This window comes from Lissotriton vulgaris, chromosome 1_1, assembly GCF_964263255.1.
Source record: "Lissotriton vulgaris chromosome 1_1, aLisVul1.2, whole genome shotgun sequence".
NCBI classification, from domain to species: Eukaryota; Metazoa; Chordata; class Amphibia; order Caudata; family Salamandridae; genus Lissotriton; species Lissotriton vulgaris.
Window position 1 is genome coordinate 20916230 of NC_141685.1, and position 72089 is coordinate 20988318.

General features: G+C 49.3%; 1 pseudogene; it reads right to left on the reverse strand.

The window, feature by feature from the left end:
• Positions 1-14980: 14980 nt before the first annotated feature.
• Positions 14981-51131, reverse strand: LOC147737000 (protein-L-histidine N-pros-methyltransferase-like; annotated as a pseudogene).
• Between the last annotated feature and the right edge of the window lie 20958 nt (positions 51132-72089).

Here is a 72089-nt window from a genome sequence, read left to right on the forward strand (position 1 = left end):
CAGTTCATTTAATGGTGTCACAATGGAACCATAGTTCCTGACAAATTTTCTGTAGTATCCAGTCAGGCCCAAGAAAGCTCGAACCTGAGTCTGGGTGGTTGGAGGAGCCCAGTCCCTGATTGACTGTATTTTGCTCTCCAGTGGCTGAACCTGGCCTCCACCTACAAGGTGGCCCAGGTATACAACCTGTGTCTGCCCTATCTGGCACTTGGTGGCCTTGATAGTGAGGCCTGCTGCTTGCAGAGCCTCTAACACTTTCCTCAGGTGGACCAGGTGATCCTCCCAGGTGGAGCTAAAGACAGCAATATCATCTAGATATGCTGCACAGAAGTCATCCAGCCCAGTAAGGACTTGATTCACCAACCTTTGGAAGGTGGCAGGTGCATTTTTCAGACCAAAGGGCTTTACCACAAATTGATAATGCCCACCAGGGGTTGAAAATGCTGTTTTGGGCTTGGCATCCTCAGCTAACCTGATTTGCCAATACCCAGCTGTTAAGTCAAATGTACTTAAGTAGTTGGCAGAAGCCAATCTATCTATAAGTTCATCTGCCCTTGGTATTGGATGGGCATCAGTCTTAGTGACTGCATTGAGACCCCTGTAGTCTACGCAAAACCTCATCTCTCTCTTACCATCTTGGGTGTGAGGCTTTGGCACTAGAACTACTGGACTAGCCCAAGGGCTATCTGAGGGTTCAATGACTCCCAATTCCAACATTTTCTGCACTTCAGTTTTTATGCAGTCTCTAACATGATCAGGCTGCCTGTAGATTTTACTCTTGACTGGCAGGCTGTCACCAGTGTCAACCTCATGGGTGCACCAATTGGTCTGACTGGGTGTCAGAGAGAACATACGTCTGAAAGACTGAAGAACCTGTTTACAGTCTTTCTGCTGATGTTCAGAGAGGCTGCCACAAAAGACAACACCATCTACTGACCCATCATCAGGATTCTGAGTGAGCAGGTCTGGGAGAGGGTCACTCTCTTCCTCCTGTCCCTCATCTATGGCCATGAGCAAGCTCATGTCCTTCCTGTCGACATATGCTTTGAGCCTGTTGACATGGAGTACCCTATGGGGACTCCTGGGAGTTCCAAGGTCCACCAGGTAGGTGACCTCTCCCTTTTGCTCAAGGATTGTGTGGGGCCCAGACCATTTGTCTTTGAGTGCTGCTGGGGCCACTGGCTCCAGCACCCACACCTTCTGTCCAGGCTGATAAACAGTCAGGACAGCCTTTTGGTCATGCCAAGCTTTTTGAAGTTCTTGACTGGCCTTAAGGTTTTCTGATGCCTTCTCCATATACTCAGCCATCCTGGAGCGGAGACCAAGTACATAGTCCATTATGTTGGTTGCAGGCTTTTTGAGAGGTCTCTCCCATCCTTCCTTCACCAAACACAAGGGGCCTCTCACAGGATGCCCATACAAAAGTTCAAAAGGGCTGTAGCCAACCCCCTTTTGTGGGACCTCTCTGTAAGCAAACAGAAGGCAGGGCATCAGGACATCCCATCTACGCCTGAGTGTTTCAGGTAGTCCATGAATCATCCCTTTTAGGGTCCTGTTGAACCTTTCAACAAGCCCATTGCATTGTGGGTGATAGGGTGTAGTGAATTTGTAATTGACACCACACTCCTTCCACATAGCAGTTAAATAGCTTGACATGAAGTTTGCACCTCTGTCAGAGACAACCTCCTTAGGGAAGCCCACTCTGGAGAACACTCCAACTAGGGCCCTTGCCACCACAGGGGCTGTGGTGGTCCTAAGTGGAATAGCTTCAGGATACCTGGTGGCATGATCCACTACCACCAGTATAAACTTGTGCCCTGATGCTGTCTGGGGTTCCATTGGACCAACAATGTCAATCCCCACTCTTTCAAAGGGCACCCCCACCACAGGCATTGGTATAAGGGGGGCCTTTGTTGTGCCACCTGACTTACCACTGGCTTGGCAAGTGACACAGGAGCGACAAAACTCCTTGGTATCCTCATTCATGTGAGGCCAGTGAAAGTGTGAGACAAGCCTGTCCCAAGTCTTTGTCTGGCCTAAGTGTCCTGCTAAGGGAATCTCATGGGCCAAGGTAAGTAGGAAACCTCTCTGAGACAAGGGTACAACCAGCCTCCTGGTCATGCCAGGCTTGGGGTCTCTTGACTCAGTGTACAGGAGTCCATCTTCCCAGTATACCTTGTGGGTACCTGTGGCGTTCCCAGCAGCCTCAGCAGCAGCCTGCTGTCTGAGGGGTTCAAGAGAAGGGCAGCCTAACTGGTCCTTCCCCAGGTCTTCCCTTGAGGGTCCCCCTGAACCCAAGAATTCAACTTGATCAAGTTCAAACTCTCTAGGCTCAGTTTCCCTCAATTCCTGCAGGTCAGCCTCCTCTGAGACTTGATCCACAACCTGGGGCAAGGGGGAAGGCACAGCCTTAACCCTACTGCTCTTTTTCTTGGAAGGTGTCTGGTCCATTGTTCCAGGATCCAGCACCTGTTCAGTGGGGCATCTTCTGGCCTGTGACCTAGTCACAGCAAACACATGTGCTGGCAAACCTAACATTTCCAGATGAGTCCTCTGCTCCACTTCTGACCATTGTGATGACTCCAAATCATTGCCCAACAAACAATCCACTGGGAGGTCTGAACTAACTACAACCTTCTTTTGGCCAGTTACCCCTCCCCAGGAGAAAGCTACAATTGCCATACTATGATTGGTAGTGACATTGCTTGCATTGGTCACCAGGAATTCTGTACCTGGCATGATCTGTCCAGGGTCCACAAAGCTAGGTGTCACCATTGTGACACTGGCACAAGTGTCCCTATAGGCCTGAGCCATTTTTCCATTAATAAAAGGTGTCTGTCTGTATTTGCCCAAAGTATTGGGACTTATGTCAGGGGACATATCCATATCCCCTGTACTGACAAGGACAGCCTGAGTGAGGGTGCCAACTAAGTTGTCACTCCCCTCAGAACCCAGGGTTAACCCTACTAAACCCTTGGGAGGTGCACTACCACTGCTGGCTGTACTAGGGGGCACAGGTGCCTTAGGGGCTGCAGTGGCAGGAGTCTGCCCTCCTCCTTTCTTGGTGCACTCACTAAACCAGTGAGTTTTACTTTTGCAGTATTGGCACCACCTTTTAGATTGGCCTTCTTTCTTCTTTTGGGGAGCCTGACCCCCACCCTCTTTGGGTTGTTGGGGACCTGTCGAAGACTTCTGGTCATTTTGTTCCCCTTTCGAATCCTTACCCTTCTGGTCTGCTTTCTTCTGACCACCTTGATTCTGGCCCTGGTTCTGTTTAACTCTTGTTCTAACCCATCTGTCTGCCTTCTTTCCCAATTCTTGGGGAGAGGTCAGATCTGAGTCAACAAGATGCTGATGCAACAACTGGTTCTGACAATTGTTTAAAATTTGCTCTCTCATCATCAAATTGTACAATCCTTTATAATCAGTAACCTTACTGCCCAGCAACCAGCCCTCAAAAGCCTTAGTGGCACAATCTACAAAGTCAGCCCAATCTTGAGACTGAGTTTTCTGGGTATCCCTGAACAGCACCCTGTACTGCTCAGTGGTTAGGCCAAACCCATCAACCAGTGCATTTTTCAAGACTTGGTAATCATTAGCATCCTCCACCCTTGTGGTGAGGAGCTTGTCTCTTCCTTTACCCTCAAAGGAGAGCCACAAGATAGCTGCCCACTGACTTGGGGGAACACCTTGCACAGTGCAGGCCCTCTCCAAAGCAGTAATCCATTTGTGGATGTCATCCCCTTGTTTAAAGGGGGGCACTATCTTACCAAGGTGTTTTGTATCAAAACTCCTTTCCCTATTGCTAGGTACAATGCTGCCACCAGTGGGGACTGTCCCACTCAATTGTTGCTCTCTAGCAAAGGCAAGCCTCTCTTTGGCCAGGGCAAGTTCTTCCCTTTCAATCCTCAGATTGGCTGCCTTTTCCTTAGCTTCATACATTCTCCTCTGGGGAGATGTCATTCCCCTTTGAGAGGAACGTTGAGAGCCATTGGTATGAAGGGATCTGATAGAGCCTCTTGATAGAGATCTATCTCGTCCATTCCCAATGTTAAGCTGACCTGAGAGTGGCCCCAAGGGTCCCCTAGTGCCCATCTCATGTCTGCTTAAGTTGGACCTGGTTAGTCTGCTGACTTCTACCTGTTCCTTTTCTGCCTCATCCCCTGATACCAAATCATCATCCTCATCATCAGCATCATCTGCTTCCTGAAGAGGATGGTCCTGGGCATCAAAGGGACCCTGTAAGGAGGGCATGTTGCCATCTGAATTAGAAGGGTCTGGGTTACCAGCCCTCCTTGCATCATGAGTCTCTAAGAGACCAATCAGAAAGGCAGTTGTGGGGTTAGACCCCTGCTTAATCTTCCTAGAGGTACACACTTGTCGTAACTCATGGAAGCTAAGCGCAGTATATCTTGAAGGGATGACCTGTGGAGGGTCAACTGACACAAGGGGAACCTCAGTGTTTCCTCCTTTGTCCGACATACTGTTTCTAGTGTGGTGTAAGTGATGCACCTACCTACACTATGTGTTTACCTACTGATCCCTTGCTAAGAGTTGCAGCCAAGGTGTGCTAAGCCTTGAGGAGCTACAACAGCTGGTTCAGTAGAACTCAGAGTATTCTAAGCTTTAGTTATGTGTACCTAACAGTACTTATGTGATCTTTCAACAAGATATTCTTAGGATACGTGTGGTAAAACAACAGCAAGCTCAAATCCCAACCGCTGCTCACCAATGTGAGAAGGTGGCCTGATATGCAGTGCTCACTATTCTAGTGAACACTATGTATCAGTCCAGCAACCCTTATTGATGATTGGTTGTAAGTCAACCTTATAGACCAGCTATCCTAGTAGCGTGGATACGAGCAGTCTAAGGCTAAAGACTCGAGAGGGCGCGTTAAGCCAGCTGTTTACCACACATATACCCCTTGAATACCAAGTGAAAGGACACCACACAAGTGTTATGAAAATAAACAGTTATTTATTTAAAGATCACAACAGCCCTGTACTCTTTATGAGGACAGGGTACTAAGCACAAACCAAAACTCTTACAAAAATACTTAAGTTAGCACAGTATATACAAATGCCCGAGGGGCACGGAAAACCATATACTCTGAAAGTGGAATGCGAAATTCCTAGCAGGTAAGTACAGTACTAATAGCTTTTGGAATCGCTAGGACTTGACTAGGGAATCGTTAGATTATGTCTAGGAGGCCTAGGGGACTCGGGTGCAGTGTGTGCACTCTCACGCGAGATGCGGGACAAAAGTCTATGGTAGCTAGGAATTAGAAAGTTAGTGTTCTCGGGCGAACCCGACCTGGTAGGGAGAAAACGAAAGTAGATTCTGACCCTTGGATAGTGAGGCTATGCTGGGGCACCGAAATGCCGAAGTTACCTAGCCCAGGGGCTGCAGCTGCATAGGTCTGAAAAGACGTCGGGAATCCTCGTAGACGGACCAGGAGCCGGAAGAAAAGATGCTGGCCGGTGACCAGTGAAGAAAGTTCAGTCGGATCCAAGCCTGGATCTTGAAGATAGATGACACCTGAAAGCAGAGGGGACCAAGTTCGAGACTACTAGCCAGTAGTCAGTGGGCACCAGGAGGGCACCGGATGGTAGCCACCTCGACTAGGTGAGTGGGTGACGCTTGACTCGAAGATCTCACGGACCAGGAGGCGTTGTCGGCGACCAGGATGGAGGATCGAGCTGTCCCACGAAGATAGAAGCTGTCGGCGTCGCTGGACCCAGGATTGGGCAACAAAGCCTTGGCAAATTCAAGCCCACGCGGTGGACCTAAAATGGCGTCTGGAGTGGACCAGGAGGGTCCGGGGTGCCTCTCTTGAAGAAGGAAGCAAAGGCCAGCCTGGAGCAACCAGACCAGCAGTCGTGAAGTCGTTGGGCGTCGTTCAGAGGGCCACAAGCCAGCCGGCTAGTAGCCAAACAACGCGGTGCACAGCAAACAGCAGAAGGGCCCCACGCAGATCGTGGAGATGCAGGGGGGCTGATCTTGGGTGCTGGAGCTGCGCAGGGTCGGGGCTTCTCGGACCCCAAAGCACTCACCAGTGGAGGACACGGTGGGCTTGCAGTAAAGATGTCGTGCAGTCTTGGCGATCGTCGGTCCCTTGAGGTCTCGTCGCACTCACGGTTCTCAGCTGGGCTGTAGAGGTGAGTAGAGGTCAGAGGTGCCAGGGAAGCCGGGTCTCGTCGAGCTGGGTCGTCGGATTCGTGATGAAGGACTTGCAGCAGACCGCAGTGTTCTTTAGGATGGTGCCTGCGGATGCAGGGTGACTACTCCTTAGCCACAAGGGAGAATCTTGAAGAAGAAATCGTGAAGTCCTTTCGAAGAAAGTGGTATCTTGATTCCAAAGATGATCTAATTTTAACAGGGGGCCCGCTCCCATCTTTATACTAAAAAAGGGGGCTGACCCGGTGACTAGGTCCTGCCTATGGGTGGGACTAGGTGGGGGGTGGTTACACCCCTCAGCCATGCCGGACTTCCCCAGGCCAGGGGCTGGTGTGCCCCTGGAACTGGTTCAGACCGGCCTATGCGTAGTGAGCACCGGGGTGCCACTCAGCAGTCACCTTCCTGTAAAGCCCTGCCTACCCAGGATACACAAAACCATGTCTGGGACGGTGCTAGCACCGCCCCTGACAGGAAACCCTTTGTCCAGGCTCCCCTCGCTGGAAGGACTCCCAGCTGCAGGGGGTCAGACTCGTGTCTGTGGTGGCAGCATCCATTTTGTGGAGCTGAGGCTTCAGTTAACTTTAACCGGGGTTCACAGTTACATACATGTCGTGTCCCTCTAGAAGGGTGGAATGCTAACCCCGTCGCCAGAATTGGCGAGGGGTTAGTATTCCAATTCGTATGACACCTTACTCGACATGTTTTGATAAAGCAATACCAAAGATAGCATTTAACCGCGAGGATTATAATGCACTTAAGAGTATATGGTATGCGATATCATGGAACAGCTATTAGGACTTGATTCCGCAAGCTGCAGACAGGCTCAGCTCATGCCAGAGCACCATCTCACACGATTCCAAGCACTCTGCCTTCAGGATTGTCAAGGCCTGCCATAGGAGTGACTGATAGGAATCTGTGTGTCCATTTTAGGGTTAGGTATAGGTATACTACACCTACAGCAAAGGGTGATTACACGACTTTGCCCCAGCTGTCATGCAGCCAGTTGTGTCAAATTTAGGAGGCCAGCCAGGGGTGGCACAATACGTGCTGCAGCCCCTGGCAGCCCTGGGTACACCTATGCCCTGAGTTACAGGGTCTGATAAGGTGGCCCAGTACCAATTGGTAGATGCACCTAGGGTACATGAGGTAATTTAGAAAGAGAACAGCCAGGCTGTGGGTCTGATTGGCAGGCCCACAGCCAGAGAAAGTCGTAAACCAGTGAAACAAAAGCAAAAAAATCTGGGTGATCATAGGATTGCAGACCCTACTCTCCTACAGTATCTACCGAACATTCTCTGCCCTGTACGATCAGCCGATAACTCGGAAAGTCTGTGTCGGATGGCCTGCGTCCCCTTCGAATGGGGAGGGGTCTCCGGCATGTTGAAGGTAACGGTCCGAGACGATGCCCCCGTAGACTGCCTCCTCGGAAATGACCTTGAGAGCTCCCCGTGGGCAGCCGTGGAGCGAAGAGAACACCTGGGGATGTTAGGCGTCCCGGACTGGGCGTGCGTCACCACCCGGTCCATGGCCGCCCGTGCCAACCATCGCCCAGAAGAACCAGAATGGCCGGCGCCACCGCCTCCGGTCGCCCCAGCCGAAACCACCGACCATGACATCCCCCTCGAACCAGCTCAACCTTCCGACCTCGCTAATCTCGACCAGTGGGCCCAAGAGGGGGGGCCCACGCAAGAACAATTTCGCCAAGAACAGAAGACCTGTCCCTCCCTCGAGGGACTCCGCCAGCAAGCGCTCGCCCAAAGCGCAGGGGATACCTCCGGAACTCATTGGGTCTACTGGGACAATGATCTGCTGTACAGCGAGCAAAGAATCGCCGAGCTGGGGGCCAACCGAGTACTAGTAGTGCCCCTCCGCTTTAGAGACTTTCTGCTAAACCTGGCCCACGATGTCCCCCTGGCAGGACACCTGGGACAAGATAAAACCTACAGTCGCCTAGTGACCCACTTCTTCTGGCCCAAAATGAGGAACGATGTGCACCAGCATTGCCGCTCTTGCCCCACGTGCCAAGCCAGTGGAAAGAGCGGCCGCAAACTAAAGGCCCCCCTGCAACCTTTTCCTGTAGTCACTACCCCATTTGAGAGGGTCGGAATAGACATTGTGGGGCCCCTGGACCCGCGCACAAAACAAGGCCATCGATTCATCTTGGTGCTAGTGGACCACGCCACCCGCTACCCTGAGGCTGTTCCTCTGCGGACTGTGACAGCCCCGGTAGTCGGCCGGGCTCTGATGGGGATCTTCTCCCGTGTGGGCTTCCCCCGAGAAGTCGTCAGCGACCGAGGCACGAACTTTATTTCTAAATACATGAAATCCCTCTGGCAACAGTGCGGGGTCACCTACCGATTCACGACCCCCTATCACCCTCAAGGGAACGGACTTGTTGAGCGGTTCAACCGCACGCTAAAGGGGATGATCGGGGGGTTGGAAGAGCCCCTCCGTCGCCAGTGGGATGTGCTGCTGCCGTGCCTCCTCTTCGCCTACAGAGAGGTCCCTCAGAAATCCCTGGGCTTCAGCCCATTTGAACTGCTATATGGACACCCAGTGCGGGGGCCGCTCAGCCTAGTCAAAGAAGGCTGGGAGATGCCTCCGTTAAAGAACCCTCCAGATGTCTTCCGGTACCTCCTAACCCTCCGCAACCAGACCCGGCGGTTCAGGGAACTGGCAAAAGCCAACCTAGAGGCCAGTCAAGAGGACATGGAAAAATGGTATGACCAGAATGCCTCCTCCATTGAATTCGAACCTGGCCAACAGGTATGGGTGATGTCCCCCACTGAGCCATGCGCCCTGCAAGACAAATGGACGGGGCCCTTCAAAGTAGTCGAGCGCAAGGGCCCTGCCACCTATCTCATCGACATGGAATCCTCCCGGAACCCTCTCCGGGTCCTCCACGCTAACAGACTGAAGCCCCACTTTGCGCGAACAGAGCTCAGCCTCCTGATGGCCACATACAATGGGGTTGAAGAAGACTCCGAGCCTCTCCCTGACCTCCTACGGACTCAGGAGCAAGACGGCTCCGTGGATGGGGTCCGACTATCGGAGGCCCTCACCAGAGAACAACGCCAAGAGTGTCAAGCCCTCCTATCACAGTTCGCCAGCCTGTTCTCCCTCACCCCCGGTGTCACTCCCTGGTGTGTGCACGATGTGGACACGGGGGACAGCCCCCCTATCCGCCACCGGGCCTACCGCGTGCCAGATCGGGTACGGGCCTGCATCCAGGAAGAGGTGGCCAAGATGCTCACACTCGGGGTCATCGAGCCCTCAGACAGTCCCTGGGCCAGCCCTGTAGTACTGGTCCCCAAAGCAGCTGCACCCGGCACCACACCAGAACTCCGGTTCTGCGTCGACTACCGGGGCTTGAATGCGGTCACCAGAACAGACGCGCATCCCATACCCCGGGCAGATGAACTAATCGACCGCATGGGAGCTGCCCGCTACCTCAGTATCTTCGATCTGACGGCGGGCTACTGGCAAATCGGCCTCACACCCCGGGCACAGGAACGTTCTGCCTTTTCCACCCCCGATGGCCATTACCATTTCACCGTCATGCCCTTCGGCATGAAGAATGCCCCGGCAACATTCCAACGGCTCGTCAATCAGGTTCTGGCGGGGCTCGAAGGATTCAGCGCCGCCTATCTAGACGACATCGCTGTACACAGTCACCATTGGCCTGAGCACCTCCACCACCTCCGAGCAGTGCTGCAAGCCCTCCAGCGAGCTGGCCTCACGATCAAGGCCAGCAAGTGTCAAATCGGGCAAGGGTCTGTAACCTACCTCGGGCACCAGGTGGGAAGCGGCCTGGTGGCCCCTCTGCAGCTGAAAATTGCCGCCATCCAGTCTTGGCAGCCCCCCATCACTCAGACCGAGGTACGAGCCTTCCTGGGCCTCACAGGATATTATCGAAGGTTCGTGAAGGACTACGGTACCATAGTAGGGCCCCTCACAGAACTCACGTCAAAAAACCAGCCCAAGAACGTCAACTGGACCCCAGAGTGCCAAGCTGCATTTGAACAATTAAAAGCCGCCATGTGTTCTGCCCCTGTGCTCCAGGCCCCCGACTACAGCCGGGAGTTCGTTGTCCAGACGGATGCCTCCGACCATGGCATTGGGGCAGTCCTGTCCCAAGTAAACACCGAGGGCCTTGATCAACCGGTGGCCTTTATCAGCCGGCGACTCCTACCACGGGAACAACGCTGGAGCACCATCGAGAGGGAGGCCTTCGCTGTGGTATGGGCCCTCAAGAAGCTCCGGCCCTACCTTTTTGGCACCCACTTTCGGGTGCAGACCGACCACCGACCCCTGCAGTGGCTGATGCAGATGCGGGGGGAAAACCCAAAGTTACTACGCTGGTCCATCTCGCTACAAGGGATGGACTTCACAGTTGAACACCGGCCTGGGCCAGATCACGCCAACGCGGATGGCCTGTCCCGGTTCTTCCGCCTCGACGAGGAGAGTCCCCAAGAGGATGGGTAACTCTCCCCGCCTTCAGCTGGGGGGGACGCATGTTGGACAGGCCACATGAAGGGCCGCTCTCCCCCGGCCCAACCAGGCCCGAGCCCGGGCCCGCAAGTACCACACACCACCATTGCACGTCCTCCGTCCCCTCAGGGACCCCTGCCCTCGAGCATGTCGACCTCGTGGGTCCGATCCACTGCCGGCCCACGCGCCCATCCTGGGGCGCCATCTTGGACACTCCACCACGAGGCCGCCTGGCCCCCGATCGACCTCAACCCTGGGCCTGGCCAGGCCTCAGACATCCCGGCACCACCATCCACCCAGGAGGTGAGCGGGCTACTTGGCAAGTCAATGGGAGAAAGAGGTGTCGATGGCTCTCCCCCGCCAAGTGCCGCTCGCCCATCGCCTCCCCGGGCGCTGGCTCCACCCCCCTGCTGGGTGTCTGGACTCCCTCATCCCGGACCTCCCGACCTCCAAGTGCGAGGGTCCGGACATCAAAGCACACCAGCCCTATAACTGGGGCAGCTCCAGAGCAGGAAGGCAGTTGTATCTTGGAGTCGAGAGACGTAAAGAGGAACTCATCCTTGACGGACTACTGGCGCTGCCGTAGCTCTGTCTTGTGCACCATCGTCCTGCCTGTTGGCGCTGCCACAGCCTTCGTAACCTTCATCCTTCATCGTCGTCGGGATCTGCTGGCGTGGCCGCGGACCGTTGTAACCGTCATCTTCACCGGGACCTGCAGGCTCCGCCGCGGACCGTCGTTTTCCTTCGTCCATCTCGGGACCTGCTGGCTCCGCCGCGGCCCGATCATCTAGAACGCCGAGCTCGAGGATTGAGAGCTATATCCACCTTCTGGTAACAAGACTGTCCCGCTACCCCTTTCCTAAACCAGAGACTAGAACCGAGGGGACCCCTGAGTCCAGACCTCCTTGTATCATATCATCGTAACCTAAGAATTGCATATAAAGTCTCGTTATACGTCAATCTTGTGTGGTGTCCGTCTGTGGGGGGGAAGTTACTTGTCTGTACAGTCGTTGGAGACGGCTCTCCCCGGAGACCTCTCCCCGTAATCTCGGCCGACCCTCCCGGTCCGTCTAACAACCCTACTGTGTGGTTTGCTAATAAACCCCGTCATCTTAAAACTGCCAATATTCTCACTTTCAAAAAACACTAAAGCAGGAAAAGTGCATACATAAAAAAATGAATACGTTTTAGACAATCATAATAAAAATTTCTTATATTTATTCATCAAAGTTTTGTGATTTATGGCACTTTTTTTGCATAGAAAATACCTGTCGTTAAACCAGAAAAAAAGGATTCATATAAATAGTTATAAAAATATAGACGCATATTTTTTAATTATGCGTTGGCAGCAGGCATTATTCACAGTGATATAGTGAAGAAACAAGGTACACATCTTACTGGCTAGACGTCCAATGTCAGAATTACATTGGTGGGAGTGCACTTTCGAGGCGGGCTAGGAGTGAGGTCCGTTCAGCAGTTTCCTTGCACTTTCTTGGTGCTGCAATGCTGCAGAAACTTGCCCTGGATTTGATCTAGCGGTACAGTGGGGGATTTGGAGCCTTTCGGCACTGCTCAAAACAAACAAATTCTACAACCTAACAAGTGAGCATCTGGGGCTTGTGTAAGAAGAGGGCGCGATTTGTAAAACTGGGGGGAGTTTTAGGGTTTGATTAACTGGTGTGGTTGAAGTGGAATATAGGTAACTTGTTTATAACACTTCTTGCCACTTGGTGCTCCCTCTTTATGCATCTGTAGCATGCTCTCCCCTTCTTTCTCTCTCCCTCACACACTTTCTGCTACTCCATCTAGAGTTCATTCATCACTTCTTGCATAAACTACCTATCCCTCTATATCTTAATTTCTATCTACTCTATACAGCTCTCACCCACGTATTCAACATGTGACGTAATTGCACTACATAAATATTCTGCACACCACACAATTCCACCCCATAAAATTCCACAACTAAGAATTCCAATTCTGCCCAAATAGTTCCGCTCCAAACCACATACATCCACTCCACTCCAAACCAAAACACATAGATTAAATACATTGTCATTTTCAATGCCAATAGCTCTAACTCTCACAAATGCAAGACCTATTGCATTGTAAAGGCTTGTTTAAATAGTGAAAGATTTTACGAAACCGTTTGCATTATCTAGCATGATTCCCCCTACTCAGGAACTCTGCAATGGACTATCGGACTTCGTTCAAGATAACATTTTAGACATTTACTCTACGTTCGGCCCTACTCTGGATTGCCCGGTTCAAAACTCAGTGGTAACCAATAGTGAGCCATTCACCACCTTTCACCCGATCTCCACTGATTTAGCACTCCAGAAATTGCTCGCCTGAAAATCAAGCTCCACAAAGGACCCCTGCCTGGCATTATTATTTAGCTCTTTAGTCCCCCTCATTATCTCTCCTTTGAACTTGATTTGGAACACCTCCCTGTGAACTGGGGCTTTCTCTCGACCTGGAAACAGGCCATGCTAATACCTATTTTGAAAAAAACAGATGCGAATCCTTCCGTTTAAAAAAAAACACCGCTTATCTCCCTGCTACCTAAACCAGCCAAAGTACAGGAAAAAGTAGTTCAGGAGCAATTATCGAGCTATCTTGAGATGTGCCATCATTTACACGACTCACACTCCGAGTTTAGATCCGGATATAGCACAGAGACTGCGCTGCTGGAGGTTTCTGAAACCATTTGTGAATGTTTGGACGCAGGTGAAGCAGCGATGCTGGTGCTTCTCAACCTGTCTACAGCATTCGATACGGTCTCTCATGATATTTTGCTTGAGAGACTATACAGTCTCGGGATTTAGGGTACCCCTCTATCCTGGATCAGATCCTTTCAAGATCGCCGCACTCAACAGTTCTCCCTTCAGCCATTTGTGTCCGAGGAGAAACCACTGAACTGTGGAGTCCCTTCGGGCTCGGTCTGGGCCCGCTATTTTTGTATGTATGTCTCTCTCCTCTGGCCTCAGTGGTAGAATCTTGTGGTGTCAGAGTGATTTCTCATGCTGACAACACACACTTGGTGTTCTCATTTAAGGATCACTCTGAAGCAGCCTCCTCTAATTTTAGAACTGCGTGTGCAACATCTCCACCCGGTTGGCATCAAACACGCTTAGGCTGAACTCTGATAAAACCGAGGTGCTGTTTTTTCATCAAAAAACCCTCCTGCACCTCTATTTTTATTTATTTTTATTTACGTTATTTATAAAGCGTCTGAATCACCCCGAATGGGGCATCTCTGCGCTAAGGACAGCTGATGCGCTGGGTAACAAAACTAGAAGAGTATCGTTTAGAGTTCTTTCTGAAGTCTAAGTAATTGGTGGTGAGACGAATCTCAAGAGGCAGTTGAGTCCACAGTTTAGGGGCGAGGTAGGAGAAAGATTTTCCTCCCAACCTGGTTTGCCTTATGCGCGGGACCGTGAGCAGGCACTTCCCTTCAGAACGAAGGGAGCGAGGCGGTAAATATTCCACTAGCTTATCCGTGAGAGAGGCAGGGCCCATCTGGTTTATGGCTTTAAAAACGATGCAACAGATTTTAAAATGTATTCTTTTGTGAACCGGCAGCCAGTGAAGCTTACGCAACAGGGGAAGTGAAGGGGCACGGTGGGGGGCGCAAGTTACCAGGCGAGCAGCAGTATTATGGACCACCTGAAGACCTTGCAATGCTGATTCCTTAGCGGCAATCAGCAAAGCATTGCTGAAGTCCAGACGGCTGAGTACCAGAGTGTGAACAAGGGTTTTACGTGTGGATACGGGTAAAACATTAAAAACCTTACGGAGGAAGGTAAGTGCATAGAAACAACCATTTCTTTAAAGCTATGTTTTTATCCATGTTAAGCTCTTTGTCCATTAACACCCCTAAGTTTTTGACAACTTTCTTTGGCAGAGGCGATGGTCCAAAGTCATCAGGGCACCAACTAGGGGACCAACTGGTGATCACGTCTTTGAAGAGTATGACTTCAGTCTTTCCTGCATTCAGCTGCAGGAAGTTGCTGCTCATCCAAGAAGTTGTGGCTCTCATCCCTTCTCTGAACATGTTTTGGGTGACAGGAGTATCTTTCTTGTAAGATAGGATGAGTTGAGTGTCATCCGCGTGGGAGGTTGGGATGAACCCAATCTTCCTAAGCAGCGCTGAGAGAGGAGCAATATATACATTAAACAGGGATGGGCTCAGGCAGGACCCCTGCGGTACCCCTTTGGTGACTTGGGTGGTCTTAGAAAAAAAAGGTCCAAGTTTGACTGTTTGCGTCCTGAAGCCAGGCTAAGGCAGAATTGTGGATGCCTATAGAGCTCAATCTGTCCAGCAGGATTTGATGAGAAATGGTATCAAAGCAGCGGACAGGTCAAGCAGTATAAGAATCACTGCTTGACCATCCTCCGCCAGCATACGAATATCGTCAGTTACATTCACCAATGCTAGTTCAGTGCTGTGCAAGGGGCGAAACCCTGACTGGGAATGATCAAGGCAGTTGGAAGCTTCTGTAAAAGTAGAGAGATGGACGTTAATATGCTTTTCCAATAGTTTGCTATACACAGGAAGTAAAGAGATAGGGCGGTAGTTGGACACCTCACTAGCAGATAGTTTTAGATTTTTCCTAATGGGCATGATCTTCGCATCCCTCCATTCTTTAGGGAGATGGCCCTATTTAATGGAGCAATTGAGGATGGAGCAGATAGGCTTCTTTGGTGGGTAATAAATATATTGGAGAGCCCGATTTGGCTCCGGGTGACGAAATGGCGCGGGCGCGCGCAGACGGGCTTGCCTTTGGAGCGCTGCTGGCGCGTCCGCTGCACGGCGCCCCTAGCATCTGCTTTTAAAGGGAAAGATGTTAGAACGCTAGAACGCTCATCTCTTCCTACGGGAAGTGTGTAAAATGCCACTGAGGAGAAATAGAAAAGAAGGAGAGACTCCCTCCACAACAATCGAGCAATGCTCGTGATGGACCGGGGAGTTTGGAGCAGAAGAATAGAACTGAATAAGTAAAAAAGATTTTCTATTTAAAAATGCCACTTGTTAGCCGCTCTGACTAACAAATTACAAAGTGCTCACAAACGAACCATTAAAACATTATTGCTGCATCCCAGTGTCAGCGCATCCATGATTTATGATGGTGGCCATTGGAGTTAAACCCCCTCCGGAACCTGTGGACTCAGCCAGGAATCTCGGATTCTGGTTCAACAACGAGTTATCCTGTAAATCTCAATTCAACCAGGTTTCATCAGCGTGTTTCGGTAAATTGCACATGATTCGCAAAATTCTCCTTTTTCTCCTTTGGGAATTTCGCCGGACCATTGTTCACGCCCTGATGACCTCACATCTGGACTATGCAACCTGTATCTACGCTGGGGCTCCTGCCTACCTGATCAAACGCTTACAGATTGTTTAGAACGCGGCGGCCAGGTTGATTGATAACATCCCATATCGCCACTCTATTTCTACTCACCTGAAGAAGCTTCACTGGCTTTCAGTGACCAGGCGCATTCAGTTTAAGTCACTGGTTTTGGCTTTTAGAGCAATGCAGGGTCAGGGACCGACCTACCTTAGAGCCCGACTTAAGCATGCTTTGTCTAACCGCTCACTCAGATCAAACCAACTCCGCCTTTTGGTGACTCCCTGTTTTCGCCGCTCCAGAATGGATGTCAGAGCTTTCCCAGTGATCACGGCCAAAGCCTGGAACAGCCTGCCAATGTCCTTGCAGATGGCTGAATCTGAGTCTATTTTCCGATGCCACTTGAAGACCTGGCTGTTTTCCAACTTTTAGCCCTCTATGAGTAGCCGCACCTGCCGTCTGTCTTAGAGCCGGGAAACGCCAGCTGGGGGTAGCTGTGCGCTTTACAAGCTTCAAATAATAATAATAATAATAATGTTGATTCTGTTAATGACCTTCGGTTGACTCTGTTCCGCATTCCTCTTCATCAGAAACTCAACCTCTGACTTCCCTTTCTCTTCCTTCTTAATCCTCAACAAGCAAGGTACAAGTTTTGAAGAAGGTTTCCTTCCTCTTCACCCCTCAAATGGCATTCTACCTTTTACTGAATGAGGTGTAATCGTGTTTGATAACAACATACTTTGAAGAGCTTTCTTCCATGATAACCCAAACTTAAGTGCAATTGTATTGACTCTTTGACAATTCCATTGAACCGCTCAACCTGGCCATTACTTTTGGGATAATCCAATGACACGCTTACATGATTAACACCACACTTTTACAAAAGCGACTGCATCTTACTATATTTAAGCACCACCCCATTGTCAGACACCAACGACTCTGGTACACCGTCTCTGAAAAAAACATCCTCCAAAAAATCAATCAGTATCCACCTCCGTGGTCACACTGGCATCCATATGAACTTCGCCCACTTAGAGTAATGCCCAATGAGAACAATGGCATATGCCTCCTTGGATGGTAATGTGGTAAATGGTCCCATAATATCAATTGATGCTTTCTCCCATGGCCCATCAGATAAATTTATTGTTTGCAAAGGGACCACCACTGGTTTAATCACTTTGTCATTTGACATGCATGCATTAGATTCCCTCACCCAATGATCCACCATACCATCCAAACCTGACCTCCAAATTTCTTCTTAAACTTTCCACCTCATGCTTGACATCCTCCAATGGTCTTCATGTCTTAACTTGATGATGTTCTTGCCCTTCCCAATAGGAGGTACAAATCTATCTCCTCTTAGGACAATACCATTACAAAAGGATAATTCCTCCTTTACCTTACAAAATGTGCAAAATTCAGCTTGCAATTGCCATTCCAATGGCCACCCATTTACAATTATTTTTTTTTACATCCAACAGCACCACATTTTTTCCATTTCCTCTATCCATTTCACCTCAGACAACTCCAACCCATTTGCCACATCTCTGTTCCTACAACACATCACATCTTCATACATGTACGCCACATCACGTCCACTCTCCTCCATTTCCTGTGCGTTGCACCATTCCACTGGTAACTGTGACAATTCATTAGCAACACAAGTATTTTTGTCTGGAACACATACAATATCATAATAATACTGTTAGACGGACCGGGAAGGTCGGCCGAGATTACGGGGAGAGGTCTCCGGGGAGAGCCGCCTCCAACGACTGTACAGACAAGTAACTTCCCCCCCACAGACGGACACCACACAAGACTGAAGGTTAACGAGACTTTATATGCAATTCTTAGGTTACGATGGTATGATACAAGGAGGTCTGGACTCAGGGGTCCCCTCGATTCAAGTCTTTGGCTGAGGAAAGGGGTAGCGGGACAGTCTTAATTACCAATGAGTACGAAGTAGCTCTTAATCCTCGAGCTCGGCGTTGAGATGATCGGGCCGTGGAGGGGCCAAGCAGGTCCCGAGTGAAAGGTGACGGTTACAACGGTCCGCGGCCACGCCAGCAGGTCCCGACGACGATGAAGACTGTAGGTTACGACGGCTGTGGCAGCGCCAACAGGCAGGATGATGGTGCACAGGACAGAGCTACGGCAGCGCCAGTAGTCCGTCCAGGATGAGTTCCTCTTTACGTCTCTCGACTCCAAGATACAACTGCCTTCCTGCTCTGGAGCTGCCCCAGTTATAGGGCTGGCGCGCTTTGATGTCCGGGCCCTCGCACTTGGAGGTCGGGAGGTCCGGGATGAGGGAGTCCAGACACCCAGCAGGGGGGTGGAGCCAGCGCCCGGGGAGGTGATGGGCGAGCGGCACTTGGCGGGGGGAGCCATCGGCACCTCTTTCTCCCATTGACGTGCCAAGTAGCCCGCTCACCTCCTGGGTGGAGGGTGGTGCCGGAATGTCTGAGGCCGGGCTAGGCCCAGGGTTGAGGTCGATCGGGGGCCAGGCGGCCTCGTGGTGAAGTGTCCAAGATGGCGGCCCAGGCTGGGCGCGTGGGCCGGCAGTGGATCGGGCACACGAGGTCGATATGTTTGAAGGCAGGGGTCCCTGAGGGGACGGAGGACGTGCAATGGTGGTGTGTGGTACTTGCGTGACCGGGCTCGGGCCTGGTCGAGCCGGGGGAGAGCGGCCCTTCACGTGGCCTGTCCAACATGCGTCCCCCCCAGCTGAAGGCGGGGAGAGCTACCCATCCTCTTGGGGACTCTCCTCGTCGAGGCGGAAAAACCGGGACAGGCCATCCGCGTTGGCGTGATCTGGCCCGGGCCGGTGTTCGACTGTGAAGTCCATACCTTGCAGGGAGATGGACCAGCGTAGCAACTTTGGGTTTTCCCCCCGCATATGCATCAGCCACTGCAGGGGTCGGTGGTCGGTCTGCACCCGAAAGTGGGTGCCAAAAAGGTAGGGCCGGAGCTTCTTGAGGGCCCATACCACCGCGAAGGCTTCCCTCTCTATGGTGCTCCAGCGTTGCTCCCGTGGTAGGAGTCTCCGGCTGATGAAGGCCACCGGTTGATCGAGGCCTTCGGTGTTCACTTGAGACAGGACCGCCCCAATGCCCTGGTCGGAGGCGTCCGTCTGGACGATGAACTCCCGGCTGTAGTCGGGGGCCTGGAGTACAGGGGCGGAACACATGGCGGCCTTCAACTGTTCGAATGCCGTTTGACACTCTGAGGTCCAGTTCACTTTCTTGGGCTGATTCTTTGACGGGAGTTCTGTGAGAGGTCCCACTATGGTACCATAGTCTTTCACGAACCTTCGGTAATAGCCCGTGAGGCCCAGGAAGGCTCGTACCTCGGTTTGGGTGATAGGGGGCTGCCAGTTCTGGATGGCGGCAATTTTCAGCTGTAGAGGGGCCACTAGGCCGCTTCCCACCTGGTGTCCGAGGTAGGTTACAGACCCTTGTCCAATTTGACACTTGCTGGCCTTGATCGTGAGGCCAGCTCGCTGAAGGGCTTGCAGCACTGCTCGGAGGTGGTGAAGGTGCTCGGTCCAATGGTGGCTGTACACAGCGATGTCGTCGAGGTAGGCGGCGCTGAACCCTTCGAGCCCCGCCAGGACCTGATTGACGAGCCGTTGGAAAGTCGCTGGGGCATTCTTCATGCCGAAGGGCATGACCGTAAAATGGTAGTGGCCATCGGGGGTGGAGAAGGCAGAACGTTCTTGTGCTCGGGGGGTGAGGCCGATCTGCCAATAACCTGCTGTCAGGTCGAAGATGCTGAGGAAGCGGGCAGCTCCCATTCGGTCGACCAGTTCATCTGCCCGGGGGATGGGGTGTGCGTCTGTTTTGGTGACTTCATTCAGGCCCCGGTAGTCGACGCAGAACCGGAGTTCTGGTGTGGCTCCGGGGGCGGCTGCTTTGGGGACCAGTACGACCGGGCTGGCCCATGGACTGTCTGAGGGCTCGATGACCCCGAGCGTGAGCATTTTGGCCACTTCCGCCTGGATGCAGGCCCGTACCCGATCAGGTACGCGGTAGGCCCGGTGGCGGATAGGAGAGCTGTCGCCGGTGTCCACATCGTGCACACACCAGGAAGTGACACCTGGGGTGAGGGAGAACAGACTGGCGAACTGTGACAGGAGGGCTTGGCACTCTTGGCGTTGTTCTCTGGTGAGGGTCTCCGAGAGTCGGACCCCATCCACGGAGCCGTCCTGCTCCTGGGTCCGCAGGAGGTCAGGGAGAGGCTCGGAGTCGTCTTCAACCCCATTGTCTGTGGCCATCAGTAGGCTGAGTTCTGTTCGTGCAAAGTGGGGTTTCAGTCTGTTGGTGTGGAGAACTCGGAGTGGGTTCCGGGAGGACTCCATATCGATCAGATAGGTGGCAGGGCCCTTGCGCTCGATTACCTTGAAGGGCCCCGTCCATTTGTCTTGGAGAGCGCATGGCTCCGTGGGGGACATTACCCATACCTGTTGTCCCGGTTCGAATTCAATGGATGAGGCGTTCTGGTCATACCATTTTTTCATGTCCTCTTGACTGGCCTCTAGGTTGGCTTTTGCTAGGTCTCTGAACCGCCGGGACTGGTTGCGGAGGGTGAGGAGGTACCGGAAGACATCTGGAGGGTTCTTGGCCGGAGGCATCTCCCAGCCTTCCTTGATCAGGCTGAGCGGCCCCCGCACTGGGTGCCCGTATAGCAGTTCAAATGGGCTGAAGCCTAGGGATTTCTGTGGGACCTCTCGGTAGGCGAAGAGGAGGCACGGTAGCAGCACATCCCACTGGCGACGGAGGGGCTCTTCCAATCCCCCGATCATCCCTTTTAGCGTGCGGTTGAACCGCTCAACAAGTCCGTTCCCTTGGGGGTGATAGGGGGTCGTGAATCGGTAGGTGACCCCACACTGTTGCCAGAGGGACTTCATGTATTTAGAGATAAAGTTCGTGCCTCTGTCGCTGACGACTTCTCGGGGGAACCCTACACGGGAGAAGATCCCCATCAGGGCCCGGCCGACCACTGGGGCTGTCACGGTCCGGAGAGGAACAGCCTCAGGGTAGCGGGTGGCGTGGTCCACTAGCACCAGGATGAAGCGATGGCCTTGTTTGGTACGCGGGTCCAGGGGTCCCACAATGTCTATTCCGACCCTCTCAAATGGGGTCGTGACTACTGGAAAAGGTTGCAAGGGGGCCTTTAGTTTGCGGCCGCTCTTCCCACTGGCTTGGCACGTGGGGCAAGATCGGCAATGCTGGTGCACATCGTTTCTCATTTTGGGCCAGAAGAAGTGGGTCACTAGGCGACTGTAGGTCTTATCCTGTCCCAGGTGCCCTGCCAGGGGGACATCGTGGGCCAGGTTTAGCAGAAAGTCTCTAAAGCAGAGGGGCACTACTAGTACTCGGTTGGCCCCCAGCTCGGCGATTCTTTGCTCGCTGTACAACAGATCATTGTCCCAGTAGACCCAATGAGTTCCGGAGGTATCCCCTGCGCTTTGGGCGAGCGCTTGTTGGCGAAGTCCCTCTAGGGAGGGACAGGTCTTCTGTTCCTGGCGAAATTGTTCTTGGGTGGGCCCCCCCCCTTGGGCCCACTGGTCAAGGTTAGCGAGGTCGGATGGTTGAGCAGGTTCGAGGGGGGTGTCATGGTCGGAGGTCTCGGCTGGGGCGACCGGAGGCGGTGGCGCCGGCCATTCTGGTTCTTCCGGGTGATGGTTGGCACGGGCGGCCATGGACCGGGTGGTGACGCACGCCCAGTCCGGGACGCCTAACATCCCCAAGTGTTCTTTTCGCTCCACGGCTGCCCACGGGGAGCTCTCTAGGTCATTTCCGAGGAGGCAGTCCACGGGGGCGTCGTCTCGGACCGTCACCTTCAACATGCCGGAGACCCCTCCCCACTCAAAGGGGACGCAGGCCATCCGACACAGACTTTCCGAGTTGTCGGCTGATCGCACAGGGCAGAGAATGTTCGGTAGATATTGTTCTGGGGTCACCAGGTGACAGCGGACGGCTGTCACACTGGCCCCGGTGTCCCGAAGGGCTTCGGCCCGTTGTCCATTGATGCTCACCCATTGGCTGTACTTCTGGGTGTTAGCGGGTAGGGGGACCCGCGGGACCATGTCTCTACCCCCTAAGCACGCGAGAGTCATGGCGGCTGGCTCCCACTCCTGATACTCTTGCTCGCCTGTTTCTTGTTCCTCGGAGATCTGTTCTTCCCCTAGTGCCGCGGCGGCCACTTGGCGGGGTTTTGGACTCTGATACTGCGGGCAGCTTGGGTCGTTTGCATAGTGGCCGACTCGTTGGCATCGGTGACACGTGACATTGGCTCTGTACCCCGGTCGCGCCGGGGTGCTGCCCCGGTTGGCCGGGGGGGTGGTGCTGGTAGCGGGGGCGGCCGGAGTGTTGTCTCTTCCTCGTCCTTGGCCCCCTCCTCCTCCTCTGGGTCGGTAGTGACCATTGTTGTTCCGGCTCTGCTCGTAGGACCCATTCCGGCCCACTCTGGTGATCTCCCACCGGTCAGCTTCGGCTGCGAGCTGCCGGGGATCGGTTAACTTGCTGTCGAGGAGGTGTTGACGTAGTTCAATGAAGCAATTGTTGGACAGATGCTCCCATACCATTAGATTGAACAGCTGCTCGTAGGTCGTAACGTTGTTTCCTTTGATCCAGCCTTCGAAAGCTCGGCTAAAGTACGTGACATAGTCCACCCAAGTTGTACCCGGGATGCGTGTGCAGTCTCGGAACCTCTGACGGTACATCTCGGGCGTGAGGCCATAGCGGGTGAGGAGGGCCGCTTTCATATGGTCATAGGAGGTCATCTGGTGGTCTGGGAGCTGTAACAGGGTATCGCGGCCCTCATTGAGGAATCTGCCCCATAGGCCGGCTCCCCAATCGTTTCTATCGATCCGGTGCGCAGTCATAGCGATTTCATAGGCTTTAAACCATTGCTGGATGTCGTCTTCTCGGAAATATTCTCGGACCACATCCTTGGGGATGTGTACCTTTTTCTCCGTGGTCCCTGGGGTGTGTGGTCTCTCGGGCACCCCTAACTCTTTATTCTGTTTGCGCAGGTTGATCTCGGCTAGGTTCCGTTCGTGCTCGTACGCCAGTTTCTTTTCCTCGAGCTCCCTTTGTCTCTGTTTCTCCTCTCTTTCTTCTCGGAGACGTAGGTGCTCTAAGTTGATTTTTTGTTCGGCCAATTTGAGTTCTACGTCCATCTTGAGTCGGGCCATTTCTAGCTCGTGTAGTCGGGTTTTTTCTCTTTCTTGGATTTCGTCTTGCGAGAGACCGGTTCTTTGCCCTTGAGGGGCCGTGCTGGTTTTGTTCGCGGTGTTTTGCTCAGGGGCTTCGCCATCCCTGGTCTCTGCCCAAGATTCTAGGGCATGCTTAAAATCGTCCTTGGTGCTTAGTCCGGTGGTAGCGATACCTAGTTCGATGCAGAACTGCTTTAGTTCACGATGACTGTATTCCTCTAGTTTTTCTCTTTGGAACTTCTCAGTTGATCCGCTTTCTTTAGTTGTCATTGTGGTTCGTTGTGGGGTGAGCTACTCTCTGTACGTTATGCGGTGATTCGGATCCCGTCGCTGGCCACCAATGTTAGACGGACCGGGAAGGTCGGCCGAGATTACGGGGAGAGGTCTCCGGGGAGAGCCGCCTCCAACGACTGTACAGACAAGTAACTTCCCCCCCACAGACGGACACCACACAAGACTGAAGGTTAACGAGACTTTATATGCAATTCTTAGGTTACGATGGTATGATACAAGGAGGTCTGGACTCAGGGGTCCCCTCGATTCAAGTCTTTGGCTGAGGAAAGGGGTAGCGGGACAGTCTTAATTACCAATGAGTACGAAGTAGCTCTTAATCCTCGAGCTCGGCGTTGAGATGATCGGGCCGTGGAGGGGCCAAGCAGGTCCCGAGTGAAAGGTGACGGTTACAACGGTCCGCGGCCACGCCAGCAGGTCCCGACGACGATGAAGACTGTAGGTTACGACGGCTGTGGCAGCGCCAACAGGCAGGATGATGGTGCACAGGACAGAGCTACGGCAGCGCCAGTAGTCCGTCCAGGATGAGTTCCTCTTTACGTCTCTCGACTCCAAGATACAACTGCCTTCCTGCTCTGGAGCTGCCCCAGTTATAGGGCTGGCGTGCTTTGATGTCCGGGCCCTCGCACTTGGAGGTCGGGAGGTCCGGGATGAGGGAGTCCAGACACCCAGCAGGGGGGTGGAGCCAGCGCCCGGGGAGGTGATGGGCGAGCGGCACTTGGCGGGGGGAGCCATCGGCACCTCTTTCTCCCATTGACGTGCCAAGTAGCCCGCTCACCTCCTGGGTGGAGGGTGGTGCCGGAATGTCTGAGGCCGGGCTAGGCCCAGGGTTGAGGTCGATCGGGGGCCAGGCGGCCTCGTGGTGAAGTGTCCAAGATGGCGGCCCAGGCTGGGCGCGTGGGCCGGCAGTGGATCGGGCCCACGAGGTCGATATGTTTGAAGGCAGGGGTCCCTGAGGGGACGGAGGACGTGCAATGGTGGTGTGTGGTACTTGCGTGACCGGGCTCGGGCCTGGTCGAGCCGGGGGAGAGCGGCCCTTCACGTGGCCTGTCCAACAAATACATTTACAACTTTGAAGTCAATCGTGCTAACTGTGTTGTTATATTTTTCTCACTTCCTGGTTTTGAAATATTCACTAAAGTGTTATGTTCTGCACAGATTCCCAATTTCCTTCCCCAAACATGCATCCTGAAACACTTTACAGTCCAAGTTGGAGAGAGTAATTCTTTCTCTATCACTGAATAATTTCTGCTCACTTGTGTAAGGGTGCGAGATGCATGGGCAACCACCCACTTATTACCATCCTTCTTTTGTGATAGAACAGCTCCTACTCCGTAACCACTGGCATCCACAGATATAGTAAATCCAACCCCATGGCGCATTTACAACCTCATTCTTGATTGCTACAAACTCCTCCTTGCCAACAACCAAATGTTGCATTTTTCTTTAATAACGCTCATAAATTTTCCACCTTCGAGACATCATTTTTCACAAAATGGGAATAAAACTCTGTTAGCCCCAAAAAAGACATTAATTGTTCTTTAGGCTTGAGCTCAGGAGCATTCACAATAGCTTCAACATGACGGCTTCCTTAGATATAATAATGTGCCCCAAGTATTCCACCTGCCGTTTTCCAAAATCACATTTCTCTTCCTTCACACTCAGAACATTTTTCATTAGAGCATGTAAACCCTCCTTCAATGTCCCATCATGCTCTTTTTTGTCCTTTCCAAATATCAAAATGTAAACCTAAACACCTCCCACCTGTTATGCCTGATAATACTCTGGGCATCTCCCTCTGAAAATCAGCAGGTGCCCCTGCCGGCCGTAAAGGCATTCTTCTATACTGGATCCTGCTTTCAGTTGTTATAAAAGCTGTGCAATGCCTAGAGTCTGGACCCATCCGGATTGGCCAAATCAATTGTAGTGAATACAGTAGCCTCCCTGTGAGTAGTTGACCTGGTATATGCTATCCACTGATTAAAGTGGGCACCTCGCGCCAGTCCAAACAGCCTTTATGCTGATTTAAGAGGTCAACGATAACCTTAGAAAGCTATCCAAGAGGTAGCTGTGGAGAGCAGCCTTCAGGCTTAGTCTTGAAGGAATGTTAAGCAGCTTGTTTTACCAGAATGCAATCTTATTGTATTCATTAAATGAAAGGAGAACCATACAGTAGTTATAAAAATATGTATTTATTTATATAACACTCTCTCGTACGACACAATATCTTCTACATGAAGATATTCACAAAGCAAACAATACTGTAGCACAGAAACGATAGTAAGTAGCAATAAAAGACAGTGAGACCAGAGAGGGACCAAACCATATATTAAATAGGGGTATAAGAACCACAACTCGAGTCAAGACAAGCTCTAGAGTAAGTAGAATCGCTGGGACCCCAAGGAACCACCCAAGGTGAGTAAGTAGGAAACCCCACAGAGAACAGGTGCAGTGTCGGAACACGACTGCGTGATCCGTACAATCCTATGGGGAAGTTGCGGTTGAAGTTCTAAAGTTTAAGGACCCTTCCCAGTGTGTAATGTAATGTAAGATAAAAAGTTCTTATATAGCGCAAACTGCCACCCTATGGTTATCCTGGCGCTCAGACTAGAAGAAGTAACCGTCAAGCGGAGGGTCCAGAGAAACTGAAGACGGAGGGATCATGCCTTGGGGAAGAGCCAAGTTTTCAGGCTCTTTCTGAACTCAATTAGAGAGTTTATTTGCCTAATACTCTGAGGTGGCTCATTCCAATGGTGAGCAGCAGCCACGCTGAAAGCCCTTCCCCCTCCCCCATCCTAGAATGCTTGAATCTAGGAATTACCAGCAGACTTGCGCTGGAGGAGCTAAGCTGCCTCTTAGGGAGGTACCAGGTAAACTTTTCCTGTAATGGGACTGAGCCCAGATCGTGTACCGCTCTGTGCACCAGACAGAGTGAATTAAAGTGTGCTTCGAAGAAACCCAGTGGAAGTTAGGAGGTTGGAGAGTTACCTCATTCATGGATACTGTAGTACCAGAGTTACCTATCCGAGGGAAGCCGGGTGCATAGGTCTGAAGTGGCGTCGGAAACCGCCCGTCGATCTCAGTGGGAGACTTCAATGAAGAGTCACTGCTGGAAGGATGAAGAACGTCCAGTGGAATCCAAATGTGTATTCGGGATGAAGTGTACCTGAAAGCAGAGGGGACAGAGTCTGGGTCACTGGGAGTGGCCAGGGGCTCAGTAGACAAATGCCCACCGATGCCAGGTGCTTCAGGTGTTGACGGTGTTTGTGAATCAGCAGCCACGGGGACCTATAGATGTTGAAGACAACCAGGAGCCGGATGCAAGATGTTCCATAAAGGATGTCAAATGCTTGGGGGTTCGGTGTCCTGCATGGGCACCAACAAGCCTTGGCAATGGCACCCCACGCAGAAGGTCAAGAAGAGTAACGGTTTGGACGAGCAAAGTCCAGGAGATTCACCACAGGAAGGGGAGTCAGGGCAAGCCTGGAGCAACTAGGGAAGCCAATGGAAAACAAATTTGAACCTCAAGTGCATTCACAGGCCAGAGGCACAGGAGTTTCGAGAGGACCTCAGGTGGATTCACAAGATGACAGTCCATGGAGCACTCAGTGTGAGGAGGACAAAGATCTTGGTAAGAAATGTGCCCAGAGATTGGGGCTATTGTATCAGTAGCCCAACATACTTGTCTGGAACAGCCAACAAGTATATGCACTTCCAAAGTATGCAGTGCACAGGGGTTCAGGTTTTGCAGCCCCAACAAGGGATTCTGACCTGAAACGTGGTGAAAGGGCACCTTGGACCTTGAGAGATGAAGGGACCTGCCTCCTGTTTTGCTGGGATCTTTGGTGTCCATAGGAGCTCAGGAACAGCAGACTGGTACTTTGGGATGCTGTGCCTGTTGATGCAGGGGAGTGACTCCTTCCCTCCAAGGGAGATGTCTTCAGCTGTCCTTGATGCTCCACAGGTCCTGCACAGATCCTGTATGGTGCACGGGCACAGACAATGCAGCAGACTGAGTGGGAGATGAAGTCGGGCCCAAACAAAGTCCAGCGAAGTCCAAGTGTCCAGACGGTCGAAGTTCAGTGGTTTCTGGTTCAGAATCCGAATCTAGGGTCCTACAGCCAGGTAAGCCCCTTTGTACCCAGAGGAGAGGGTTGGACAGATTCTGGGGATCCTCCCAGGGGAGGTCTGGACAGTGGGGAGGATACTCCTCTGTCCTTTGTCCAGTTTCACGCCACAGTGGGAGCCATCGGCTCCTAGAACTGGTTTGAGCTGGACTATGAACAGGGACACCAAGTGTGCCTCTTGTGCAGACTTTCAGACACTTTGGAAGTGCACCCACCCAACCCCAATACCAAATCCTGTCTGAGAGGTGGTCACAACTCCCTGTGACAGGATGCCTATTGTTCTGCCATCCCCTGCTCGAGCTTGGCTGAGCAGCAGGAGGGCAGAAAAGTGTCTCTGGTCGGCAGCAACCATTTTGTGCTGTCTGGTTCGAGAAGGGTGGTACCGGGAAGACCAGGGACCCCACAAAGCTCACTTCAGAAGGGTGGAATCATACATCCCACACACACATAGGAAGCAGAGCACGCCAACATCGAACACAATGTGGTACAAACACCAACTTGTGCACAAAAAAGACAAAACAAACCAAACAAACTTTATGTGTCACGTTGCCACACAGCTGCTCCTCCCTGCCACGGGCACCCACACTTGTGTGCTATGCACGGTTGCACATCACATGCACTCCTATTGGACACCATTCTAATGTCCGTCCGTGCATGTCTTGCGCCATGCCAACAATAACGTTGGACTTCAAAGTTTTACGCCCACTTGGCTGTAGGCCAATAGTCCGGACAGGTCGGACACAGGTGTTCAGCACATGGCTGACTGGGATCGCGCTGCGAATGAGGCCAGGCACCAGACTAATGCATCTGCAAGACTGAAACACATGACACCTGGCATGCATGTGCCAAGAACCCAAGCATCCTTGCGCTCCTACATGTCCCCGTTCCGGCGGGCCCGCCCTCCTGGTACATTCCACATTGCAACATCGTGTACTGTGGCACTGGTGGTGACAATACCCCAAAACAAAGACATACTTACCATATTTCATGCACCGGCACATGTCCGGATCACACCCTACCCCCCTGCCGAACCAGCACACTCAGCCTGTGCATGCAGGGGGCAGGTGTGGGGCAACATGTCTAAGGTCACTGCCAACGCTGAGGTGACATGGCAACGTCCACAGAAGACAGCACACTGTGATGTTGCAGGGTCCGTGACCATCATGCTGACACACGGGCACACTTGCTCAGATGTTTATGGGATTTGTAAAGTGCCTGACTACCCTTGGGCATCCATCTCAGCGCTGGGGTGATTCATAGGTAAAGGCAATCAACACTCAGTCCTACGGGAAGAGCCATGTCTTAAGTCTTTTCCTAAAGGAGGCTTCATTTTCAGTGAGTCGGAGCTCTGGGTCTAGGCTGTTCCAGACCGTGGGTACCGGATGGGTGTAGGATCTTCCACCCCATCTGGTTCTTTTGATTGTAGCCGCTTTCATCAGGAATTTTGAACTTGCTCTGAAATGTCGGTGGGGCAAATAGTGACAACCAGCTTTTGGATACGGGCGGGGCCCCTCCCATACTTGGCTCGATGGGCAAGGCTTAAGGACTTACATTTGATTCTGGCTTGGATCGGGAGCCAATGCAATTCCCTCAATCCTGATTTGACTGATTGACGTCAGGGTATGTTCAGAAGCAGTCGGGCAGCAGCAATCTGAACAATGTGTAGTCTGTTTGTTACATGTTTAGGAGAGCCCAGAAAGAGAGAGTTGCCGTAGTCCAGTCTCGATATAACTAAGGCCTGGACTATGGTCCTCCTTGCGTCCTATGGGAGTAGGGATATGATTTTTCTAATCAGGCGAAACAGGTGCCAGACAATTTTTTGGCATGTACCTCCGTAGTTAAATTCTGGTCCAGCCACATGCCTAGGTTTTTTATGGCTGCTTTGGGGTGGAGATGGCCCCCAACTTGCTAGGCCAGAGGATCTCTAATCGAGGATTGAAGTTGTTACCCAGAATCATCAGTTCTGTCTTATCCCCGTTCAACTTGAGTCTACAGTTCGACATCCATGATCCAATTTTTTCGAGGCAGGGAACAAGTTGCCGGTGATCTGAGTTGAGAGAGTCTGAGATTGAAAACACTAGTTGCGTGTCATCTGCATATGACACAATAGAGATACCGAATTCCTATATTATACGGGCCAAAGGACTAGGGGTAAATATTAAAAAGAGTCAGACTCAGGGAGGATCCCTGTGGGACTCCCCATGGTGCTGAGAGAGAGTCTGACTTAAAGCCAGCCTCCATACATTGGAAGGTCCTGTCGCTCAGGAATGACGCACCCATTGCTTCACTGTTCCTCCAGTTCCAATGTTTTCCAACCTCTAAGTCAGTATTGAGTGGTCTACTGTATCAAAAGCGGCACTCAAATCTAAGAGCACCACAGCCGCAGTTCTCCCTTGGTCAAGGATAGATTTGAGTTTTTCGGTGACCACCAACAGGGCTGACTCAGTACTATGAAGCCTATTAGGATGGCGGACGGACCTGCGTCCGTCCGCCACCCCCGAGGTGGAGGGACCGTCCGCAGGGATAGCGGCGTTCCCGCCATAGGAATTAGGATGTGACCGCCACCCTGGCGGTCACATCCTGTTTATTTAACATTGCGGCGGTTGCTGATTAAAGCAGCACCCGCCATAAAGTTAATGATTGCATGTTTCCACTCTCTGGGTACCTTGCCTTTTTCAAAAGAGAGGTTAAATAGGTTGCATAGTTGGGCGATAATGGGTTTTTCCCCCTGTTCAAGGATATGAGATGGGGCCGCGTCCATTGGGGATCCTGACTTAATTTTCTTTAGTAGAGAAGATATATGATCTGTATTCAATGGCGGGATGGACATGAGAGCTGGTGAATTGATTCCCTATGCTCACTTTGTGACTTATTATAAGGGTTTTGTGGTGCTCCTAAGGTCATCATTGGATTAGGGGGGAGAGAGTTGTAGATATGTTCCACTTTGCTTTTAAAGAAAGTGGCCAACCCATTGCAGCTTTCTTTGGAATATTGGGGGCTGTGTACTCCCTGGTCTACGGTGGTAAGTGATTTAATAATTTTAAAGAGCTCCTTAGAGGAGTTGGAAGATTTTGCTATTTTTTCCTCATAGAAAACAGCCTGAGCTTTCCTAATGCTCTTATGATAGAGCTGCATAGCTATTTTATAAGATCTTTTTAGTTCAGGGTCATAAGAATTCCTCCAGTCTTGTTCCAATAGTTTACCGTTTTTTTTGTGCAACCAGCATAGGTGAGAACCAAGAGGATCTATTCGAATTTTTGTGAGTTAGAGGGCCTGGCTTCCTAAAATTCCTGTCAGCAGAGCTATTTATCCATGTTAGCCAGTTGCTATGGCCTCTTCTAGGTCTTTTGTGTCTGGAGGCACAGAGGACTTCAGGTCGCAGATCCAGGCCTCCAGAACTGTCTAGGCCATTTTCTTCCTATTATTGTGTCATCTTTATTTTGCTCCCCTACCAAAGGTATCCGGAGATGCAGTGGAATCAGGGCATGATCAGTCCATGGCACCAATATGGGATCTAGTACCTTCAGCCTCAGGTCATTTGAGAAAGTAGGGTCTAAGAGGAGGCCTTTCTCATGGGTGGCTAACAGTACAAATTGTGAAAGCTGTAAAGCTTCCATATCAGCTAGGCATCTCCTGGCTGCAGGATCATTAGGCTCATCCGGGTGGATGTTAAAGTCGCCTAACACTGTAATGGCACTCTTCTCAATGAGCATGCTTGCCAACAGGTCCGGGGCTGATTCTAGAAACTACCTGCATGGTCCTGGGGGTCTGTAAATCAGTCCACCTGAGAAAGAACATGTCACGGAAAGAGAAATTCTAAAGCTGAGGGCCTCAGATTTTACGATATTAAAGGGTGATGTTGTGCATCCTAACTGCGCCTTGTGAATAATTGCTATGCCTTCCCACTGTGGCTCCCGCTCTATCAAGGCGGGAAATTTCATAGCCCAGGGGTAAAGCCTCTACTATTTCAGGGGCTGAACTTTCCCTAAGCCAGCTTTTAGTTAGGAAATAGGACCGTCAATTCCTTGTCTTCTATTAAGAGTATGATTTCCACCACATGCTTGGGTAGGGATCTGCTATTAATTAATCCCAATTTCATGACTTTACATTGAGCCGTTCTGGCATCCAGTCCCTGTACGTGATGCTCCCTTGTTATTCCTGTGAACCCACAGGCCGAGCAGCACAAGGGTTGTGCTTACACGGTGGCTAGGCTGCTGTGTTTGAGGCTAGAAGCTCTGTGTTAGTGCAGGTAAATACGTTTCCATGGAGTGAGGTGATTTGGGCAGGGTTCCTGGCCCCTGGTCCCGGATGGACGCGGGCAGGTGCAGACGCGCCTTTGGCGCACCTTTGGTGCACCAGCGGTGCGCCCGCTGCACGTCGGTGCCATGCTTGATGTGATATGCCCCCTAATGCGGTGATAGACTAGAGCGCTGATTTCAAAGATGGCCGTTGCTTGATGGCCACCCGGAAGTCGGGAAGTTAGGAAAGTGAGCCTCCCTCCACAACAAGCAGCTCTGTAAGCTGTGGTGGACCGGGGAGTCACAAGCAGTATTTCAAAGCCCCAAGGTATTTAAAAGCAGGTTTAGGAAGTAAAAACGATTAAAAGATGTGCGCGATTGCGCTGTGCAAAATGCGCTAGCAGCAAGAATAACAATCCAAATAGCAGCTAAAACAGTATTAGACAGCGCAGCGCTTTCCCTGCCCTGTGAGCAATTGTTAGTGGCTGCTCCTACGTTGTAGATGGAGAAAATGGCTACGGGCATGTGCTTTCGGCCACATTTATTAACAGGCACACTTACCGAGTGAAACCTTTGCTGGTTGTGTGTGGGGCGTATGCACACCAGTCAGCAAGGGCTGCCTGGTGCAGTCAGAAACCGACAACAGTGTACAACATAAAGGACACAACCATTCAACCATAAAGGTCCCATGGTTTGTGCTGCACAGAGTTAGTAGCCACGGATGCACAGCGGCCTGCACGGGCATGACGCCACGGGCCGCTGAATTGCGGTGCACTGGGGTAGGGTCACAGGATGACAAGGGGCCTTGTCGCAGAGTGTATCGATGGACAGTGGAAGGTGTACCCGAGGGCAGGATGCAGAGGGCAGGCCCACGCTGATACAGTCCCCATGATGGAGATGAATGGAACAGATACATGTCGGACACCAAGTCCAGTCTAGTCAGAAGAAGATGCAGAAAACCACCAGGCCATGGGCTCTGATGCCACCAAGGTCAAACCATATGGCGCCCATGACTCATTGCGCACAAAGTTAGTGACACCAGTACTGTTAGGGGATGCCTCCTGCAATGCGGCGTGTCCAATTTTGTGGTGTCCTCCACATCTTACCCAAGACACAGTTCCACATGTGTGACCTATTGGACCGCAGTGAAGGCTTGTGGCAGTGGTCATCACGGGCTATTCACCGAGTGTCACCAGCATAGGTTGGATGGCCCGACCAGCCGGCGTAGTTCAGCTTCAGTGGCACCATGGTACGCAGACTTGCGATGAACAGGGTTGATGGCACCAGGTCAGTTGTTGTTGTTTCGATACAGAGAGGTCGGTGGTAGTGTCCCCCTAAAAAGCAAGGAGACGGCTCCTGTTAGTGTTCGGCGTTTACGGGTGTGACTCTAGACTTATCAGGGTCTGGTGCAATCACTATACAGGGGGGCATACACTGGTTACAGCGTGTTCCTTACACAGCATGTTTATACTGCATTGTTAATTTTACTGAAGGGCATCCCACTATTAGCATGATGTTGTGCTAAGCTGCAATGCCATATTGATGACCTTTGACTATTTTCCAAGTAATTGAACCACCTTTTGCTACATGACGCAGAAGTAGTAGGCTACTATTATTCCACTACACCAATATTCGGTACTTCCTTACTGAAAAGCATTAGAAGTGGTATCCCTGTTGGAAAATTCATCATTCCTCTCGTCATGTATGAAACGAACGTTGTGTGATTATTAAGTCAAAGCTATCAAGTTTGAGGGGATCAACGTTTGGACACAGGGAACCCAGAAGGGCTGGCCTACTGCATATCACTAGAAGATCATCCTTTAACTTCTGCCTTGAAAAAGTCTCTGCAAGAGACGAAACATGTGTCGGTGGTGTGAGCTGAGAAGTCTTATTTATACATGAACTTTTAATAAAGAATGTGAAACAACACTACCTGGTTTGGATCTCTGAACCCGTTGATACAATACAATAATTGGACATTGTTCACATCTAACTGCTAAACATTTATTAGATGATTGTTGGATTCTATTGTTTTTAAAGAGAAATCTATGATTATCTAGAATCTACAATACACTGAACACTAGTTGGTGTGCTAGTTAAGCCTGTACCCTGTCCAGTTGTTGATAGTGTTCGGTACCCTCCGTGACTGTGACCCGGCTTTCATCCGGACTGAGCCTCATCTTCCTCTTACTCCTCTTCATGCCACCACTGGTGTGGACTCTGTCCTTGGTGATTTGCAACTAGGTGCTGGATGTGGGTCCTACTGGTTTGCAGGGTAGTCCTGGTCCCTCATCTACTTGTTGCAGGGTTGCGTTGAACAGGGTTAGTGGCACCATGTATCGCAAGATGCCCATATGGAACTATGCCTCACTGATCTGGGGGTCTGGTGTTGTGGCCACTGCCCTAGCTTTGGGGTCACTGCCATTCAGGCCTCAGGACACAGCTTCACATATGGTACCTACTGGTGTAGTATCTGAATGAGGATGGAGTAATGTGGGCCAGCGCCAGGCCAGAAATGGTCTGAAAGGTTGCCAGGGTCGCGGCCCTTGGGTTTGGAGCTTTCACCTGCACGTGGTTGGCCCTACGTGACACACACTGGTGTCGGGAGGTAATCAGTGTGGCCTGGCTGCGCAGGGGCGAGCCTGATGGGTTTGGAGTCAAGCTGGCCGGGGTACGGCAGGTGCATAGGATCGCAGGCAACTTCGCTCACCTGGATGGCATCGGCCTCGTAGAGCGGCGCCACCCTGGCAGAGACATTGGGCTTTCTGGAAGAGGACCACGCCCAGGGCTACGTGCTTTTTATTCACACCCCTACGCTGACCTGGCATACGCTGGGCCATCCCACTCTACGCACGCTTAAGGGGAGGACGTAACAGGCAACATTTCTGCATACTCCCCCACTGGCCGGGATGACATAGTTGCGTCCACTGTCCACTACACTACATACACCACAGGTGTAATGTCGCCATGGATATGGGTGTGTTCTGCATACTGCAGTCTGTCTAGCACATCTCCCCCACACTTGGCATTGTGTACTTTCCCAATCATAGTTCTCCTGTCTCCTTCACACATGCCTGGTTGCCACCTCTCCCCACTTTCGGTTAGTGTGAGGCTGAGGTGCCATGCAGTTGATGGCTCATGTGCAGGGCTTGCCCACGTTACCATTGTGATTTGTTCTGTCGTTTCTGTGTTGTTTTGCAAGTTGGTTGTGAATTTGTGACGTGTGCATTGCAAGGGTTGTGGGTTGCATGTTTGTGGAGTTGAGGTGAATGGAGTGTTAATTTGGAAATTGCCAAGGGGCTGTACATTTCCCTTGGTGCCACCCTGGGAATGCAGGTTGCTGATGGACTGTCAGAGGATGGAGGAATCATGCACACTGGCTGGGTAGTTGGAGGCGACATTGGTGGAGGTTCCACGGTGTGCTGTTATTGCCTGCACATTGATGTGAGACGTGTGCTCTCTGTTGCAGCGATTGTGTGCTGTGTTGGCAGGGGGCACAGGTATGACATGTGTGCTGTTGATTGCCCCCAAGACATTCTTGCATCCAGCTATGGCGTATGGTCCCTGCTTGGTGTCCATCGGATCCTGCGCATTGTGTTGGACTTATAGGGACTGGGGTACCAGGCTGTGGTGATGTCCAGGACAGGTGTGAGGTACTTGGATGTGGCTGGCTGAGTGACTCCTCCGACTCTTGTGGGTGTTGGTTGGGGGTACCAGGGGCCAGCAGGTGAAGCACCGTCAGCAGCTTTGTGTGTGATAGGATGTTGGTTGTCCGCTGTGTTTGTTCAGTCGGCCTGTTGGGCCTTGTTGGTCAAGATGCATAGGATGGCTGTCCTTTTGGGCCTGTAGTGGGCAATGACATTGTCGGGTGTTGGGTCTGTGAGGCTGGTGCATTTCCTGGGGGTCCGTTGTCTTTGTCTACCTTGCCTCTGTGGTGTTCTGGAGGGGTGTTCCGGGTGTGCGTTGGGGTCCTGGGATAGTGGTGGTGGGTGTTGTGGCCCTCTTGGGTGTCCAGGCCGCATGACCAGTGGCTCCATGGCATCTGTTGCCCTTCTGATGTGGCTGTGGGCTGTTCTCCCTTTTGTGGTGCAGGCTGTGGTCCCACTGTGCACCAGGTCAGAGCAGGTGTTATTTTCCTGGTGCTAACGCGCCTATCACCTGTTTTGTGTTCTTATTGCAGTTCTGTCTGGTCATTGTGAATGTTGTGTAGTGGTGTTGTCGAGGCTTTTGGCAGGGGAATGCCTACTTTGCATCTCATTAGTGATAGTTGCAGGAGTCATTTGTGTCGATGTGTTTTGCGGCTGCTATTGCAGTTGAACTGGTACTGTGGGCTCTTAACACTGGCTTGTAAATGGAGAGATACATTTATCACTACTATGGCAGCAAGAAAGTGACTTTAACTCTGCGATAGCTTCTTGAGAATATGCCCCTCAGTGTTGCAGATAGATGCTGCGGCTGCCCACTGCATTCTATTGAGAACCCACTGAATATCCCTAGACACTGATGCCGGGGAGAGACGACCTGCTATACTAACATACAAGCCGGACCACCACAAAAAGTTCACAAGAGGGGGCTTTGAAACTGAGGATGAGCAACAGGCCTGACGAGGTTGGGTCTTGCAATGGCCAGAGACCGGCCGAAGAGGTAGCCGAGGCGGGACTGGCAAGGCCCCTTATAACTCCTTCTATGATACAACATCTCTTGGAGGGGACAGAGGTCCGGCAGCTCACCCTGATGGGCCTGCACTTGAGGAAAAGGTGACTCTGGGACGGCCCCTGGATGAGACAGAGATTGATCAGAACAACGGCGCTAGCACACCACACTCAACCTTTAAAACTTGAGTGTCCGTGGGATCCCGACACTAGACAGACCAAACTCCGTTTCAAAAGGGAAAAAAAGACAGGCCAAATGGACAAACCACAACCCTTGACCAGCCTAGACAACCCCCAGTAGGAAGGAGGACGACGCCCAAGATGTCGACATCAAAGAAATCTTGGTGGAAGTTAAGTCCAGTCTCTACAACATAGACGTCAAACTAGAACTCATGGCAAGTCACCTAAACAGAATGAAGGAACAGGTGGATAAATGCAAAAATAGACTAGAGCACCTTGAAACTAGAGTCTCTGACGAAGAGAATGCCCAAACAAAGTGGAATGAACAACTACTCAAGATAGCGAAAATACTTGAAGTAATAAGAGCCAAAAACAAAGACCTAGAGGCACAATCTAGATGAAATAACCTGAGAATTATTGGAGTCCCGGAGTCCACGGCCATTGACAATATGGATAAATACGTAATGAACATGTTCGGAGAAGGGCTCTCTCCTGATTCATAATAGAGCGGGCTTACAGAACGCTGGACCCCAGACCGCTCCCAGGTGCACCAGCCCGCCCCATATTATCGTGAATCCTAAACATTAAGGATTGAGACACAGTGCTGCGACTTTCAAGTGAACACAGCAACCTATAATACAAAGGAAATGCGATCTCCTTTTCTCCGGACTTCACAATTATAGTTCAGACTGCCCGTTCAACAACCCCAGGAAAGCTCGCCTTGTCCACACATACCTTAACAGACACCACAGAGATATCTGCTTCCTTCAGGAAATCCACCTGACCCCACCCACCTCCACTCGCCTAGAGGTGCGCTGGTGTGCAGAGGTACACCACTCCCTGAATCCCAACTATGCCAGCGGCACTGCAATACTTATAAGGAAAGGTATCCCATGGATGCTCATTCAGATTAAAAAAGATACTGAGGGGCGGTATGTTATAGCGGCAGGACAACTCCAACAGCAATCCCTCATACTGGTTTGCAAATATGGTCCTAACATAGACGACCCAGACTTTTACACTGAGCTGTGGCAGCAAATAGTGAAAATGGGCCACGGAGCTATAACTCGGGGGGAGATTTTAATGTAATCCTAGATCTGAACTAGACAGATCGGGAGCTGCTCGCGGACCCACCCTAAAGCAGTGGCACAACTCCATGCTTTAATGCAAGATTTCAACATAAACGATGTATGTTGATATAAGAACGGGACACGTAGGTAGGGATCATGAGTGACATTAGCACATGAAGTGTGGTCGCTCATAGACTACTGGCTGACCACCAGAGACGTGCCTACATGGTCAACAGCAACAGTCATGACACGCCACCATCGGACACTGTCTGACCATGTTCTAGTGCTTCTAGAGCGTACCCCTCCTACGACCTCAAACTGTGCCTTCACATGGCGCCACACGCAGCGGCGCACTGCGTGATCAGGTATTCTAGGCTGAAATACACCAGGCCATTACAGATATTTTTGTAGTCTATGAGGGCTCAGTCAGCTCCCCCCAGATACTATGGGAGGCCTTCAAGGCGGTGGTAAGAGGGGCTTGTATCGCAAAGCAGACTGGGGTGCTAAAAGCAATCCATTCCAGACTTGCTGGAAAAAGATCTGCGGGAACTCGAAACGCTACTCTGTGACATGAGATCCCCTTCTACATTAGCGTCAATACGAGAGAAACTCACCGAATAGGAGGAAGAAGCAAACCGCTAACTTCACTATTTACCCACAAATCCTAAACGAGACAGTACAGGGAAGGTGAAGGTGCTAGCAAACTCCTGGGAGACATGCTACGCAGACCTAGAGCTCAACACTATATTCTGGAACGCCAGGATGAACAATCAACAAACCAGATTTCCCCACAGGCCATACTCGACACGATGACCTCCTTCTACTCTAATCTCTACCATACTACGGAAGAGATACCTGAGGAAATGCTAATAGAATACTTTGATTCCATTGAACTGCTGTGGCTTGACGATGTGAGGTGACAGTACTTGGACTCACCCTTCACTGAAGAGGACGTCCTGCAAGTCAACCACAGTCTCCAGAATGACAAAGGCCCTGGTCTGGACGGCCAACCTGCCTCTTTTCATAAAGAATATGCCACCCTGCTAGTCCCCCATATGGTAGTGATGTACCAAGGATCGTTAGAGGCCCAAATGCTGCCTCCCTTCTTGAGAGAAACAATGATCATTTCCATACCGAAACCCAGGAAATCACCACATTTATGTGACTCTTATCACCCCGTGTCAGTGATTAACAGTGATAACAAAATCCTAGCTAAACTGATTTCCAATCGAATGTGGCCCATTTTTCCAGACATAATTCTCCCCGACCAATCAGACTTTGTCCCAGACATATCGGCAGCACATAATCTCAGAACACAGTTCACAGTCAAGCAAAGTGTGGAGCCCACATTAGCGGCGGGCACCACTCTCCTAGGCGCCACAAAGGTGTTTGATTCCATGGAATGGCCATTCCTGTTTGGTCTCCTCGGGCGATTAGGATTTTGCCCCCAATTCATCCACCTCATTACTTTGATATATCAGTCCTCGATTGCACCATTACACCTTAACGGAATGACATCAGCCCCATTCCAAGAGGTACCCGAAAGTGATGTCCTCTTTCTCCCATTCTGTTCGCCATGGTAATAGAACCACTAGCAGCCCGACTACGACAACACCACGTGCACAGAGGGCTTAACTTCAGACTCCGCAGATGAATGGTCTCAGAGTATACAGATGACATAACCCTTTACGTTCTAGAACCCCATATTAACCTTGAAGCGGTTATCTGGAAGGTCATACACATCGGGGAATTGTCGGGCTTCAAAATGAACTGGACTAAGTCACGGAAAACATCTCACACATTGAATCGGAATACTCACTAACATGGGTGACGGAACCAGTCAAATATCTGGGGGTATGACTTAGCCACAACAGCGGAGACCTCTGCACAGCAAACTACGGTAGGGTCATCTGGCTAGAGGACAGACTCCAAATATGCAACTGTCCACCGCTCTCCCTCTCGGGACTGTTGGCTATACCCAAGATGGTGGTTCTGTCAAAATTCCTGTATCAATTTGGCAACCTGACCTTATCCTCCAAATTCCCAAAGCGCCTAAGATCACTATTAATAACACTTGCGTGGTCTGGGAAACAGCCCATGATAGCATGAGAAGTCCTCACCCTGCCCCTCCGGCAGGGTGGATTAGACGCCCCAGATATGACATTATATGTTTTGTCACCCTTAAAATGCTAAGGAAAACTTTGGACATCCTTCTTGCCTCGGCAAGGAAAACTGTAGTCCACACTCTGATGACCTCGCAGCTGAACTATGAGAATGTCCTATATTTGGGAGCATCAAAAGGAAGCCTGCAACGGTTGCATTGGATTCAGAATTCAGTGGTACGCCTAGTTCTCAATCTACCTAGACGGGCTGCAGCGACGAAAGCCCCGGACTCCCTTCACTGGATGCCAATCAGTAAAAGAATTCTCTTTAAAGCTTTATGTTTCTGCCTACTCAGAAGTTGAGATCGACAGGAGCACATCTGCTCAAAGTAACGAAAATCAAAAGGGCAAGGATGTGTGCAGGCTCATTTGGCTATCTGGCAGCAAAAAATGGGAACACTCTGCCTGGAAAATCTGCACAGGTTATCTAAGGCCAGTGTCAGGTTCTCGCAGGACCTCAGGGTTACCAGGGACCTGGCCTTTAAAAGGGGAGTTAGACAGGGTTGTATAATGGCCCCATTCTTATTCAACTTATATATAAATGATTTGGACAAAGTCTTAAGTAACCTTGAGGTAGATTTCCCACATGTAGGGCGTCGTGGACTTCCTGTTCTACTGTTTGCGGGCAATGCCGTCCTCATAGCGAGGACGGCATTAGGCCTCCAAACTTTATTGGAGGTTTTTTCTAGCTTTATGTCCGACTGGGATCTGGCTATCAACCACTGGAACTCGTACGTTATGCAAGTGGGACTGCGTCCAAAAGAAATCTTTTGATTTAGGGTTGGCTCTTCCCCCATCCCCCATATGAATGTTTTCTCATACCTAGGGGTTCTTCTGGATGATCAGTTAAAATGGGGGCCTCAAATCATTAAGAACAGGGGGTCTCTGATCAGGGCTAATGCGGCAATTTAATTTTTCCACATAGATAGGGAGGAAACCAATAGGTGCTTTGTTAAAGGTATATCAGGCAAAAAGCCTGGCTATGTTGTAGCCAGCCTCAGCCAGGCCCACTAATGCAAGGGATTTGCCCTTCTCTGCCAGTTACGGGAGTGAAATCTGGGGTCACACTATGGTGAGCCCCTTACAGGTGGCAGAGAACACATTTTTAAAGCGCCTGATGTGTGCCCCACAAAGCCTTTCTAATTTGTCGGCCCGCGAAGAACTTGGGGTTCTGTTTTTGTGTGATACTCTAGCCTCGCGCCCTGTTGTATTTTGGTTTAAATGCTGGCTGAATCCTGAGCTAAATCTCACTCACATTATATTGAGGGAGTCTTGGGAAGCCTGGAAGAGATAGGACGTGTAGAGCTATTTCATAAGCCTGAAACAATCACCAAGAGGGATGTGGAGTCAGTAAAGTTAGCCTATTTGTACTGGATAGGGACGAGCAGGAACTCAAAACAGTAAGTGTCCGCAGGTGTATAATGCTCAAAACAACCCACTTACAGAGCCCGACCTCCTGGGGTCCCTGTCCACTCACGAGAAGTTTCTTCCAACCAGGTTCAGGATAAATTTGTTTCATTTTTTGCTGGCTAGACCCAAGGGCTGTCACAGAGGTCAAGTGGTAGCGTCCTGTGGCTGCGACGGCTCGTCTCCACAGGATTTGCTGCACTTTATGGTCTTCTGCAAATTTGACTCTGTTCCACGGAAACATTTCCTGGTACCTCTCTTGACAAGTTCACCCAGCCTTCTTGTACCTACAACTGTTGAATGATGACTGTTTGTTCTTTGTTGTGGGGTTTCTAAAATCTACAATGAAATCAAGGGCTTGTATGGATGTATAATGTGTGGGCCGTTGGTCCACGGGCATTTCACAGTATGTTACCCTAGCTTTCTTTAAGGTGTAAAAGGAAAGCAGGCCCAGTCTTTAACTTTCATGGCTGCCTTTGTGTAGCCGAATAAAGTTTATTTGTATTGGAACACTCTGCTACCTTTGCTGCGTGCATAAAAATCTGAGAACATCTTCCACAGATGCCTAAAAACCTGGGGCCTTATTTATGAAGGACTTGCGCCGCCGGTGCGTCACTTTTAACATGGGAAATAGTAACGCACCGGTGGCGCAAGGCTTTCATAAACGAGGCCCCTGGCTTTACCAGTTATAAGAATAATGAACTTAGAGCGAGTATCACTCTAACCGGACGCACAGCTGATTCACGATGACGCTCTCCAATATACCACAAAAGAGTTCAAGAGTGTGTTTATCGTTGATATTCCATAATTTCATTCGATGACAAAATCCTTCTCCTGTCACAAGGGAGACGATTGTTTATGCAAGGAAAGTTTCTGATGCGTCAGATATGCCATTCCAAGCCTTTTTCTGAGGCACGAAGTTTGCATGAAACATCCTCAGTTGTAGTAAATCATGTTCCCAATGCATTTCCAGCTTTGTTTAGCTCTTCGTCAGGGGTTTACTGTAAATATTAAAAACAACAACATTTAGACTGTGTGATCTATCCTTAAAGACATCACAAGTCGTGCTTTTGGCTGCATTTCTTCTCTTAAAGGAGCACGGCTGCGGGCTGATTGTGGGCCATTGTGAAAATATTGATGTTAATTGCAGCGCATTACGGCGCTACAATTAACAAATATTTTCACAATGGCCCACCAACAGCCCCCAGCCGCACTTCATGACGGAGGAAATACAGCAAGTGCAGGAGCCACCATTAACATTTTTCGCACCGCTTACGTTGTAAAAACTGCGGCACGAATGATCTCCTGGGACGTGCTGTGGGTGCGCGCTCCACTTGAAGCACTGCGCGCTCGGAGGAACAGACACTGCTTATAACCATTTCTATAGTGCAGGGACACACCAGTCGGTGTAGCTAGGCACTTTACAAATGATTTTATTATTATTATATGCACTATGTGCACAGGCTCTATATGCCCACTACTGGGCATATCCCCTCAAATTTCAACCGCATGTGGCGATGGAGGGAGACCTGGTACATCGCACCCCCTATCCACGGCACTATATCATCCACCCTTACAGAAGGACAGATGTTACCACGACTGATTGTGTGCAATGGGTATAGGACGGCCTAAGACGTCAGGCATTGCTCCCATGCCCTTACGCTCCCTCCATTCTGATAATCAATAACCCACTGATACCGGCACTGGTGGACTCCAACACTAAAAACAAGCATTTGCAATGCAATAGGTCTTGCATTTGCGAGACTTTAAGCTACTGGCATTATAAACGACAATGCCTTTAATGTATGTTTTAAAAACCAACACATAAATAAAAAGTATTGTCATTTACTATGCCTATAGCTCAAACTCTTGCAAACGATTGACCTATTGCATGGTAAATGCTTCTCTCCCTAGGCGGCCGTGCTTCTTGTGAAGATTACTATTTTGTCTCGGCTGTGAGTTATTGCCATCCCTCCTTCTTTTTTTAGGTCGAGCCTAGGCAGCGCAGCTGCCAGGTGATCTGCTGTACGTACTTTGTGGGGTCTGACCCATCCCACTGGTTCGGATTGGTTTATGTCTGTGTCATTCCAAAATCATAGCCATAGCTTGGTTAATGGTTGGCACATGCCCATCCTTTTCTTGCAAGTTCAATCAATCAATCAATCAGTAATTAGTTAAGCGCACTACATACCCGAGAGGGTCTCAATGCGTTCGGAGGGCCGCTACTGATCGAACAGGCAGTGCCCTCCCGAAGGTCAGCAGGTCTTGGGTCTGACGTAGGCTCAGTGGGAGGGTGTTCCATGTCTTGTCGGCGAGGTGGGAGAAGGATCTTCTGCCGGTGGTTGCTCTTCAGACACGGGGACGATGGGGAGTGAGAGGTCGGCAGAGCGTAACTGGCGGTTGGGGGTGTAGAAGGAAAGTCGTCTGTTGAGGTAGGCTGGACCGGTTTTGTGGAGTGCCCTGTGTGCGTGGATGAGGAGCTTGAAGGATATCCTCCTGTTGACGGGGAGCCAGTGCAGGTCTCTCAGGTGGGGGGTGATGTGGCCGTGGCGTGGTACGTCAAGGATCAGTCGTGCCAAGGCGTTTTGGATGCGTTGTAGTCATTTGATGACCTTGGTGGGGGCTCCTGTGTAGAGGGTGTGTCCGTAGTCGAGTCTGCTGCTGACGAGAGCCTGGGTGATTGTCTTTCTTGTATCTGTCTGGATCCATCTGGAGATCTTGTGGTGCTTGCAGAGGGTGTTGAAGCAGGAGGTGGAGACGGCGTTGACTTGCTTGATCATTGAGAGCATTGAGTCGAGGATGATTCCCAAGTTGCGTGCGATGTTGGTGGGTGTCGGGGCTGACTCCAGTGCCGTCGGCCACCAGGAGTCATCCCAGGCTGAAGGGTTGAAGCCGAGGATGAGGACCTCCGTTTTGTCTGAGTTCAGCTTCAGGCGGCTGATCTTCATCCAGTCGGCGACGGACTTCATTCATTTGAGGAAGTTGGCTTTGGCATAGGAGATCATGTTGAGGTCGTGCTGTCGGGTGACGTCTGCGAGCTGGGCCATGTTAACGTTGAACAGTGCCGGGCTGAGGGAGGATCCCTGGGGTATGCCGCAGATAATCTCAGAGGCTGCGGATCAGAATGGGGAAGGCAGATGCTCTGGGTTCTGCTGGAGAGGAAGGAGGTGGTCTATTCCAGAGCCTTGTCTTGGATCCCTGCGGCGTGGAGGCGTGCGGTGGCAGATGGTGTCAAAGGCGGCGGAGAGGTCTAGGAGGATGAGTGCTGCAGTCTCACCGTTGTCCAGCATGGTCCTGATGTCATCGGTGGCAGCGATGAGGGTGGTCTCGGTGCTGTGGTTGCTGCGGAACCCTGACTGGGAAGGGTCCAGGATTCTGTTTTCTTCGAGGTATCGAGTTAGCTGTCTGTTGACGATCTTCTCGATGACCTTGGCCGGGAATGGGAGCAGAGAGATGGGCCAGAAGTTCTTGAGGTCTCTTGGGTCTGCCTTGGGATTTTTGAGTAGGGCGTTGATCTTGGCATGTTTCCAGCTCTCTGGGAAGGTCACGGTCTTGAGGGAGAGGTTGATGACCTTGCGCAGGTGGGGTGTGATGGAGCTGCTTGCTTTGTTGAAGACGTGGTGCGGGAGTGGGTCTAACGGAGAGCCGAGTGGATAGTGCTCATGGTCTTGATGGTGTCATCAGTGCTCACGCTGGCCCAGGCTAGCATGGGGTCGTGGTCGAAGATGTGCTGAGAGTCTGTTGTGTTGCTGTCTGTTGGGGCTGTCTGGGTGTTGAAGCTGTCCTGGATGTCTACTATCTTGCAGTGGAAGAAAGTGGGGAGGGAGTCGCACATGGCTTACAACGGTGGTATGTCGTTGGTGTTGGAGCTGGGGTTAAAGAGTTCCTTCGCGATGTTGAAGAGCTCTTTGCTATTGTGTGTAGTGTTGTTGAGTCAGTCTTTGAAGGTGGTCCACTTGGCAGCCCTGATGAGATGGTGGTGGTTGCGGATGCCGTCCTTGTGTGCTGCGTGGCTGTCCGTGTCTGTTCACTGTGCCATTTCTTCTCTAGTTTCCAGCAAGCTCGCTTGGAGGCTAGGAGTTCTGGGGTGAACCAGCTGGCCCTCTTGTTGGTGTCTCTGTGGAGGGGTTTCTTCAGTAGGACAAGGGTGTTGTCGCAGTCCTCAAACCAGCGTCTGAGGCTGTGGGCAGCGTTGTCGTGTTGGAGGGTACAGTGAGTGGACTGAGAGCGAGGTTTGCATGTAGTTGGTCTTCAGTGATATTGCTCCAGCAGCGGTGGGGGATCTGTTGAATGTGGTGGTGAGTGGTGGGTTTCTGGAAGGTGAAGTGGATGCAGCGGTGATCGGTCCAGAGGAGTTCGATGGTGTGGTTGAAGGAGACGTGCAGGCTAGAGGAGAAGACGGGATCGAACGTGTGACCGGCGTAGTGGGTGGGCGTTGTGACGAGTTGTCTCAGCCTGAGGTTGGTGAGGTTATCGATCAGGGTTGTGGAGTTGCTGTCGTTGTTGTTCTCAAGCATAAGTTCAGGTCTCCAAGGAGGATGTAGTCAGAGGAGGTCAGGGTGTGCGTGCTGATAAAGTCGGCGATGGAGTCGCTGAACTGGGGGCGGAGTCGTGGGGGTCGGTAGACGAGGGGGCCTCTGAGGGTGGAGTTGGGGTCTGTGTGGTTCTGGAAATGCATGTGTTTGGCGGTGCTGAGAGTGTCATCGGTGCTGGTCGAGACGTTGATGGTGTTCTTGGTTGACCTATCTGGCAGGGTCAAGGGTCGTTCTCCTCACCGGGCAGCGGCCAGCATATATGGCGAGGTGGGAGGGAGGAGAAGCTGGGAGGCAGGAGGGGGGGTCTGTCAGGGGGCGGGCTGCAGGGGACGCAGCGGCGGGAGCGGTGAGGGGCGACTGAGGGAACGGAAGGCAAAGGGCACAAAATGGAGGGGCAACGAGTGGAACAGAAGGTAAAAGGGCACGGAAATGCAGGGGCAAAAAAGGGCAGAGGGTTACAGGGGCAGTTTAAGGAACAAAAGGCAAAGACGGCCAGAGAGACACAGAGACAGCGAGGGGTACAGAAGGTAAAACCGGGCAGAGAGACACTGGGACATCGAGGCGAACAGAAGGAAAAAATGTCACAGATCAAGTACCAAACAACAAGAAAACCTAGGGGTCTCTACAGGACAGTATCGTGGAAAATCCTATTTACTTAACCTGACGTCTAACATAGTACATCTGGTTAGAGTCAAGACTAACTAGTTCTGACAGGACACAAAAAACCTAAAGCAGGGAGCCACCAGTGATTGTAGATCAAAAAAACCTTCTATAGGATTCCCATCAAAGACTTGTGATGATCAATGTTATCATTTGGTCGTCCTTAGGGTCGTGTGTCTCTGGATCATTGAGACAAAGATTGTACCCTGTGGTGGATAAGGGTTCCGACCCACAATCACTGTTGCACCATGTGGTATTGATATGATGGAATCTGGTGCAGTGCAGAAAATAAAGAGTGGTGAATTAAAATAGGATAGAGAGCCTAGAGAGGAAATTTTAAATAGGGAAGGTCTTAATTGGATAATTGGTCTTAATTGGATAATCAGCTTACGTGGAGCAGACAATATTACACTCCTTCAGACACCGTGGCGCCCTCCCACGAGAAAACTATGGTCGACTCTTGATAACTACTTTACGTCACATAAACCACCTTAGATTGTCCCACACACCGTCCACGACCCACCAACATATGCTCCCCGACTGCCTTCATTGCACTATTGACTACCGTAGAAAATTGTCCTTAATGAATGAGTGAACTGCTGTTAAAATACAATGTCTGTTGCTAGATTGTTATTGGGTATGAGATACGTGCTGTACTGTTCTAGGCTAGTTGCCAGCCATGTACTTTTGTACTGACATTTACTGTGATATATTGTAGCGTACAATACTTCTGATTCGTAAATTTATGACCCATGTTATGCTAATGGATTTGCTTTTTATTGTCTATGCTGAAACAACCAATAAAAAAACTTTTGAAATTAAAAAAACAAGAACAGCGCAATATCATAGCAGTTTAACCAAATATCTGCAAAGGGGTCAACATGTTTCAGCCTAATGGGAAAAAGGGACCCAGGCTTTCTTCAGGGCCTCTGTTCTCAAAAGTAATGCTACTGCATATAATGCAAATAATGTGCCAAAGCAAAAATGTCAAAAAACAATCGTGAGTATCATTCTATAACAGCAAAGGAGATATTTCCAACGTCTGTTAACTCTCCTCAGTGTCACCTGGTGTATAAGTTACATCTACAGTAGAAAAAACACACAGTGACCCCGCTGTAAGGATTAATTGTAAGAGATCGCATGTCCAAAATATTACACTGTAAGGACATTATCTACTCACCCAGATTGCCCGGGGAACAGACCTCACCTCTCCTGGACCTGGCTCAGGACATGTGAGACCCCGCTCTGCAGAAGTAAAACAACCTGATCTTAAATACAGCAGAGAGAATATATACGTCTATCCTGCTCTGTCTTATATATACATGGCACAGGTTTATCATGCAGCTTACTCCCAGAGCTCACTACCTATCATAGTCCAGTACCCAAGGATCAATACTCCAAGGCACAGACCACTTCACTTCCAATATAGCAGCTATGATGTGGTGCTGAGTTCAACAGGCCATAGTTAGATTTTAGGTAAAATAGCCCTTTATAATGAATGTCCAGCAGTGAAACCCCTTTAAATACACCCTTGAGAGGTTAACCTGCTTGCAAAATGTTTTAAAAACCACTTATTAGAAAACAAAGGGATTGACCATACAAGTGGCTTACCTGTCTGTCGTTGCCTCTGGCCCGCACTGAGTCAGGGGGAGGCAATGAACAGGACAGGTACAGCCTTTAAAAATCACTATAAAAGTAGAAAAAAACATTCAAACAAAAGCAAAACATCAGCGAAGCACAATCGAGGTAGCCGGAGCAAATACAGAGGAAAACCAGAGCCCCACAAGCCCCCCCGGAGGACCAGCCTGGGACCTTGAGGTCAGGGAAGGCCAAGGACAAGAAGAACAGGAAGATGCAGTTCAGTCCGCAGGCAAACAGGATCCTGATAACGGAGGTGGTAGAACACCATCAACAACTGTTTGTCACCTCCACTGCGTCATTGGCAACAAAAAAGAGGACAATGGAAGAGGTTAAGAGGCGCTGGAAGAATGTGAAGCGCAAAACCCAGCAGAAACTCGCTAACAACCAGAAGCCAGCAATGCAGACTGGAGTTGGGAGTCCAACGCCACAGGAGGAGCTGAACGAGATAGAGGAAATGGTGTCCACCGTCATCAGTGGGGAGACGGTGGCAGGAGTTGGGGGACCGGACACCGCTCAACATGACCTGACACAACAGCACCAGGGTGAGTAACAACCAGAGACTGGGGGGACGTTAGAGATGGGCACAATGGCACAAATGCACAACTAAGTGTAGCACATCTGCAGACAAACCATGTCCCACACCCCCAACTCCCAGCAAGAGACCAATGTACCCAAGTCTGCAACATCTCAGCACTGTATAAGCAGAGAAGTCAAAGGCACACCGCATGAAAGAGAGAAGGGGCAGCAAAATCAGAGCTGCAGGGGTGACTATCCCAAAATGCAGCACAAACACATAACATGCAGAGCACATCACCATGCATCAACATACATGTGAACACAATGTTAAACTACATCTCCCCTTCACATTGCAGAGGGCAAACCAACACCTCTGCAGAGCAGGCAGAACCTCTGTTCTCTGATGATGAAGAGGACCACCAACCCTTCGACACAGACGCCATCCAAGAGTTCATTGACAGCCTCCGCACCCCACCTCCAGGAGCAGGGCAGCCCAGCTGCATCTATGAGACCCCACCCCCTGCACAGACCACACAGCAGGCACCACCACGGCTGCCTCCCAGGAACCCCACGAAGAACACCTGGCCTTCCAACGCCGTGTATTGGGGTACCAAGAGAAACTGGCTGACCAGGTGTGGGCGGGGTTCGACCGCATGACAGCCAAACTAGATACCATACGTGGGTATCTAAGTCCCATCAGGGACCACTCACAGTCCCTAACGGACACCCCCAGTCCGCTCCATGTCCTCCAATGGTCCATGGCTGACATCTCTGGAGTCCTCACTCAGAGACAAGTGGATCTAGCGATGTCAACCGGGAGTTGGCACACATGCGGAGGATAATGGAGACCATGGAGCGGACGCAGGTGAAAAGAGCGGCTGCCATGGCTGCACACCAGCGAGAGGTATCTGGGATCCTCATTGCGCTAAATACCCTCCTCATGACATTGCTGCCACAAGGCCTTGCGATGATATATGCTGCTGCTACGACTACATCCACATCTCCGCCCCCTGAAGTGTCCGTGCCACACAGCGTGGCAGACATTCCACCTCCAGCCCCTGGGGTATCACTGCCACCCAGTGCTGGAGACAGAACACCACCCACATGTGAGGCACCTGAAACAGCAGAGGATGAAGATGCGGATGAAGCAGCGCTCTCATTCACTTGCACGTGGGTCGTCTCCAAATTCAAGGATAATTATCGCTATTGCTTGGTTAGAGACAAAAATTTACCGCAGCGCTGCGGCGATTTTTACCGCAAATAAACCTTGGTATTACCAAGGTTTAACGCAAATGCGGTAAAAATCGCCGCAAAGCATGAATATCGCTGAAAAGTCAGCGATATTCATGCATGAGCGAGCTAATGCTCTTTGCCATGTTATCCACCTCCCATTGGATAACATGGCTAAGAACTGCTCAGGGCAGGTGTTAGCTTTTGGAGATATTCCCGCTTAGCGCGAATATCTCCAAAAGTTGGTAATAGGAGATAGCGATGTTAGCGACTGTTTTCAGTCTCTAACATCTTGGCATGCCCACTTTGCATCTCATTAGTGATAAATATCACTGACATGCAAAGTGGGGCCCAAGATGGTCGCTATCTCCTACTAGCTGTCTCTAACTGGTGTTAGCGGCAGCTAGGTAATAGGGAGATAATTTTTTCTCCGCTTTCTTGGCTTTTAAAGCCAAAAAAGCGGAGATAAACCCCCTTGATAATATGCCCCAATGTCCTTCAGGCACACTAAGAGGAAACACATCTTTATTGCCTCGACGGGGAATCCTGCCTCATGGAAAACTTCAGTCAGGCTGTTCACCTGCTCTTCCCAAACCTTCCCGTTGACTTCCATAACTTCGGACACTTGAATTTGGAGATGACCCACGTGCAAGTGAATGAGAGCGCTGCTTCATCCGCATCTTCAACCTCTGCTGTTTCAGGTGCCTCACATGTGGGAGGTGTTCTGTCTCCAGCTTGCGGTAGATCATTTTCCACATATGGGTGAAAGGGAAGAACCATTGCCAGAATGACTCGGCCCCTAGTTGGCTCCAGTACATTTGGGATTTCTTTCAATAAAGTCACAGGTCGATCGCAGCGATCGAGAAGATTCATATTGGAATCCTGTGTTCTGCCATTCGTCTATTTCAAGTACCCTGTACTTTTTTTTTCTGAAGTTGCCATATCATAGTTTGCGACATCTCTGTTACGTAGATTTCTTCGAAATGAGGGCCCATGACTTTCGTAACTTCTGCATCTCCTAAATCAAGAAGCCTGTAAGATTTCCAGTCTGGGTTTATTTGAAGAAGTCTTTGAAACTGTTCTGGCGAAAACACAAACATGGAGCCTCTTCCAAGCAACCCATTGATTGAAGTCCTAGAAAGAAACATGCTAAAAACAGATGGCATGAAAGAGTGATATAGTTGTATGGACAGCAAGCGGGAGTTTCACAGGGCTCCTCAGGTGGTCCACAGGGCCAGCAGCGGTAAAACACAGCCGAGCAACCAGCCCAGGAACAACCGAGCAACCAGCCCAGGAACAACCGAGCAACCAGCCCAGGAACAACCGAGCAACCGGCCCAGGAACAATCTCATCTGTTCAATGATGGGCAGGAGCCGGTCTGCCCCATCGCACCGAACTAACACATTATGCCATTGACTGTCTTCACTAATATAACCGATGCTTATTGAAAGAAGCTAATTACCCATTAACTTCCCTTAGAAGAGTAGTGTGCCTGACTATGATTCGTGCCTTCCCACTAGAAGACTGATACTCTGGCCTCTTCGTTCTTAAATGTCCGCTCTTTATCGTTTCAAATGCCACAAAGAGCCCTGCATTTAAAATGAGAGTAAAGCAGCATTATGAGGCGCGCACAGGATTGTGGGTATGCAGATTAGGAATGATGCGCTGACTCTTTCCTTCGAGCCTCCCGACCTCTAGCGACAGGAGGGAGCGTTGCACCCCCCGCTCCTTCGCGCAGGCGCCTCGTACTGCGTCACGTGACCATGTGACGCCTTGCGGTGGCGCCTGCGGGTTCCACCTCTCCTCAGCGGCCGAGGAGGCACAATCGTCCCAGTAAAATCACATTATAACAAAGTCCAGAGTTTCTTGTAAAGAAACCCTCAAAACATTGATGAAAGCTCCGCTTCCACGGCCCCTCGAAGTGCGCGTGACCAGCGGAAACGAGTTCATTTGAAACATAACAGTTGAGGATGGTTCGCGCAATCACGACAAAAAATATAACTTACTACAAGTAGGGTGACTTTACATCGGTGACGTGTCAGTCGCTCTCATGAATGTTTCTTGGTGCACAGCTACACGCGCTCCTTCTCCTATTAAACAGACGCCTGTGTCGCCTGTAGTAATGAATCGGGAGTTTGCCGCAGAGGCTTCTGGGTATGCAAATGATGGTGCTTAGGCACGCCCCCTCCAGTGACAGCAAGGTTCCTGCAGCAGCCTCATGGTTTCTTGTGCTCTGGATCCAGGCTGAGAAGAGTCTCAAAATCCAGCAATAACGGGAATGTGTGAAGCTAATTTAATAGTGACAAAAAGTGACACTAGAAGACCCACTAAAAGTAATGCTGCTGGAATAAAGAAAACAAGCATTGGCATAGCCAATAGGTCTTGCCTTTGGGAACTAATAAGTATTAAGGCAGAGATATTGAGTTTGTGTTTGTATTTAAGCTGTGATGTGCAGAAGTCTGCAGTATGCTTAAATGTTATAATAAAGACGTGTGAAAAGCATTTTTGTTAGTTTAGTTATGATACAAAATGAATATAATAAAAAACTATTAATTAGAAGTAATGATTTGAGGTTTTTTTTATGTTTGAATGCTGGCAACTTGTATCTGCCTGTTCTAATCGTTGTTTTTTATGGTGTTTATTGTTAAAGGGGTGGGTATAAATAACAGGAGAGAAAAAGTTAGTTAATTAGTGAGAGTGATAGATTTAGTGAGTTAATTAGTGAGAGATAGTGAGAAATTGAGAGAGTTAGTAAGAGTGATAAAATTAGTGAGAGAGTTAATGAGAGAGTTAGTGAGTGAGTTAGTTAGTGAGAGAGAGTTATTGAGTGAGAGAGAGTGAGATTTAGTTAGTGAGAGTGAGAGAGTTAGCAAGTGACTTAGTGAGAAAGAGTTTTTAAGTTAGTGAGAGAGAGTGAGAGAGTTAGTGAGAGTGAGAGAGTTAGCGAGTGAGTTAGTTAGTGAGAGAGAGTTATTGAGTAAGAGAGAGTGAGATTTAGTTAGTGAGAGTGAGAGAGTTAGCGAGTGACTTAGTGAGAAAGAGTTATTGAGTTAGTGAGAGAGAGTGAGAGAGTTAGTGAGAGTGAGAGAGTTAGCGAGTGAGTTAGTTAGTGAGAGAGAGTTATTGAGTTAGTGAGAGAGAGAGTGAGATTTAGTTAGTGAGAGTGAGAGAGTTAGCGAGTGAGTTATTGAGAGTGAGCTAGTTATGATCACCAATTATAAGTGAAATTGAAATGTCAGAATTTCATTGCTCCGGTTTACTCCACCCAGGAGTAAAGAAACAAACAACAAAACTGGATTGAACCTAACAAGCCTTGGCAACAGCAACCCACGCAAGATGACAAGATGACAAGATTGGCTTCGGTGCAGACCAGCAAGGTCTGAGGAACTCACCCTTTGGAGGGGAGTCAGGGCACATCTGGGGCAACCAGGGAAGCCGTAGAAACAAAGTAGATTCCTTCAGGGGGACCCACTAGCCAACGGACTAGGGATCATGAATGCACCTTGAGCGGAAATGCTGAAAGCGGGCCCACGGAACACTCGTGGAGTGTAGGCCCACAATCTTCAAAGCAAAAGGTGCTCAGGGCTTGGACTACAAGTAGCCCAATGCACAACTTCAGGAAATGTCTGGAAGTCTGTGTCCTGTGTCACAGATTCTTCGGGATCCGTGAGGAGCCTTGAAAATGCAGACCGGCAAGATGCTTCTTTGGTGACTGTTTGAACAGGGGAGTCACTCCTTGATCCTAAGGGAGATTTCTTCCATCTTCCAGTCGATATGGAATGTCACAAATCCAAGATATATGTTTCAGAGTTTCGTCCAGGGTAATCTAAAGTCTCAGTGACTGGGTTCCGATATTTATACTAAGTTTAGGGGTTGGACTAACTCTAGGGTCCCACCTATGGGAGGACCTGGGGAGGGGTGGCTATTCCCATCCCCCTTTGTCCAGTTTCACGCCAGAGCTGGGGCTGAGTGCCCCAGCAACCGGTTTGAACTGGGAAATGCATGGGCCACTTTGTGTGCCCCAGGCAGTGTCTGAAAAGCATTCACTGAATGCAACCCACCCTGCCCAAATACACTAAAGCCTGTCTGGGGAGGTGCAGGCAACTCCCTGGACAGGAAACCTATTGACCAGGCCTACCCTGCCGGAGTTTCGTCCAGCAGCAGGAGGTCAGACACGTGTCTGTGGCAGCAGGATCCATTTTGTGATGCTGAGGCTCTTTTAAACATTTACCGGGTATACCAGTGTGTACATGTCTTCTCCCTCTAGAAGGGTGGAATTCTACTAAAGAACTCGACCTAATATTTTAAGGGTGTTGTCTATTAAGGAGATTGGGCGATAATTACACGGTAGTGATCTGTCGCCTTTTTTACAAATTGGTACAAATATGCTTCTGGCCCATGTATCAGGAATCCTTACTAAATCAGGTTATTAAAAATGTTCAAAAGTAAGGTGGCCCAGAATGCCGGGATCCACTTAATCAAGTCTATCGGCAGCCCGTGGGGACCAGGCGCTTTATTGCCAAGACTTTGGTCTATAGCCTCCGTTACCTCTGCAATGTCAATATCTAGTGGTTTAGGGTCGCCAGAGATAGGAGTCAATCCAGATTCCGGTGGGGCACAGTAAATAGTTGTAAAATGATTCACCCAGGCCTCACTAGTTATATTACAACTAATTGGCGTCAATGACTGTTCCATAGAACGCACATCTCTGACTGCCGACCATGGCTGTATCATAGAACAGAATCACACCAGGAATCACCAGGCATCTCCGTTGCTTCACGGACTTCTGCATCTTCCGGACCAGCTGCTGAGCCGCTGCTGCTCGCCGGACCCGCTGCGCGGGTCCCGCTTCGCGGACTCAAGCGGCTGTGGTACTTCTGTAAGGGGCCTCGTTTGGACACCGGCAGGGCTGCGAGGGTTGAGCGGGTGGACTCCAAGTTCCAGGAGTCCCCGCGCGCCCGTTGTCAGCTGGGCTCCTCTCCCTGCCGGCCCCGCCCCCAACACACTCCACCTTAAAGTTGCTTCCAGCCCACGCAGTTGTGGAATCACACCAGGAATCACCAGGCATCTTCGTTGCTTCACGGACTTCTGCATCTTCCGGACCAGCCTGCTGAGCCGCTGCTGCTCGCCGGACCCGCTGCGCGGGTCCCGCTTCGCGGACTCAAGCGGCTGTGGTACTTCTGTAAGGGGCCTCGTTTGGACACCGGCAGGGCTGCGAGGGTTGAGCGGGTGGACTCCAAGTTCCAGGAGTCCCCGCGCGCCCGTTGTCAGCTGGGCTCCTCTCCCTGCCGGCCCCGCCCCCAACACACTCCACCTTAAAGTTGCTTCCAGCCCACGCAGTTGTGGAATCACACCAGGAATCACCAGGCATCTTCGTTGCTTCACGGACTTCTGCATCTTCCGGACCAGCCTGCTGAGCCGCTGCTGCTCGCCGGACCCGCTGCACGGGTCCCGCTTCGCGGACTCAAGCGGCTGTGGTACTTCTGTAAGGGGCCTCGTTTGGACACCGGCAGGGCTGCGAGGGTTGAGCGGGTGGACTCCAAGTTCCAGGAGTCCCCGCGCGCCCGTTGTCAGCTGGGCTCCTCTCCCTGCCGGCCCCGCCCCCTAGGCCACCCTTGTACCTCTTTAAAAGGAGCAGTCCTTCCCGCAGCGCGGGAGCGCGCGGGAGGGCGCCGGGAGGGCGCCGGGAGAAGCCCGGGACAAGGGCGGGACCGTTTGAGGCCGTTCGAGGACTAAGAGGACTGGCCTGGCCCACCCCCCTTGGTTCCTTCCACGGTCATCGTTCCTGGACTTTGAGTCTAGTGAGTACCATACAGAAACCGTAACTGTCACACATTATGTGTACTCGGGGGAGTCGCAGTAAGACTGCGCTGGGTTTAACCAAGCCAAAGGGTACCTTGGACGATTTCCTTGTAAAAACAAATTTGGCAATAGATGCCGAAATCACAAAAATGCAGAAGAGGGTTTCTATTGAGTTAGACGCTGCACGCAGACTCTCCCAAACATTTGCCAACTCTAAAAAATCTTCCCTGGGAAATATTGCGTCCGCTGCTTCTCCCCAACAGGCTGCACGCCCCGCTCCTCTGTTGATTCTCGCCGATGTTCATCACTCCCCCCCTTCTTCCTCTCCACCACCACTAGACTCTTCCTTCATCTTCTCACCCATGACCGTCCAACTTAGTGAGGGCGAACCACCTACCGGACAGGGAAACTCTACCACCTTGCCGGACATAACTGCCCCTTCCTTTTCTGTAGCAAAAAGTACAAACCCAGGTCGCCAAGTTTTGAAAAAGAAAAACAATGCAAAATCTGCCTATGCTCGTAAGAAAGCCAAAGTTGCAAGGCAGCAGTTTTTCAATCATAGAAGAACTCTACCCAACACAGGGGATTCTAAACAAACACCACCTCCAGCTACCCAGCCAACAGGGGGTGATAGCAACCTCACTTACTGTACCTCCACTACTGCCCCTGTGGTAGAGAATCCTACTATCCTTGTCGATAACCTAACACTGGGAGGGCCAAATGAGATAGGGAGGGACATGGATAAAGCGGGTGATGATGAAGACTTTCTCCAAACAGTCTGGGTCACTTTAAAACAACTATTGACACCATTCGAACTCAGACTGTCACGTATTGAGAATCACCTTCTTGAAATGGATAAAACGTTAGTATCCCTGGCCACGCTTAGCCTAAAACAGCTGGAAGCAACACATCCCCATATTAATGAGGGTCCCCCCCTGGTTAGAAATGTTGGTATTCAACCTGCTCCAGTCTCTAACACTGGCATTAAAGCAGCTACAGTGTCTAAGGAGGTCCCCCCCGTCCCTTTGATTTTGCCCGCACCCTTACCCCCTCCATTACCCAAACCTACTCCAATTCCCAAACCTAGGACAATTGCAAATGTCGCTGCCAACCCACCAAAAATAGAGGAAAAACCTCCCAAAAAACATGTCCAGCCCAAACCTTCTTCTAGATCCGACCAGAAGGCGAGTAACCCTATTACTCCTCTCTTAGAGCGCATACCAAATTCACACCAAAACCATCAGAACTTCCGCGGAGGCTATATTGATCTCCCCCCTGAGGCTGGGCCCTACGTGGTTATCTTGGCCGGGGTACCTCCGCTTGCCCCCGACATTGTGGAAACCCAGTGGTCCTTAAAAAACAAAGTGATCCACTGGTTAAATGTCAACAGGCAGCTCCCTCATACCAACAGGAGTAGGGTTCTAATGGTCAGGAGAGTCCCTTGGGTGGGCCGCACTTACAAATCGATACCAGGAGACTGTATCGTGGTGTCATTTGCAGACCCTCACACAGCCCACCTCATCACCACATGGGACCCATACGCGACTGAACAAACCATTGTCACCAAACCCCTTACCTTTTTTTACCCCCCAAAACAGGTAGCAGAGCATCCTGGGGCTTGGACCACAGTCCACAATCATAGATGGAAGGGTCAGGGACAGGGATGGCAACCCACCAACAACTGGTGGGAGGGTGCACCCACTATGAATAGGTTCGGATGCCTAGATCAGGTGGATTGACTGGGAACCGTCGATCAACCACCCCGATCAAGTGACCAAAATCGCGCAATGATTGCCAATAATAGCAACACATCACCACTCATTGTTAACAACTCGACCCACTTGGTGGTGGTACCACCCTCCCCCGTCCAGCACCCGCTCCCAGTGCGAGCCATACAACACCTAGACAGGGTACATTTCCAAGTCCAGGTAGACGTAACAGAGAGTGTGGGTAATACACATCAGGTAGTTAGCGAACTAAAACACTCACTATTATCCTGGAATGTAGCAGGTCTGGGCAATAAGATCATGCACACACCCTGGCTGGAGACCGTGCAGAAGCATGGCATACTTTGCCTGCAGGAAACTTGGCTTGCAGAGGAAAGGCATATCATGGGGTATCGAACATTCCATTCACCCGCTGCTCCCTCCCCTCAGGGCCGCAATAAAGGGGGTCTGTGTATATACATCTCGAATGTAGGGGATATAAAGGTGTATAATTTCCACTCTGACCAATATTTCCAAATCCTTTCCTTCAAATGGGGCTCCACACAAAAGGTGATACTGGTGAACTTTTATAACAATATGCCAGTAAATGAAATGGAACTCATTTTGAATAAAATGTCAAACCACATCCACAAAGTGAGAGATCAAAACACGGGAGACCATACAGTTCTTTGGGTGGGAGACTTTAATTGTGCCGTCTGCCCACTTTCTGAGTTAGGTTTGTGCGGCCTTGCAGATTGTGAGGAGGACGGCCCTTTTCACTTCTCACACACCAAGCTGGGGTCTCTCCTTAACAGTATTATATTTACTTTTGATCTCACCTTTATTAATCAGGCATGCTCTCCCCCAGTTCCCTTTGCCCCAACATATAATGGAAGAGGCTGTGAAACCACAATCGACTTTGCCCTGATATCCCCTACTACACCCAATTTTATAACCTTTTGGGAGATAGGGGATGACCCAATGAGCGACCATTACCCTATTACCTTTGGGGTTAGGCTCCCAGTGGAGAAAGCAAAGGAACCTAGCGGCCCACTTTATCCACTAGAGGTCACCTTAACAAAGATAAATGGCTACGTGCTTAAGTGGGAGAAATTGAACCCCACAATCTTCTTCCACAACCTAATATCATCTTGCCTTGCAGACATATCTGTCTGTTTAGAAGAAGATACTGATCCTCAGGCGATTATGGCAGCTTTCGCTAATATTCAGGAGTACATAAAAGGTGTTTTAACTAAGAGCCACAAAAAGAATGGGAAACGTGCATCCGGGTGGTTTGACTCTAGGTGCACAGCTGCTTTAAAGAACTTGAAGAAAGCTTTAAACGCCATTCCGAAAAACAGGGTTCAAATCTCTGAGGCCAGACGAGAGTATAAGAGAGAAATTAACCTCCTGAAAGCAACCATGAAAAAGGAGGCCTGGGAAGCGTTGGGGGAAGCTGCCAGGAATAAGGACACTAACCTCTTCTGGAAAGTGATAAGATCAGTATACAACACAAATGATACTGACAATTGTATAGATGTAGCAATCACAGCAGAGCTCTGGGTAGAACACTATGGCAAACTCTACACCAACAGTCAGGGGGACAACATGAATCAACAAAAGGCACTTTTATCCTTGAACAAATTCACACAGGACTATCAGTCAAGTGATCCCCCAGTTTCCCCATATCCAATCGACTTGGTCTTTACCACCCTAGAAGTTGAAAATGCAATCAGGGAAAGCCCTTCAGGGAAAGCCCCTGGTCCGGACCACACACCAGTGGATGTCTACAAAACAAATCTGGAATTTTGGGCTCCGCTCTTAACTAACGTTTTAAATATGGGAAACAAATGCGGCTTAATTAACACCTGGTCAGACGCTATCGTGGTTCCCATCTTTAAAAAGGGAAATAGGGACGATCCGGCTTGCTACCGTCCCATATCGTTACTAGACGGCCTCATGAAAATTGCAGGAAGGATCATCCTTAAGAGGATTCAGCACTGGGAGACAGAAAACAAGGTCATCTCGGAACTCCAATATGGCTTCCGAAAGGGACTGGGTACCCAGGAACAATGTTTAAACCTGTCCTTATTGATGTCCAAATATACTGAGGCCAAAAAAGGGGATCTGTTTGTTACATTTGTTGACCTCAGCTCAGCTTTTGATTGTGTGGATCATCTGCAGCTCTGGTCAACATTGGAGCTTATTGGGGTGGATCCTACCATCGTTGTATTTATAAAAGAACTGTACAGAGATGCCGGTGCCAGAGTGAGGTTCGGGACCCAGGGGCAATGTACACAGAAATTTGCCATAAATAGAGGGGTCAGGCAAGGCTGTATACTTGCGCCCCTTCTATTCAGCTTTTATATCAACTCTGTTGTAGACCATCTAACAAATCTGCAAAATGACTATCCAGCTGTCAATGGTAGGCCTGTACCCATCCTATTATACGCCGATGACGCGGCAATTATGTCTAGGACTATGGTAGGGTTGCAGAGAGCGGTAAGAGAATTTTCATCCTATATGGGGAAAAGAAATCTGAAAGTGAATATCTCAAAAACTTTCTCCATGCCGTGCACCCAAAAGAGCAAAAGGCCACAATGTTCGATATACCTTGACGAGCAAAGAATTGAGAGCACAGACACTTTTTGTTATCTGGGTGTTGTTTTTGAGAGAAAAGGAGCCTGGAAACATGCAGTATCGGCTAGGAGGCTTGCCTTTATCCGTGCTATTGGGGCCCTGAGAACTTTTGCAGCGAAAATTGGGGGCAAATCGACTGCTGAGATGATACAGATCTACCAAGCCAAGTGTGTAGCGACAGTCACCTATGGAGCAGGCCTATGGGGCTTTGAAGATGTGTCCTCACTCCAAATTTGTGAGAATCTTTTTATTCGCTACTTATTGGGTGTGAGTAAATCTACTTCAACCTTTATTACTCACATTGAGACTGGCCTCAAATACCTTAGCGACTCCATAAAGCTGTCACCGTGCTTGCTCTGGCACAAAATCTGGACTACCAGGGAATGCCAATTTAATAGAGAACTCATCATGGATTGCATGAACTTGGACGCCGCATCCAAAATCAAATGGATGCGCCATGTCCGGTTGATGTTCTCCAAGATTGGTCATCCTGAATACTATGACGATCCAGAGTCCTTAGAACATCTGTCTAGGGCGGCCCTCAAAAAACTTTTAATTACACACCTGGAAGGTGCTAGATGGGACACTGAGAAACTCAAAAATACCACCCTGAGTTACCAAATAATCACTCCCATCGAAGGTTTACAATTGTATCTCAGGACCGAAACTGCACCTTATCCTCGTATGCTTCTTACCAGGCTGCGCCTAGGCACCTTCTTCCGTATGGTCACTCTTCCAAAACAAAATGATTGGATTTCTCCGAACCTAATCTGTCCATGCGATGATCACTCATCACAAAGTAACATTCATATTATGTTCTTTTGCAATCTGTATTCTGCCCCAAGGAAATTGTACCTCTTACCTCTTCTTAAACACTGGGGCATAAGAACATGTAAAAACGCTTATTTGAAGTTACTTCTGTTAGATGAGGTGTATGTCATCTTTGTCGTTTCTCGCTTTTTAATGTCAGTGATGAAATACAGAAATACTATGAAGTAAGCCTTACATGTTTAAATTTTTATCACACGTTTTTACATGAGGCCGATTGCCGTAACTTCATCATCAACTTTTCTTTCATTTGGAAAACTGTTTTACAGATTTTTATAAATGTTTCGTTGGGGAAAACTTTTTAAATTTGTTGTATAAAATGTACTTGTATGCTTTTATGATTTTACCAAACGAATCGAATAAAGCTAATTTTGAATTTGAATTTGAATTTAGAACAGCTATAAGGAAGGGTTTCTGAAAGCTGCAGAGGGGCTCAGCTCATGCTAGGGCACCCTCTCACACAAAACCAAGCACTCTGCCTTCAGGATTTTCGAGGCCTGCCATAGGAGTGACTTATAGGTTAAAATGTATATATATATATATATATATATATATACATATATATATATATATATATATATACATGACCATGTCATGAGTGATGTAATATGTGACGTCATCAGCAGTGCATTGCACGCGCAAGTTATAGTGAGTCCAACTAACTATAACGTGGGAATTTCAATTGTTTTATGCAAGTAAAATTTCCAGATAACTATAACTGGTGTGAAACCTATGGTTTTTTCAGTGAATTTAATAGGTTTTTTAAATGCTAATTCCTAACTATAACTGGTGTGAAACCTATGGCTTTTTCAGTGAATTTCAATGGTTTTTCGTAACAAATTTTATATTGTATAATTATGTAATAATATTTTTTATATATATATATATTTTTTTTTTATTTGCCCCGGAGCGCTCCCAGGGCGCATACCGGGGAGCGCCCCGGTCAGCGCAATTTTGCAGCGCACCCCAGGGCGCATACCGGGGAGCGTCCCATTAGCGCTATTGCCGCGAACGAAAACAACATCGTGACGTTTTGCGCAGTCGCGTGATGTGCCATATGACGAACTGCGTAAGCGCACCCGGAAGCACGCAATCGCATACGATCGCGCAACGTCTCAATGCGCTTACGCCGCGTGCCCCGGGGCGCGTAGCGTAAGCGCGTCAGGTCATGTGATCTGAAAATAACACTTTTCATTGGTGCAGATCAGTTTTGGTTTCCAAATGATGAAAGCCTGTGTCATGTGACTTGAAAATAACACTTTTCATTGGTCCAGAACAGTTTTGTTTTCCAAATGATGAAAGCCCCCACCTTTTTTCCTTATTCTGACTTTGTCTTTTGACTGAGGAAGACCTTTTTGGAGTTCTATCTCTACTCTTTACTAGTTTGAAATGGCTACATTAGCAGCAGCAGCTGGAGGATCTGCCCCACCACCACCACCACCACCACCATCTAAAAGACCACCAGAAGATTACATTGGCGGTCAAGAGGATGAGGAGGAGAATGATGAAGAGGAGGAACAGAGAAGGGAATTCCTGCCTGAAAATAAACAGCCCTACCAACCAAAAGAGCACTTTATTTGGGAGTTCTACAAAATCCCAAGGGGTTTTAAAAAAGTCAACGCTGCAAAGGTGACTTGTTTAATTTGTGATGCTGAGTTGTCCAGGGGGAACCCTAACAATAAGTATTCCTTCGGGAATCATACAATGATTGCATCCAAACAATTATTCTAATGCAGAGTTAAGGGACCTCTGCAGTAAGCTACCCCCATCAACGTCTAGACGCTCAACATCAAAACAACCCACTCCATCGGGTCCGGGGGCAAGAGACACATTGGCTACTATTCAACCTAAGTTTGCCGATTACAAAATCGTGTGCAAATATTGTAACAAGACACTTTGCTATGGTGAGCAAAGTATCAAACTTATCATGGTTGCTGGTGATAACCATAAGTGTCCAAGAAAACCCTAAATGTTCCTGATTTTTTTTTTGCTCCAGTTGAGCCATTTACAATTCCCTGTTTTTTGTTTCTCCCCATAAAAAATACAAAAAAAATAAAAGTGTTCAGAAAAGCCAAAAAAAGTAAAAAATGTTCCAAAAAACAATAAAAAAATATAAAACAACAAAAAGAAGAAAAAAAACAGTTCTTTTTAGAACTACCTCCATTTTATAAAAAAAATGCTACATTTTTTGAAAACTCTGTCATTCTTTTTTCCCTATGCTACGCTCCCCGGTACGCTCCCCGGTGCGCATACCGGGCGCTCCCCCCCGCGCAAATCAAAAAAAATAAAAATTTCTTTCGCCCCGCGGGGCCCTTTTATGGCCCCCACATCAAACCTAGGAGGGCAGGGGGGGTTTACTCAGCCCCCTTATGGCCATTTCCCCCTTTGTTTTTGCCACCTCTTGTGTCTCAATTTTACCGAGACACAAGATGGCGGCCGCTCCGGACTGTTTGGAATGTTTACAGACACCCGAGAGCCAATTAGTTTCCGTGCACAAGTCGCGTAGCACGCCCGGTGTGCGTACCGGGGCGCGCTTATAGATCTATATATTTTTTTGAACCTAAATTACTCAAAATCCACTGGAGCACATATCTTGAGACATAGCAAAGGCACATACGGCTACCAGTCCCTACAATTTTGCCAAGTTTGGTGGAAATCCATTCAGCCGTTCGGGCTAAAAGTGAGTTTGACCGCCCTATGGAAATTAACATGGAGAAAACACGTTTTGGGACCCCCCTTTTATCTCGGCCCCCGCTTGACAAATCCCCCCCACATTTTCAGGGAAGAAGCGGAGCAGAGCGGGCCAGGAACTTTGAGAAATTCGCGAAGATTCATCCACCGGCGCCAAAGTTATTCCCAATAGAATGTTGCGGATTTCCTATGGAAAGTAGATCCTAACTATAACTACCTACTGGCGACCGCCAGTAGGTAATATTGATATAGGTATACTATATCTAAGTAAGGGGTGCTTACACCACCTTACCCAGGCTGCACGTGCTGACCTGTGGTGCCATTATTGAAGTCTTCCCAGGGGTGGCATAACACATGCTTCAGCCCCTGGTAGGCCTCTGGGGTACCTACGACCTTGGTACCTAAGGTACAATATACTAGGGACTCACAAGGGTAACCCAGTAACCAATCTGGAGTGTACCTAAAGTACATGTAACCAATTTAGAGAGGGAACAGCTAGGCTGTGGTCCTGATTAGCAGGGCCACAGCCAGACTAAAGTAGATAAACCAGCGAAACACAGCAAAAAGTGGGGGTAACCATAGGAAGCAGACCCTACACTCCTACATCCGCTAACCTCCTTGCACTCACTCACATGGCATAAATTCCGCACTCTCCCATCTTTAAGTTTCACTGCACCTTCCAACACCTTTATGATCCTCAATGGATCAGACCAACGAGGTGCCCCCTTTTCCACTAGGCCTGGTTTCCTCACTTGCACATACTGACGTACCAAAATATTTGTCCCTACCAAGAGAGTTGACAAATTCCTCCTGCATACCGAACTAGCCGAATTCTTCCGGAAGTTGAAGCTCTGCGTCTTTTTTGAAAGACAAGACACCAATAATGACACAAGGGAAACCAATGAGACTGGTCTACGACCCAAATCTACATTCATGCCTCCACCTTCCAGTATACCTGTAGAGATCATTGCCTTCCAGCAGGCCGTCTACAATGAAGTAGAGAAAACCAATCAATCAGAGACTTATAACAACCTATCAAAAGAAGAACGGGCAGCACTGAAAACCCTCTGAGACAACGACAACATTACCATTAAACCGGCCGACAAAGGCGGTGGGATTGAGATACAAGACACCGAGGCTTACTGAGCGAAGTGCCAGAGAGTCCTCGATGACAACCGCAATTACAGACGCCTCAATGGCGACCCTTCTAATCAACTCAAGCTAGCAATCACCAACCTGGTGACCACAGCGGCAGACAACAACTACATCTCCAAAGAGGAGGCTACCTTCATCTGCAACACACAGCCTGGATACCGTACTTTTACACAGTACCAAAAGTACACAAGGAAACAAGACCACCCCCGGGACGACCGATTGTCTCAGGCTGCAACTCACTCCTTGAACCCTTCTCAAGGTTCTGTGACTTTTTTCTTAACCCTCTAGTACAGGCAGCGACCACTTACATCAAGGACACCAAACATCTCCTGTCCCTCCTTCTAGACCTGGATTTTGACCCCACAACCCAGTTACTTGTAGGACTGGACATTGAAAGCCTGTACACAAGCCTGCCCCAAGATGTCACCCTCAAGGTCCTAGAAGGAACTCTGACCAACTCACAATGGGAACACACCACACCAAGGGAATTTGTCCTAGACTGCGCAAGATTGGCATTAAAGAGAACTTTTTTGAATTTGAGGGCACATACTACCTCCAAACAAATGGAACATCCATGGTCAGTATTTTTGCGCCCAGTGTGGCGGGGCTATACGTCCACCACCTGGAACAGTCACATATCCTCGAACCTAACAACCCTTTCACGGAATCAATACTTTTCTGGCGCTGATACATTGATGACGTCTTCATGATTTGGGAAGGCTCGGAGGAGTCCTTGAAGAACTTCCTGACCTGGCTCAACTCACGTGATCCCTACCTACGCTTCACGTACACCAGCAGCAAAGACCAGTTACCTTTCCTGGACCTACTGATCAAGGCCACCAATGGCAAACTATCAACCACCACGTACTACAAACCCACAGCAAGAAATTCACTACTGGCCTTTGAAAGTTTCCACCCACGACCACTAAGGGAGAACCTGCCCTACGGCCAATTTCTACGCATAAGACGCAATTGCAGCAATAAGGAGGACTACAGCACACAGGCCACAGACTCTTCCCACAGACTACAACAACGAGGCTATCCAAGAAGGATCATCGACAGGACCAAGAAACGGGCAAAAAAACGAAATAGAGATGCCCTCCTGGAAACACCGACCCGTCAAGAAACAATAACACCATTGACCTGTGTCACCACGCACAACCCTAACTCCAATTCAGTGGCTAAAATCATCAAGAAAAATTGGAGAATCATCAACACGGGCAAACGAGACTGGGACCTGCCCCTCTTTGCCTACAAAAAATCGAACAGCCTACGGGATCAACTCATCTCTACACGGCCTAGAACCACGGAAACCACCACCAACCCTACACTACATTTAGTATGGAACCTCCCCAAAGTCACAGGTCACTACCCCGGTGGTGGTTGCAGCATTTGCCATCTCACGACACAGTTCTTCGATCCTGGTGACACAGGGACACATCGTTAAGGCTATTTCCTGCATTTTGACTTCAGGTTCAGTGGGAGGAGGGAAGATTTATTTTATTTCGTCATTGTTTTAAAAATAGCGTGAATAACGCTGAACACCTACCTGACTTATTATACACTCTTGCGCCCCGGTCCACCGCAGCCCTGTGGCTGATTGATGTGGAGGGCATAGACAAGAGCAAAGACCGGAACCACTCACTTCCGGGAGCGCGCCATTTTGGTCGGCGCTCTAGTTGCTACATGCCCCCTGTCAACTATTTATATCCAATATGGCACGGGAGCACCGGCGACGCGCCAATGGCAAGCCCGTCTGCGCCCGTCCGCGCCAGTAGGTCGCCTCTCGCCAGAAACGCTGGCCAAACTCTGCCAGGTAGCTATCTTTACTCCAGAGAGGTTTTCTTAAATCTGCGACCTCCATCTCACCATTGTAGCATTCCCCCACTTCATCCCCTGAGTGGCCCATTATTCTGTCCGTTTTGCACTTTTGTACTTTCTAAACCTATGCCTTTATCTGTTTCTCCTGTCATACTCCCTCAACATCGGCTTAAAATACTACAGTTAAATGTAAGATCATTAGCTAAACACCATGCGGAAATATATGACCGTATCATTGATGAAACTCCTGATATTTTCTTTCTGACTGAGACTTGGCTGAGTGATGATATGACGGCCACACCGAATCTGGCGCTACCCTCTGAATACTCGATTTCTTTGGTGAATAGAGCAACTAGGGGAGGTGGTATCGCTGTGATCACCAGGTCTAGCTACTCCTGTCTTTTTGATAAAGTTAATATGGAGCGAGGTGAATGTGCTTCCGGTCGTTACAATGCTCTCTTAGAGGCAGTTGGAGCATTTGCCGTGGAATCGGCTAATTTTAGCATTTTTGGCGATCTTAACCTCCACTTTGGTCTGGACCAGGATCATACTATTCGCACTATGCTTGCCGATTTAGCCGCATTTCTGCTCCATCAAATAGTTAAAAGCCCTACACATAAAGGAGGTCATCTGTTAGATCCCATATTTACAAACATTGAGATGGCCACTGTGATTACCCCTACTCCTATGGCCTGGTCCGACCATCTCCTAGTTGAAATGACCATTCCCACACCTGCATCTTCACACAACAATACTCAACGTTCGGTATTTAAAAGACCGTAGCACAAGTTTCGACTTGAAGATTTCCATGCACTCTCAGGAGCGGACCCTTTAGGCCCTTTTAGTAATTGTCGAGACAGGATATGATTGATTCTGTGCCTGGATCACCCGGGCACTTGACACTCTTATACCGGCAACCTGGATTAAGGGTCGCACACAGGATTCTAACCCCTGGTATAATACACCTTGACTTCCCTGAAGACATGCAAAAGGTATGAGCTCAAGTGGGGGAAAGACTATGCTCCCGAAAAAAAAGCTTACTATCTAGCCAAACTTAAAACATATTATAGAGCTGTATGCAGGGCTCGAGCGGAGAACTATGCTTCTGAGATTAAATTGAGCTCCAACCTCGCTAAAGTCATCTTCAAAATTCTCAAAGATCTCAGTGCCAAAAAATCTCCAGCGCCTATTCCCACGTCAGAATCCCAATGTGAAGAATTGGCCTCCTTCTTCGTGGAGAAAATACGGGCTATTTATCAATCTTTTTCTTCCATGACTATGCCCGGTCCATCTCCTTTCATTAGACCAGACTTAGCCTCCAATCTGATGGCTATTCCTGAGATTTCCTGGGAAGAATTTAGCAAATTGACTGTGAAAATTAAGTCCGGCTCTCCGGCTGATCCACTCAAAGCTGCCCAGTTCAGAGAATCCTCTCTGCCCTGTATGGCCCCGCTACACCAGCTGAATAATGCCTCTTTCTCATCCGCCATTGTTCCGGTGAAATGAAAACAGGCGTGGGTCTCTCCCATCCTTAAAAAACCTAATTTAGACCCTATGAAGCCTGAAAATTTCAGGCCTATCTCTCTTCTTCCCTGGATAGCGAAGGTGGCAGAATCACATGTTAATACTATACTTACCAACGTTCTGAGCTCCAATAACATTCTGGATGGAACACAACATGGTTTCGGCGCTGGTCATAGTACCGAGACCCCTCTCTTGGCCATGACGGAACACCTGTGATCTATCCTTGACCATGGTCAAACGGCGGCACTGATCCTGTTAGATCTTAGTGCTGCCTTTGACACTGTTTCCAAGATTCTGCTCCAGCGGCTTGAGGAGGCAGGGATCACTAATATGGCCCTTGCCTGGTTCAGATCTTTTCTGACCGAGAGGTCATTTTGTGTTTCCACCCCTCCTTTCCTATTTCAGGCACATCCTATTTAGCAGGGTGTCCCCCAAGGCTCGGCATTGAGCCCCATATTATTTAATCTTTATGTTCAGCTGCTAGCTGCTGTCGCCAAACAATGGGACCTTGCCATCGTCTTATACGCTGATGACACGCAGCTAGTGGTTGCCCTAACGGAAGGATCGGCCCCAAATGTCTCCAGGTTTAAAAGCGGCCTGACTGTCTTGGCAGACTGGATGACATCTAACTGCCTGCAACTAAATGCAAAGGTGCACAGACAAAATATCGACTCCAAAATATCGACTGGACATAATATCGAGTTTTAAATATAGACTGGACAAAATATCGACTGGACATAATATCGACTACAAAAATATCGTTTTTCAGGTAAGTGAAGTAATATCGACTGTATAAAATATAGATAGCAAAAATATCGAATTTTTAATAATATATAATATTTTATAGTGTATTTTTATGTAATAATATGTGTGAAATGTGTGTATTAATGTTATAAAATATTTTATTAAATGAATTTTGTTTTTTTAATAATTGCGTAATGTAATTCTGTAGCGGGTTGTGGGTTTATAGGGGAATAGGGTGGGAAGTAATTTAATAATAATTAATTAATTAATATATGTTTGTAAATATTTATAATTAATAATTAATTGATAATTAATTAATAATAATTAGTTAATTAATTAATATAATTTTGTACATATTTTGTATTAGTAATTAATTGGTAATTAATTAATTGTAATTAGTTAATTACATTAATTAGAGTACATTTTAATATATATAATTTTGTGTTATTGTTAAGTAATTAATTGGGAAAAAATAATATTAATTATTAAAATAATTACAGATAATGTGTTAATATATTTACTTTATTGTTATTGTTAATTAATAATTATTTGGTAATTAAATAATATTGATAAATTTTGGGTAAAGGAGTATTTTTAGGGTTCAGGGTCAGTTTTCAGTTTTTGGGTAAAGGGGCATTTTTAGGGTTTTGGGTCAGTTTTACGTTTTAGGGTAAAGGGGTATTTTTAGGGTTCAGGGTCAGTTTTTAGTTTTTGGGTAAAGGGGCATTTTTAGGGTTCAGGGCCAGTTTTCAGTTTTTGGGTAAAGGGGCATTTTTAGGGTTCAGGGTCAGTTTTTAGTTTTTGGGTAAAGGGGCATTTTTAGGGTTCAGGGTCAGTTTTCAGTGTTTGGGTAAAGGGGCATTTTTAGGGTTCAAGGTCAGTTTTCAGTTTTTGGGTAAAGGGGCATTTTTAGGGTTCAGGGTCAGTTTTCAGTTTTTGGGTAAAGGGGCATTTTTAGGGTTCAGGGTCAGTTTTCAGTTTTTGGGTAAAGGGGCATTTTTAGGGTTCAAGGTCAGTTTTCAGTTTTTGGGTAAAGGGGCATTTTTAGGGTTCAGGGTCAGTTTTCAGTTTTTGGGTAAAGGGGCATTTTTAGGGTTCAGGGTCAGTTTTTAGTTTTTGGGTAAAGGGGTATTTTTAGGGTTCAGGGTCAGTTTTGGGTTTTTGGGTAAAGGGGTATATTTTAGGGTTCAGGGTCAACAAATAAGATTGTAAAAAATTATGTTTATTATTTTCATTTATTATTTAATTATTAGAATTTAATTTAAGTATTTTTAAGTATATTTTAGTAATTAAAATTTAATATTAATTTAATTTAACACTGTTTTTTATAAAGTCGATATTTTTTACATCTATATTATTGTTAACGCTATTTTGTAATCGATATTTTTGTACTTACCTGTTTGTAGATACAAACTCGATATTTTGACTGTCGATATTTTGTCCACGATATTTTGGCAAGTCGATATTTTGTCCCTCGATATTATTTCAGTGATCCAAATGCAAATAAGACAGAGGATTCTACTGGTTGGAAAAAACGTAGACCTATGAGGTGATCACTGGTGGCCCAATGCTCTGGGTAAAGCCCCAGTACACAAAACAGAAGTCAAAAACTTGGGGGTCTGGCTGGATTCCTCCCTTAATGTTTGCTTGCAGACCAAAAAAGAGTCGCTGCTACATGCTTTGGCATTCTACGAGGTCTAAGACCCATTTTAAAGGTCTTTGACTCATCTACAAGGCAGCTGATAGTCCAGTCCAAGGTTCTTTCCCGATTGGACTACGCCTATTCCCTGCTGCTGGGAGCCAATCGAGCAGAGATCTCTCGGATGCAGCGCACCCAAAATGCGGCTGCTAGAGCCTTAGTAGGCCTTCCCCGATTCTGCTCCATCTCTGATTCCATCCGGAGGCTTCATTGGCTCCCTATGGCTCAGCGAATTCAGTTTACGACTCTATGCCTGTCTTTCAAAATTTTAAAACTTACTACTCCTAAAATGCTCTGCAACCTTTTGACCCCGTATGTTCCAACTTACGTATTACGCTCTGCAGGTCAACATCTGGTCAGGGTACCCCGGATTAAGCGCTGCCGAGCGGGAGGACGCTCCTTCCGCTACTTAGCAACAAAATTGTGGAACTCATTACCAGCCCACATACGAGAACGGGAAGGCCTGTTGGACTTCAGAAAGGCAATCAAAACCCATCTCTTCCTCCTAAACTAAGCTTTTCTGGAATTATGCCCTGCTGAATCTCATCGGAGTCAGTTATCTATCTGCTACAAAGCACCGGGACGCCCCTTTGCTGGGGCAGCTGAGCGCTATATAAGCTATTTTAACATAACATAACATACCAAAACCCTCAGTCTGGAAACGGGTAAAACATGGCACCAACGCAAGCACATGAACTGCAATTCTACCAACCTAGAGTACTTGATTGAGTGCCCATGCCAGCTCCGATACGTGGGTATGACCACGAGAAAAGAACGCACCAGAATCACTGAAAACAGAAGTACGGTTCGGTGCAAGAAGACTATCAGAGCACTTCTTAAGGCATGGACATACCACCAATGACCTTAGATGGGCAGTCATCGAGCAGACCCCTGTCCACCCTACAGACAACAAGAAGCACCTACTGTCCAAAGAACAACGCTGGATCTATAGATTGTCAACCCACACGGAGGGTTTGAATGATAATATTCCGTGGAACTGCCTCAGTAGATAAGGCCTCCCCCTGTCAATACCTGACACATCACACTCTCCCAATGCCATCTCACCAACAGCGCCCTTGCTGGGCCTGGAAAGTCCCTGCCCTGCCACATGTTCCAATGCCAAACGTCCACAGTGAGAAGTACTGGATCTAACACCTAGGTTGTGACCAACTCACTCACAGTTCCTTCTTAGAATGCGCTAACCCAACACTCTGTGAGACAACACTAGATCTCGCCCAAAGATGCCCCCCGAACCTTACTCCACCGACAGGGCACTGAGCCTCCACGGCCCGACTTACTACACCGTGCCAGGGTATACACCCACACGGGACCATCACGACCCCGCAATGTCCCTTCCAAGGAGAGCGCGTGAAATACCACAGGTGTAATCCCCCCGCACATCCCCATGAGCCCCCACACAGTGGGTTCATCACCTCCCTTCATGGGAGAACCAATATGCATCAATATCACTGCATACTAGCGCCAGTTACCATCTTTGTCCCGCCTAGCTGCTGCAATATGCATAAATAGAG